We start from the raw sequence: 72,089 nt of genomic DNA, 5'->3' as shown, positions 1-72,089 counted from the left end.
TTTAACTATGTGATCAAGCTGCAGACGCACAAGAACTAACCACAAGACAACCACAAGGCTGCACAATTATTCCCTTCAGGTTCTCAAGTCTGCCTTGGTTTAATATGGCTCAAGACATTTTCAGCTGCTTGATTTGTTTGTTTCTATTCTCTGAGCTTGGGACTGCCAAACAAAAAGATGGGAATAGAATAGAATAGAATAGAATAGAATAGAATAGAATAGACCAGACCAGGTTGGAAAAGACTGCTGACAGCTTGGCCAGGAGTTTGCTGTGGGGGATGGTGTCAAAGGCCTTGCTGAAGTCCAGGTAGACTACATCCACAGCCTGCTCCACATCCACCAGGCAGTCACCTGATCATAGAAGAAGATCAGGTTGGTCAGGCAGGACCTGCCCTTCCTGAATCCATGCTGGCTGGGCCTGACCCCTTGGCCCATCCTGTAAGTGCTGTGTGATTGCACTCAAGATGACCTGTTCCATAATCTTGCCTGGCACTGAGGTCAGGCTGACAGGTCTGTAATTTTCTGGCTCATCCAAACAGCCCTTCTTCTGAACACAGATCTTAGGGCTACTTTTGGTGGCAGTGTTTTTGAAAGCATACCAAAGACTCTTCTGGAGCTTTGAAGCCATACCATGGATACATTACTGCCTGCTTCTGTTTGTTTTTTTTTTTCACTGTCCCAGGACAGTGAAAATTGCAGCTCAATAACACAGGATTTTAATTGCTCCTCAGCACACCGGGCCAGAGAGGATGTAGACCAAAGATGGTAGTTTTTTTCTGAGAAGGTGGAACACTTTGAATGCTACACAGTGGAGAGAATAGAATGGAATAGATTGGAATAGAATAGAATAGAATAGAATAGAATAGAATAGAATAGAATAGAATAGAATAGAATAGAATAGAATAGAATAGAATTAACCAGGTTGGAAAAGACCTTTGAGATCATCAAGTCCAACCTATCATTCAACACCATCTAGTCAACTAAACCATGGCACCAAGTGCCTCCTCCAGTCTGTTCCTAAACACCTCCAGTGATGATGACTCCACTACCTCCCTGGGCAGCCCATTCCCATGGCCAATCACTCTCTCTGTGTAGAATTTCTTCCTAACATTCAGCCTAAACCTCCCCTGGTGCAGCTTGAGACTGTGTCCTCTTGGTCTGGTGCTGGCAACCTGGGAGAAGAGACCAACCCCCACCTGGGGTAGTTGTAGACAGCAAATCCAGAAAATCCAGCCTGTGTCAACATTAAGATTTCAGTAGTTATTCCTATTGCATTTTGGGGAAAAACATCTATATTTTGGAATTTCCAAAGTGAAAATTCTAGGGAAAAAAATTTCCAAAGCTTTAAACCATTCTGTTTTACTTCCACTCTGAGTGTAAGGAAAACTGCAGGCTTTCAGTTCAGAAGTGCCAAAACAGGGTACTTTATTCTTGATACCTCTTTCAATTTTTCAATTTTCAGCTAGATGATATTTCAGTGAAATCAGAGGGTTTCAAATACTGGCAGAGAAGTGCTTTGTTATGCAAAATATTTCAATTAATATTTTCTAAGCAACAGTTTCATTTTGATTTAGTTTAGCTCTCCTTGCCAAAAATTTCCATAGCTTGAGGTGAGGAGAATTTCTTCCCAGAGAGAGTTGTTAGCCATTGGAATGTGCTGCCCAGGGAGGTGGTGGAGTCACCGTCCCTGGGGGTGTTCAAGAGGGGACTGGATGTGGCACTTGGTGCCATGGTCTAGTCATGAGGTCTGTGGTGACAGGTTGGACTTGATGATCTTTGAGGTCTCTTCCAACCTTGGTGATTCTGTGGTTCTGTCTGTGATTCTACGAGGACTCTGCTATTGGAAGCAAGCTGAAAAACCTTTGGCTCTGACTCCAGAGAAGGGCTCCATGGAAGGTGTCTTCAATAGACAGCTTTAATTTCCCTGTATTGTTTCTGTTTCCCTGCATACACAAAGCTCTGGTCTTGAAGGATCTATAACTCTTTAAAAACAGTGAACTTTGTGAAAATATTTTACCAGTCCTAGCATTTCTACATCTGTCAGACATCCACACTGGTGGCAGACTTGATGATACATGATAGGCTTTAGACTCAGGTCTGTGAACAACTACACTGCATGGGGTTCAGCTGTGTTCTCACTAGAAAGAGGTGAAACCCTAATGCATGTAGCAAATATGGCCTGAGCACATCATCCTTGGGCAACTAACTGAGATCACTCTCTTTAACTGGGCTCTCAGTATCTTAGCAGTTTTGCTTAAGAACTAGCCTCCTAGTTCAAGAGCAATTCAGTGGCAATTTCAAGTCCTCATGCACGTGGAAGAAGGTTGGAGAGCATGATGGAATGACTTTGTTATGATCCAGAAAGCTAAAAGCTAAAAAACACAGCACAGGCAAGCAGCTGATGAAATGAAATTTTAACTCATGAAAATGATGAGTTTGTTTTTTTTTTTTCCTTCTAAACCCTTAGATTTTAAAGCCTGTCTTACGCTTGTGAATGTTAAAGTCTGGACCCTCAGAATCCATCTGCTCAAACGTTGCACTAAAATAGAGTGGGCCTTAATTTGGTGGGGAAGCTCAAACATAGTAAGCCCTTGCTTAGTAGAACTGCCCTGGTTCCCTGCCAGAAGGCTGTTGCACCTTTGGAGCCAGAGACAGACTTGACCCATGTGTGACACTCTGCTGTGTTACACAAAATATGTTAATACTATACATGGCATCACAGTAAAGTAGGTTACAGCCTAACAATTACTGTAATAGCTTCCTTTCTGTTTTGAACCATTTAAATGATGGTGAAATCAATGAGGCCAGAGAGCAGGCCCAGTTTTGGCTCGGTGTCATGGGGTGTGCACATTGAATTGTACAATTTTGTGATGTCAAATAATACTGTAAGCTATTAGGGCACTGGTTTTCTAATTCACATCAGATTCCTGTACTGCAGAAACATACTTGAAAGCCCCAGAACCCCCTAAAGAATTGATTATTTTTAGGCCTTTGAAGGGTTTCTGCCCTTCAAATCCAGCCATATTTCTTCAAAGAAACCAGCCTGTGTGTAACTGTTAGTAATAATAAACGATTTTGCTTACCCAAGAAAAGCTTTTGGCTTGCACCACAGCTTAGCACAGTGCATAGGTGAGCAGAAACAGTTTTGCCACTAATGAAAACAATCCTGTATTTACCAGGAATACCAAAACAATACAATCACTTGGCTTGCCAATAGTTTCTTCTTTACTTAAGTGTGAAAATACAGCAAAGTAGGGAGATCAGTAATATATATTATTTCTGGAGAAAGAATTTCCTCTTCAGCTTTGCAGATACTGTCATAAATCTTAAGCTACACTTTTCACAGCTGCATGGGGTATTTGACTATTTCCTTTTTGATTTAAATGGGAAATGAACATGCAAATCCCATAGGCCTGGATTTTTCAAAGCACCTTGTGGGACTGCTGATTTCGGATTGGATGTGTGGAAGTGGAAGAAGTTCTTCCCCATGAGGGTGGTGACACACTGGAACAGGTTGCCCAGGGAAGTGGTAGAAGCTTCATCACTGGAAGTGTTTAAGGCCAGGCTGGATGTGGCTCTGAGAAACCTGCTCTAGCGTGAGGTGTCCCTGCCCATAGCAGGGTGGTTGGAACTAAATAATCCTTGAGGTCCCTTTCAACCCATAGCAGAGGGGTTGGAACTAGATGGTCTTTGAGGTCCCTTTCAACCCATAGCAGGGGGGTTGGAACTAGATGGTCCTTGAGGTCCCTTTCAACCCATAGCAGGGGGGTTGGAACTAGATGGTCCTTGAGGTCCCTTTCAATCCATAGCAGAGGGGTTGGAACTAGATGGTCCTTGAGGTCCCTTTCAACCCATAGCAGAGGGGTTGGAACTAGATGATCCTTGAGGTCCCTTTCAACCCTAACAATTCTGTGATTCTGTGATTCTGTGATTCTATGATTCTATGATTTCATTCAGGTTTCTCCTTCAAATTTAGGGAAGAAAATATTTTAAGTGAACGTGCCAGCAGTGAAAGTATCTGCCACCATTTTGAAAGTATTTTTTCTCTCCCTGCTAGAGAGAAAGACAGGACAAAAGTAGCCGTCCCTGGAGGTGTTTAAGAGCCGTTCCTGGAGGTGTTTAAGACCAGGCTGGATGAGGCTCTGGCCAGCCTGATCTAGTGTAGTGTCCTTGCCCATGGCAGGGGGGTTGGAACTAGATGATCCTTCAGGTCCCTTCCAACCCTGACTGATACTATGGTACTATGATAAGATAGTGGTGACTAAAAAGGCTCATATAGATCAGAGAGGTGGTCACTCTGTTGCCATAGTTACTATGTCCCATAACTGTCATTAGGACCCTACTACACTAGGTACTGTACATACAGTATAAACTCATTCCTGTCCTTAAAAAAAAGAAGCATAAAATCCATGTGGAAATGAAGCATGACTGAAAGCATTACCACACTAACCTTACTCATGGGAAACTCAACAAACCCACATGGAACTCTTAAAGTGCTATGTATTCAAAATACCTTATCATGGCTTCACCCTTGGTTTTAATACCTCCTTCATTTGGGAATTTACACATCATTTAAAAGAAAAGTATTTACTCCAAGCTCTTCAAAAATAATTACCCATTTTATTTCTCTTTAATTAGAGTCTGATAACTTCGACAATCAGAATTCAGGCTCTGTAGAGCATAAATCCACTTGATTTAGGTTCAGGGGGACCTTGGGTCTCATAATGTCACACCTGGCAAATCCTAACTCATTTCCTTGGCCACTGTGTGGAAACCACAGCCAAAGTCCCTCAAGCCTGGCACAGCACCAGAAAAGTCAGGCTTAGTGATAAAGTGCTGTGCAAAGTCTATACTACTTACCACAGACCTGTAAATGGCAAGAGGAAATCATGATGATAAAGATGTAGCTTGCACTTGTCTCCTTCCCAGGAATTACAAGGCTGTCAGACATTCTGATCAGTTACTTTCCTCAGTTCAGTTCTGAACTCACCCTGGCAACCAAGAATTTCAGTTTTTTTCTGAGGTGAGGTCAATCTTCTTTCAAAAGAAAACAGAAGCAGGTGCTCCACAATTAATCCAATTCAGTAGTACAAGGACTAATGTGGGCTACAGACTTGCCTCTTTTGCCTAAAAATTGTTAACTTCTGTCCTGCTTCCTTCTCTTCTTTTTCCTTCTCTCCCCACTTGCTTGTCCTTTCCCCCTTGCCCTTCGTTTAATTCCATTTCTCTCTCCCTCTGTTCTTTCTGGTTTCAGTCATCAGCCAGCAAATTACTGTAGAATAATACCTTGTCAGTCCCTCATGCCTGAAGCTGTGGAGCAATTAAATATTTATGAAGGTCTGCAAGAGAAAGCAGGCATGTTTGAGACAAGGGAGAGAGCCTACAGCCCAGTGCCAGCATTATGTTAGAAAGGGTGAGATATACTTCTTATTTCCAATCAATAACTAATATAAAATTTTAATTATTTAGTGGAGTGGGTATTAGAAATCTGATCTCTCTTTTCCATGTGACTCTGATTTTAATTTCTGGAGCTGATTATGTATATATAAACTGTGTATGAGAATTTGGGTTTATTTATGTGTAGAGTGTTGCACAGGAGGAAGATCATCTTACCTTCCCCTCTAATATGACAGGCTCTGAGATGACTATTACCTTTTAGGAACAAGGCACTGGAATCATAGTATAGAAATGCTAGGGACTGAACTTTGGACCCAGCATTCAGGAAGGTCCAAAAGGAATAGAATAGAATAGAATAGAATAGAATAGAATAGAATAGAATAGAATAGAATAGAATAGAATAGAATAGAATAGAATAGACCAGACCAGATCAGACCAGAGCAGGTTGGAAGGGACCTACAAGATCATCACGTCCAACCCATTATCCATCGAATCAACTAAACCATGGCACCAAGCACCCCAGGGACGGTGACTCCACCACCTCCCTGGGCAGCACATTCCAATGGGTAATCACTCTCTGTGAAGAATTTCTTCCTAACATCCAGTCCGAACCTCTCCTGGCACAGCTTGAGACTGTGTACTCTTGTTCTGGTGCTGGTTGCCTGGGAGAAGAGACCAGCCCCCACCTGGCTACAACCTCCCTTCAGGTAGTTATAGAGAGCAAGAAGGTCTCCTCTGAGCCTCTTCTTCTCCAGGCTAAGCAACCCCAGCTCCCTCAGCCTCTCTTCATAGGGCTTGTGTTCCAAACCCCTCACCAACTTTGTTGCCCTTCTCTGGACACGTTCCATCAAGTCAACATCTTTCCTAAACTGAGAGGCCCAGAACTGAACACAGGACTCAAGGTGTGGCCTAACCAGTGCAGTGTACAGGGGCAGAATGATCTCCCTGCTCCTGCTGGCCACACTGTTCCTGATACAGGCCAGGATGCCATTGGCCCTCTTGGCCACGCAACAGGAATTACTAGAATAGGAGAAGATACTGATGAGAAAACTTTATTAAACCATTCTATACATCCATGGTTTGCTGACACCAGATGTATTGTGGTCAGTTGTGGTCCTCTGACCTTACCAAATATACACTAGAATCAGAAAAGCTTCAGAGAAAAGAAATTTGGGAAAGTGGAATGACTTCCACACAGCTGATGACTGCATAGGCTAATGATCATCAACACCGAAACAAAGGTAGGTCAATCAAGGTAGAAGGCTTCAAAGTCATGAGTAGCATGGCAAGCTGTCATCTGTCTTTTCCAGCATAAGAAATCATGGCCACCAAACTGGGGCAGTAGGGGCTGACCAGAAAAACCCAAGCCAACAAAGATAAAACAAACCAGCAAGGGAGTAGTGTTAGCCTTGTGAAATTCTTTACTTCAGCTCATTTTGGATGACAAAATGGACTGTGACAAGAGGGAACTAATAAGTATTTGGAAGAGAGATTCCTTGAGGATTACTTAGTAGCCAACAGGCTTTGGAAATTTTCCAAGCTGAAAATGTTTAGAGGTTGGGAGAGCATTAACAGGGGCAATATTGCATCTGCCTGCCTCGGTTATATTCTTCCAAAGGGTCTCACTTTCTCTCACTGTTGGAGCAGTAAGCTGTGGTCTCAACAGCTATGTCTGTTCTTGTTCTGGACTCCCTTCCATGTGGAACTGCTTCAGCAGTACAGATGGGTTAAGAGATCATGAACAAACTAATCCTTATTCCCTGATGACTAGGTGACTGTTCTGAGAGAACTGGAAACAGATCCCCTCATACAGAGGAGAAGGCACAGATCTTCTGTGTCATGTTGGAATGACCTTAGTAACACACATGAGATCTCACAGAAAGCCTGTATCCTAACAAGGAGCTCTGTTTAAATCTTCCAAATCCCAGAATAATTCTTTACTCATCACCTGGCAGATTTTGTCAGTTGAGATTCTGTGGAATCAATGACACAGTTTTGATACCTGATAATTTTGTAGCCTGAAAGTTAACAGCAGTAAGGGTAAAACATTCTGCATCCACCCACATGTTCATTGAAATGTGTGTCAAGTGATTCATCTTGATCCTTACAGACTTTTTGATACTTTTGAAAGTTAGGAGATGAGTTTGGTTATTTAGAGAATAAAAACTTCTTCTCACAAGCATGAAACAGACAGGGGAAAGATAATGTTGTACCTGTCAGTCTGAAATAGCAGTTATGGAAAGCTGCCTGCTATTGCCATAATTGGTCTAGACCTGAAAGCCAAACAGGAGCAGATATGTTACCTCAGAGCACCAGCAGACCCAGTTAACAGCAGAATAATTATCACCTGGTCAGTAACATTTGGAGCAACTCTTGTTCAGCCCAATTAATCCTTAGCAAGTCTGCCTCAGGCATTCACTGTAAAAGGAAACCAAAGACGTTTATCTCTGGAACGGAATCCAATTTAGAATCATAGAATCATTAAGGCTGAAAAGAACTCTAAGATCATCATGTCCAACCATCAACCCAACACCACCATGATCACCAAACCATCTGCCACAGTGCCACGTCTGCATGGTTTTTGGACACCTCCAGGGATGGTGACTCCCCCATTTCCCTGTGCATATCATTCCAATGCATGCTTGCATCATGTAGTGACTGTGAAGTGATGCTGAGAGAATAGAATAGAATAGAATAGAATAGAATAGAATAGAATAGAATAGAATAGAATAGAATAGAATAGACCAGACCAGGTTGGGAGAGACCTTTGAGATCATCGAGTCCAACCCATCATCCAACATCATCTAATCATCTAAATTATGGCACCAAGCACCCCATCAAGTCTCCTCCTAAACACCTCCAGTGATGGCGACTCCACCACCTCCCCGGGCAGCACATTCCAATGGGCAATCACTCTCTCTATGAAGAATTCCTTCCTAACATCCAGCCTAAGCCACCCTCGGCACAGCTTGAGACTGTGTTCTCTTGTTCTGGTGCTGATTGAGAAGAGACCAACCCCTGCCTGCCTACAACCTCCCTTCAGGGCCTATGTTAGAAGTATTTCACATGTGTACTTTTGGTCCTACATGTCATCAGGCCTGGAGGCAAACTTGTGAATCATCACGTGTACTCTGCTGCAATTTAGACAACCACACTTCATAAACAGCTCCATAAAATGCTCAAGCTTTCTTCTCCTCAGCATCCATGCAGAAAGATGTCTCATTGGTCAGATGGTTAGTTAATATTCTAACTTCTCTAAATAACAAATGAGTTTCTGTGCTGGTCCTCATCTTATGCACTGTCCCAGGCTTTATCCATGCCCCAGATTCCTGTTACCACTGAGGGATATCAAGATAAAACAGATTTGGAGATTTCTACAACTGTAGAATATATTCATCAACATCAGTTAGTGATGGATGGAAGGGCCCACTTTGCCCTCATTTTCAATTGAAATATTCCATCACTTTCTCTCCACAGTTATTAGCATGGTCATTATGTTCAGTGTGACCTATTTTAAAGCTTCAGCATGATACAATCTAAAGTGTCTATGGAGCCTCTGTGGAGCTTCTCAGTTACATCTGTGTAAGGCTCTGGCTGATGGGTGAATTACCATTCTCTCAAGAATTAATTTTCTTTTAGGTGCAAACCCATTGCCATCAACATAAAGAATTAACAGGCAATTTAACCAAAACTTTTTTAAGCTTTCTGCCATGCCTTCTGTTATTTTTTTATCACTTGCCCACTGGCTCCTAGTTTAACCATAAGTGCCGGGTTCTATACATTGTTCACAACAACCCCATGCAGTGCTACAGGTCAGAGTGGCTGGAGAGCAGCCAGGCAGAAAGGGACCTAGGGGAACTGGTTGATAGTAGGCTGAACATGAGCCAGCAGTGTGCACAGGTGGCCAAGAAGGCCAATGGCATTCTGGCCTGGATCAGGAATAGTGTGGCCAACAGGACAAGGGAAGACATTCTGCCCCTGTACTCAGCACTGGTTAGGCAACACCTCAAGTATTGTGTCCAGTTTTGGGCCCCTCAGTTTGGGAAAGATGTTGAGTTGCTGGAACATTTCCAGAGAAGGGCAACAAAGCTGGGGAGGGGTTGGAGCACAACCCTGTGAGGAGAGGCTGAGGGAGCTGGGGTTGTTTAGCCTGGAGAAGAGGCTCAGGGCAGACCTTATTGCTGTCTGCAGCTACTGCAGGGAGGTTGTAGCCAGGGTAGCCAGGTGGGGACTGGTCTCTTCTCCCAGGCAACCAGCACCAGAACAAGAGGACACAGTTGCAAACTGCACCAGGAGAGGTTTAGGCTGGATGTTAGGAAGAAATTCTTCACAGAAATAGATATTGGCCATTGGAATGTGCTGCCCAGAAAGGTGGTGGAGTCACCATCACCAGAGGTGTTTAAGAAGAGACTGGATAGGGTGCTTGGTGCCATGGTTTATTTGATTAGATGGTGTTGGATGATAGTTTGGACTTGATGATCTCAAAGGTCTCTTCCAACCTGGTTAATTCTATTCTATTCTATTCTATCCTATCCTATCCTATCCTATCCTATCCTATCCTATCCTATCCTATCTTATTCTATTCTCTTATTTTTCATACTGGCAATTTGCATCTATTTTTTTCCAAAATCTATGACAAAATCTATAGTACTGATTGTATCTGATCAATCAGTGGCATTTCCTCTTTCTTCAGGCTTCCCAGTGTTGGAGGTCATATTAGATGACACAAACCCTGCTTTTCTAGACTCTACCCAGGATTTTGATCCATCATATATTCTAATATTCCCAAAATTATTCTTGCACATCACATTACCACAACAAACAATTTATTCTTTCTTCATCAGTGCCATGATACTTTATTTCTTTCCCAATATGCTTCATGGTAAAGAAAGAAAAGAGGTAAAGTCCCAGTGGTTCTTTTTTTGGTGTTTTTCAAGAGTGAAGCTGTTTTCCCACCTTGTCAACCAGCACTGACATTATGTGGTGCTTTAGGAGGTGTTCTTTTTATGGACAATACCCCAGTGACACAAAGCAGAGCAGCAATGGCAGCAGCAGAAGCAGCTGAGGTGGTAGCTTGTTTTTTGGTGGATGAAACATAAGAACTTGCTGAACCTGTGCAAATGTGGCCCCCAGGACAGCTTGTTGCCAACTTTCTCTCTTTTATAACTTTTCCTCTTTCTTTTTCATTATATTTGACATTTTCCTGAGACAGAGTTTTGTTAACTGTAAGTAGCTTATGACAATGAACAGGAGAAATGGGGTCTGCCCTGATGTGGCAAGGAGACAAAGAAAATAATAAGAGGAAAATAAAAGAAACCCACCCAAACCTCTTTTAAAAGTTGGAAAAAGCATTTGTGAAGTGCTTATGATCCCTTCTTGTCTTCAGATGCTGGTTGGAGCTGAAGTTTTCCATTCCTTACACAGCTGCTGAAGTAGAGAATCAAATGTCATTGATTTCTATTCCTAATTAGAGCTGCCTTATTTTTCTCTGTCTGCTTTCACTTGCTGAAGAGTACCAGCCTTGGCTTTGAAGTTAGAAATTGCCCACATGCTCAGCTGGACTACTCTACAGTCTTTGCAGTCAATTTTGTACGTTTCTCCCTTAAAATTAACTGGAAATTGAGGAAGAGTGAGTTGCTCAGCAGTGCTTTCACACTCAACCTATTACACTTCTTCATTGTGTGTGCTGGCGTAAAACTGGATGTGAGCTTTCTCTTATGGCCTTGAAGGGCCAAAAGCAGTGTGTCTAGCAGGCTGCTTATGTAATATTGGTTCCACTCAGAGAGAAATCTAAAGTTTTCCTAGGCTCTTATGAGGATGGGATCTTCTCACCATTATTTTTAACCATGTCATGTGGGGAAAAGTACTGGAAACAGCAGCAGCTTCATGTGCAGTGTACAAATGTTAGGTGTAGTGTTGTGGGTGAGTGTGTAAGATGCTAGTAGCTCTTCAAATAGTTTTAATAATTTCCCTTTTAAGAATATACTCAAAAATGCTATAGAGTTGTTACTAGAACTTGAGAGGCCTGGGCTGCAGATTTTGGAGATGGATTCAAATATCAGATGTAGAGACAGGAGGTGAATTTAGTTTATTTGGCTGAGGAGCCAGTGTTTTGGGGACTGACAGGCAACCACTGGATCATCTGGAGAGATCTGCACCAAATTGCTTCCCTTTTTAGTATTTTTAAATTTGTAATAAATCCTGATGGTAAACAGGGATGGTAATATCTCTGCAGTGTTTTTTCTTTTGTGTGTGTGTTTCTGCCTGGTTGGTAAGGGAGAGGTCAGGCTGGTGTGCTAAGCCCATCTTTCTACACATCATTGCATGTCTGGCCCAATGTGCAGAAAGATTCTGTGAAAAAATCCCCGTTGCAGGTTGTAATTGATGTGAAACAGAAAAAAGAGGCAGCCCTGTTTGCCACTACTGTGCAGAGAACAGGAACAAGGCTGCTTCATGAGCTGTGATGCTCCACACGTTGTGACCACATCAAAACTTGGTCATTGCACTAGCCAAAAGCGATGAGATCCATGGGCATGCTACCACCTCCATCCCCTCCCTTTGCTGCCCCACATATGGAAGCAAACATCTTTTATAGAAACAGTTTGTATTTCATCCATCCTTTCATGGCCTTCTCTAGTCACCCATCAGCCACTGCTTTAGATCTGCTTCAATGAGAATCTGAGAGAGTTTTGAGACAAGAGGGATATTGCTTCACACTTAAATACAAGCTTGCTGCAAAAGCAAAGAGCTCTTTTCAGAGGTGGACAAGCTAAGGCAAAGGCATCCTCCAAATCTTGAAATGCTTTTCTTATTTGAGTAACTGGGATATTTTCTTCAGGCATTGATGTTTTGTTTGTGACCAAAGACACATGCTTAACTAATAGAACTTGTTACTCCCAGATTCATTCTGCTGTTTCTCAGTGACTGCATGGGTTGGGTACAACGCATGCAGATATCTTCTCAGCAGATCTAGAAAGTGGTTTCAGGACTATTTTACAAAGGAAATAATCAGTTGTTTTAGTTATGACTCTTTACAAAGTATATGCAGTACTGTTTGCACTGTGCAAGAGAGTAATCCAACTTCTGTCCTAAGGTTGTTTGGATGTGGTGCTTGGGGATATGGTTTAGGGGTGAACTTTGTAGAGCAGGGTTATTGTTTCGGCTTGATAATCCTGAGGGTCTTTTCCAACCTGAATGTTTCTGTTATTCTGTGATTCTGTTTTAAAATCTAATAAATCATTTGTGCCCACTGAGCTAGCTGCAAGAAGTGTGTTTTTACTGCTACAGTTGACTTGCTTGGGAAGTCTTGACCAGATCTTTTCTGTGCTAATATTTTCACACCTGGTCTAATGTACTGAATGGATGTACCGAACAAGGAATTTATTATCCATTATCTATGTAGCCTTCTTTAAGATGCTCTAGATCTCTGCAACAACTTATGATTATCATGTGATGCAGGGATTCCCATAATAACCACCTGTATGCCTTTTTTTACTGGGCAGCACAATGAGAAGGCAAGAAAAGCTGCAGAAGTTGTTAGCAGCACAAGCTACAGCTGCCTGTACAGGATCTGTGTAGCTTAGTCACTCACAATGAGAAAAGCATTGTCACTGGCTTAGGACAGAATGGTCAGAATTTATACATGAAATTCAAAGGAGGCATATTTCATTGGAAACTTGGTTGGACTCCTTGTATATTTGTGATTTATGGCAGTGAGGAATATACTTGCTTACACATAGAAATGAGAAAGAAAAGAGCTCTTCTGCTCATTTATCTCAATGATAAACTCTTAGGCATTCAGTGCTCTCCTGTAACATTGGTGCAGAAATGAATATATTTCTGAAATAAAGAAATACATCTGTGAGCAGTATTTAAAGCTTTTCCAGAAATATGTATGGAGAAAAGAAAGCTGAGTTTCTTCACACAGGATTACTCTGCTTGCTCATGCATCTTTCTGTGAGATGCTGCATTTTGGGATGTGTAGGACCCGAAATGCAGATGCTGTTTTTGAGGAGATGATGGTTGTATTTAGAAATGTGTATGCCCCTAGTCATATAATGAAAATATCTTCCTGCAGAGTTCCTATGTGTTAGTGACACCAAGATAGACAGCAGCAGGATGTGGCATGTAATCTCATTCACTGCCAATTGCTCTGAACCTTCAAGGAGCATTTATTACTCATGTATTGCAAAGCCAAGAAGCTCAAAGTGGTATATTGAAGTGCCCAGTAAAATTGTTTCTTGCAACTCACTGCTTTGAGGACAACGATAGAATTTTATTCCTTGGAGGCAGCCTCCAAAAGGAGACAGAGAAATATTTTCCCCCCATAAAATTCATTTAGAGCTCGACATGATGTCTTAGTTTTAAATCCTGTGACTTGCTGAACACCTTCAGTGCCTTACAGGTACAGAAGTATCATTTACAGACAGGAGAGTACAGAGCTGTTATGTGTCATTCCCAGCAGTTCAGCCACAATGTCCACACTCTGATGAGTCACTGCACTGTCAGAATCAAGAATTACTTTGTGCTGTAATTATTCAAAATCCAACCTCTATATGTGTCCATTTATTTATATGTATTTTTTTTATCATTCACCAAAAAAAGGCAGCAGAGTTCAATATAACTTTAAAGCTGGAAAATGGGTTCTGTTCCGAGCTCCTAGCAGTAGCCTACTGGGCAAATGTCCTTTCAGTTTGCTGTACTTGGTTTGTCCTACCTGTGAGGGAGTACAATGCTTTTTCTTGGGCAACAAAGCTGGTGAGGGATTTGGAGCACAAGCCCTATGAGGAGAGGCTGAGGGAGCTGGGGTTGCTTAGCCTGGAGAAGAGGAGGCACAGGGAAGACCTTATTGCTCTCTACAACTGCCTGAAGGGAGGTTGTAGCCAGGTGGGGGCTGGTCTCTTCTCCTAGGCAACCAGCACCAGAACAAGAGGACACAGTCTCAAGCTGTGCCAGGGGAGGTTTAGGCTGGATGTTAGGAAGAAATTCTTCCCAGAAAGAGAGATTGGCCATTGGAATGTGCTGCCCAGGGAGGTGGTGGAGTCACCATCACTGGAGGTGTTTAAGAAGAGACTGGATAGGGTGCTTGGTGCCATGGTTTATTTGATTAGATGGTGTTGGATGATAGTTTGGACTTGATGATCTCAAAGGTCTCTTCCAACCTGGTCTGGTCTATTCTATTCTATTCTATTCTATTCTATTCTATTCTATTCTATTCTATAACCTTATTTTTCATACTGGCAATTTGCATCTATTTTTTTCCAAAATCAATGACAAAGTCTATAGTACTAATTGTATCTGATCAATCAGTGGCATTTCCTCTTTCTTCAGGCTTCTCAGGGTTGGAGGTTATATTAGATGACACAAACCCTGCTTTTCTAGACTCTACCCAGGATTTTGATCCATCGTATATTGGTCCCTTCCAACCCTGAATGAAACTATGAAACTATGAAAATGTGTGCCAAGTGACATGGCAGAGAACCTTTTCCAAAAGCACTGTAAAGAAATAAGAACTACTTATGGTTTCCTTGAAGATTCCTTTGAGGAAAAAATATGATAAATCCTGCATTCACAGTGATTTGTGCTTGTATTACTGTCTTGGATCAGGATTGTCACAATTTTATATCTGTAACTTGAAAGAAGTGGTCATAATAACATTTGAATTGCCTGGGTTCCAGAGTTCCTCACCTGAGCTTAGAACCACTGCTTCTGTGTACATTCCAAACTGGCAGAGGACAAGGAAAAGGGAAAAGGAAAAATATTAGATGTCTCCTGATCAAGTCAGAGATAGTTGGAGAATTCTGGTTTTAAAAATAAATTAGCTCTTGCTTCTAGACTTTCTCAACATCACAGTCTGCCAGCTGCCAGATTTAGAACCCCCACAAGACTGCATTATTTTCCAGTACTGAGACACGGACAGACGTCACTTCTTATACAAGATGACAATTAAGTGAGTTTTCTCTTGGGTTAGTTCCAGTGATCAAATTAGTTACACCAGCAGTGCCTTCTGTACACAGGAACTGCCTCTACTCAAGTGTCTCTGACACTTGCCAACATGCATTTCCTTTTACAAACTGACACTGAGTTTTAGAATTATAGAATGGTCCAGGCCAGAAGAGACCTCCAAAGGTCATCCAGTCTGCTGACCTCCCCACAGTCAGCAGTGATATCCTCAACTACATCAGGTTGCCCAGGGCCTCATTGAGTCTCACCTTGAATATCTCTTTTTAATCTATGAAAGAATATACTGCCATTAGTCTACTAATATTTATCTTCTCCTCCCACTCAAGTGGCCCTTTCATATAGCTTTTTAAAGTCACCAGATATGGCACTGAACTGTGAGGGGTTGTGACATGATGGTTTTGAGCATCAAGTTATATACACCCTATGTGAGTGCTTTAAGGAGAAGAAGGAATTTGGATGCATGTGATATTTTCTACTGTATTGATCATTCTCTGAGTGCTGTGGGTTCAGAATGATAAAAGAATGTCTGGATGTAGAAGATCTTACTGAATGGCAGTATAAAATACTGCAAAATCTCCTGCCAAGATGGGTTCTTAAATGCTGTTTAAATACCAAATAAGTCAGGACTTCAAACATTTAAAGGTGTAAAATTTGGAATAGCTTTAGAAGTCTCGAGGATACTGCCCTTGTGTACACCCTGTGTGTAAAATGAGTGCAAAATGTGTCAAATGATCCCTGAAAAATATTAGTGTACATGTGCAGAAAGATACACAGATTGACATTTCAGAAGCATCTGAAACTCTATTTCTCAAATGTCAAGTGCTTAATTAAAATGATCTTTTAAGAACAATTTATACGTGTATATATATTTAGTCAGTATCAGGTATAGAATCATAGAATCATAGAATCATAGAATCAGTCAGGGTTGAAAAGGACCACAAGGATCATCTAGTTCCAACCCCCCTGCCATGGGCAGGGACACCCCACACTAGATCAGGCTGGACTGAGCCTCATCCAGCCTGGGCTTAAACACCTCCAGGGATGAGGCCTCAACCACTCCCTGGACAACTCATTCCAGGGTTTCACCACTCTCATGGTGAAGAACCTCCTCCTCACATCCAGCCTGAATCTCCCCACCTCCAGCTTCATTCCATTCCCCCTAGTCCTATCATTACCTGATATCCTGAGCAGTCCCTCCCCAGCCTTCTTGTAGGCCCCCTTCAGATACTGGAAGGCCACAATAAGGTCACCTCAGAGCCTTCTTTTCTCCAGACCGAACAGCCCCAACTCCTTCAGTCTGTCCTCATAGGAGAGGTGCTCCAGCCCTCTGCTCATCCTCCTGGCCCTTCTCTGGACACCTTCCAGCACCTCCAGATCCCTCTTGTAATAGGGGCTCCAGAACTGGACACAGTACTCCAGGTGGGGTTTATTTATAAAAAGAATAAGTAAAATCCATTTCTAGTGTGTGTGGTTTTGTCAGGCCTTTCCTTGTGTGGTGTCAGTGATGTGTATTCCTTAGTACACAGCTGCCACTGAAAATTCTGTGGTAGCACGTGCTGCCACCCTAAAAGGAGATTAGCCCAAAGAAAGAGGTGCTCGGCTTTCTTCTTCTCTTAGTAGAGCAACTGTGTTCTGCAGGGAGAGGTAAGGAATGGAGTGCTTTGCAAATGTGCTACATCAAACAAGGAAACACTAGAAATGTTTCCTGATGATCTCATAGCATATCCTATTTCCCAGTCTGAGAGCTGCTCCCAGCACTTTGCACAAGTTTTCCGTGCCATAGCTGATGCTGCTGGGATTCCAGCATGTGTCTGTTCTCGACTGTCCATGGAATAAAATCAGTTAGCTCATTTTTACTGGCACTTGTCAGTATTTGCTCCTGAATAGCAGGCATTGCAGCAGAAAAACTAACATTAGGTAGCAGTACATGCTTCAGGTACATAGGAAACTAATTTATGAACAAAAGAACAATTGGTCTAAAGATTTTCCTCTTCAGGTAATTAATGCACTGCCTGCTTCTAATGTCAAATATTCATAACATACTCTTTAGGATTGTGATTCACAATCTTTTCTAAAGATTGCTACATGCTATTTCAGGTATATCATGTGCATAATGACTGTGTAATGTGTAATCTGCATTTTTATACATAGTCTATTTTAAAGAACACCAAACCAGTGCTAAAGAAAGGCTGTAGATAGACCAAGCATAGCTGGTACAGGCTGCCCAGAATGGTTGTGGAGTCTCCTCTGGAGACTTTCAAATCCCACTTGGATGCATTCCTGTACAAACTATCCTAAGTGAGCCTTCTTTGGCAACAGGGTTGGACTCAATGATCTCTTAAATTCCCTTCCAACCTCTAATGTACTGTGATACTAAAGGTCTCTAAGACACATTTTGGAAACACTTCTCAAGCTAATGACCTTTCAGCTCTCCCCATTTCATCTGCACTTTGCCCTCTTATCTGGCTCCACTGGGACTAGTATTCATATTCCACACCACGGAGCAGCTGCCACAGAGGTCCCATTAATATCATTTTGGTTTTGAAAAGGCAACTTAACATAAACCATGCCAAATGTTTCTGAGTTCTCACATGAAGGAAGTGATGAGTGGCAGACACATGCTTTGAAGGCCCTTCTTTTGTCAGGAATCCTTAGTTCTCCCTTGCTACTCCAGTGATTAATCCCTTCCCCTCCAGACGCTGAATTTGCCAGCAGAGCACATGACCCAGGCTTGGGGGAAGTCACACGTGCACATTTATTTTTGGTGGTGGAGATTAAAAAGTAGGTTGCTATGGATTTGCAAGATCTTTTTATGTGAGCCCTGCTAGTAAGGTTAGGAAAAGGAGAAAAGGGAGAAAGAGTTGGTTTGATGAGCTTTTAGGATACAGGAGGAATGTGTGCTTGGGAGAGAACACAAATGAACTCATCACGTTTGCTGTATTTCATGTGAATTAATTCTGTTTAAACTTTTAGGTTAGGCAATTATTTATCTTCAGACCAATGCCCAGGAAGGTGGTGGAGTCTCCATCCCAGGAGGTGTTTAAGGAAAGATTGGATGTGGCACTTAGTGACATGGTCTAGTCGATGTGGTGGTGTTGGGTCATAGCTGGAGTTGATCTCAGAGGTCTGTTCCAGCCTCAGTGATTGCCCACCCTGCTGGGGTTTCCATGCTCCAAAAATGTAGCTTAATGGCATTTTTTTCTCTTTAAGAACAGCTGTTTAGAGAAACAGATATTGGTAATTAAAAGGTAGGGAGCCAACTCAGAAATACCAGAGACAGATGACATAATTCATGCCTCTGGCACTTAATTCTTTATGTAAATAAAGGACATCTTCACCACTAGACTGGCAGCTTTGAGACAGAAAAAATGCTATTGTATTGCCAGTTGCTATTTATTTTCTATTCTGTCTTTTTCTCAGTATTTAGATGTGAAGATGTCCTTTGTCTGTTGTACAGTATGTACAATCCCACCCCTTTGCTCAGAACCGTTCATAAGCCACTGTCTGGGTTTGACTAACCATATTTCTCATGAATTTGCAAATAAGTGAAATTTCTTATACTCTAGTGGCTCCTTGTGGAGTTGCCTTTTTTAGACTCAACTCCTGCACAGGATTCACTGTTTGTTGAAGGGTTTTCTTCTACATTTGCTTTAATGCACACACTGGGTTTGATTCTTGAGTAAATAGCTATGAAAAATAACCCACATATTTGAAGACAGAAGTCTTTTATAAAGTAGTTCAGCACTTCCATCATACTCACTTTCAGACTGATTTGGTTCTTGTAGCTTTGCCTGAATGCTGTCTGTGTGAACTCATACAAAATGCATGTATTGAATTCTTCCAAAATGTAAATGGCAGATGGATCAGGGATGCTTTTACTCTTACTGAATTGGCCTGGATCATCTGCAGACAGTAAAGCTACACCACCAAAGCTGAACAACTGTCTCTTTGTATCCCTGTTGTTTTGTCACTGTCAACATACCCAGTATCTAAAGGGGGCCTACAAGAAAGCTGGCAAGGGACTATTTAGAGTGTCAGGTGGTGATAGGACTAGGGAGAATGATCTAGGCTAGAGGAGGGAAGATTCAGATTAGATGTTAGGAAGAAGTTCTTCACCATGAGGGTGGTGAGACACTGGAACAGGTTGCCCAGGGAGGTGGTAGAAGCCTCATCCATGTAGGCTTTTAAGCCCAGGTGTGGGCTTAAAAATGTGTCTCTGGGCAACCTGATCTAGCAGAAAGCGTCCCTGCCCATGGCAGGGGGATTAGAACTAGATGATCCTTGAGGTCCCTTCCAACCCTGACAATTCTGTGATATTCTACCCAATTCTGTCCATTCTTGCAACACCCATGACAAAATGAGAGCATTCTTTCGCAGAGTAAGAAGCAAACCTACCAGAAATTGATAGCTACTTAGACAATTAAATCAAGACAAATTTTTAATGTCCAATAATTGGGCCCCAGAGCAGCATGTGCAATCATTGTATTTGTCCTCTGATATCATGAAAAAGTGCACCACTTCATCATCCTCAAATGCACAGATATTTGTCTATATGCACTCAAATTCCATAGGGGATCCCAGCTCGTGGATAATCCCTGTGGAAAAGATTCCAAAGGTGATATAGAATAGAATAGAATAGAATAGAATAGAATAGAATAGAATAGAATAGAATAGAATAGAATAGAACAGGATAGGATAGGATAGGATAGGATAGGATAGGATAGGATAGGATAGGATAGGATAGGATAGCATTAACCAGGTTGGAAGAGATCTTTGAGATCATCAAGTCCAACCTATCATCCAACACTATCTAATCAACTAAACCATGGCAACAAGACCATTATGGATTCTCTTAATGACTGCATAAAAGGGTTGACATACAGGTAGATCAGGCACAAAAATTTGCAATCCAAATGGCCCTCTGGGGAAGCACTGGAATGGGTTGTCCAGGGAGGTGGTCGAGGCCCCATCCCTGGAGGTGTTTAAGACCAGGCTGGCTGAGGCTCTGGACAGCCTGATCTAGCGTGGGGTGTCCCTGCCCATGGCAGGGGGGTTGGAACTAGATGATCCTTGTGGTCTCTTCCAACCCTGACTGATACTATGATACTCTGATACTCTGAACTAAAGAATGGAAATGAGATTGTATGTATGCTGGTATGAGATGGTATGTACGCTGGTAGTTGCAGTTTGCAAATCTGGACTGATGCAAGGACTGAGGCAAGGAGCACAGGCTGAGGACTGGGCACCACAGAAGATCATTGACTAATTCATACCACAGAAATAAAAGTGACATCACATTCATTGTAAAACATGTGATGACTGAGGAAGAGGGTTGCTAGCAAATTGCTAGCAAAAGGAGATGTTTTATTTGAGACTGCTGAACACCATCCCAATGAACTGATTTCCTTTTTCCATATCCCAGAGCTTCTAGACTAAAACTAAGAAAGTTATTAAACAAACCAAAATAAAAGTCCCACAGATATTTAAGAACTGCATTGTTACTTCTGGGAGGATATTGTCTGCTGATACAGACTGATGGTGGTCAGATGATCCATCTGATGGATAGTGTTAGAGCATTTGTAACTGCAGCTGCTGTGGGAGGGTGCATTCTAAACTTAAGTAGTTTTATTGATCACCAGTGACCAGTTGTTCTGAAAAATCAGGATTCAAAACACTTGAATTGGTGTCCTAGAAATTAGATATAATTTTCCTTTTCTTGATTTAGTTCTGCACCTAAGCATGCCATCAGGTCCTTCAGATTACATAGGTGCTGAGGAAAAGTGGATCAATGTCTGAAGCAGTAGGACACTGAAGAGCAAACAGGGAAATTAATCATTCTGTCCTCAAATCAGGATTTAAATGGGGTGCTAACACTGAGCAAACAGAAAACAACATAATTCAATAGCTGCTCATTAGCTCATGTTCTCCATTTGTGCACAGAGCGACACAGAGGTCTCACAAAAAAAAACATGCATTCATTCCTCTGGCATTGTTTCAGAATATGTGGGGGGAAAGAGCTGCTCAGAGCTGTACATGCAAATTTTAGTTCTCTTCTCTCCTTAGAGTTAATTGTTGTCTTTGCAATCTCTAGTCACACACACATAAATATGCAGCATGGGAACAAGAATTTCTTTTGTGTTGCTATGAAGAGAGGCTGAGGGAGCTGGGATTGTTTAGCCTGGAGAAGAGGAGGCTCAGGTGAGACCTCATTGCTGTCTACAACTACCTGAAGGGTGGTTGTAGCCAGGAAGGGGTTGGTCTCTTCTCTCAGGCAATCAGCACCAGAACAAGAGGACACAGTCTCAAGCTGTGCCAGGAGAAGTTTAGGCTGGAGGTGAGGAGAAAGTTCCTCACAGAGAGAGTTGTTAGCTGTTGGAATGTGTTGCCCGGGGAGGTGGTGGAGTCACCATCCCTGGAGGTGTTCAGGAGGGGATTGGATGTGGCACTTGGTGCCATGGTTTAGTTATGAGGTCTGTGGTGACAGGTTGGACGTGATGATCTCTGAGGTCTCTTCCAACCTTGGTGATTCTGTGATTCTGTGTGATCATCTGGAGGCAGTAGAAGTCAGGAGGAATTACCAAGTTTACTCCTCTATCTGTGGACTTAAACCTGCTTTCAAACCTCAAGAGGAAAAGAAGAGATGATTTTCTGCTTTTCTGTTCTGTAAGGTACAATAAATCTAACATTGCTAAGTAGTGAGGTAATTCTAAATGTTAATGCAACCCCCATAATGTGGATTTAATTAGCATTAACAGAGCTTTGAAAGTAACAAAGGTAAACAAACCAGAACTGCTATTTCTTGGAGGCATCTTCATTTCTTTCTTTTAATATATAGATCATGTCACATATTTTGTCTCATATCAGAGTGGAAGATCATCTAAAATGTGTTTCCTTTAAAAACAACATAAAAATGAATGAGTAAGAGAGGACAGTCAGTCACAGGCAGTCAGGGTCCTCACTTAGAGCTGTCTATGGCCAAAGCTCTCCTTTGCAACTGCTCTTTGTCATGGCAAAGAGAAGAGAGGAGCAGCGCTGCAGCAGTGCTCCCTGCACAGATAACACAGCACAGTCTCAGAGGAAGCCTTCAATGGAGCTTTAGCTTTGCTGCTGTATGATGACAAATATCATATCCCAGGCCCAGAGAGGTGAGGGAGGAGAAAGGAAAAGGAGGAAGACATTGTCAGTATGTAATCACACACAAAACTGGGATTTTGTTGCTGTAAAACGTGGGGGATTCCAATTTTACTATATCTTCTTAGTGAAGTGTTTTATCTGCTGCAAATCAAGAATTAGCACATAGCTAAATTTACCCCAAGCCCCACCTTCTGTCAGAGCTGTTACTGACAGTTTCTGTTCTTTCTACAGGTGTAGAACAAGGAGAATGATGTCTGAAACCCAAAATGTTCATTTGCAAATGCCTTGTAGGGAATGTAGTGGAGATTTGTCCTCATGCATTCAATTAATCACAAGAACAGCAGAGGATAAATTAAATTTGTTTTTCTTGTTATTGCATACAAGATAAAGAGTGTGGTAGAGATTAACTGTGAACCTGTTCTAATTAGTGCCCAAAAGCAGATCAATAATTCATCTGTATGCCTCTTCCTGTACTTGGTCAGTAATCACAAATTAAATAAATGGCCAGGCACAACAAATGAAATGATGGGCTCCAGTGTTTTTCCCCAGGAGATCAACACCATTTCACTGCAGCTGACACAGAGCCTCCCTGGGTCCTGCGCTGTCTAGTCAGGCAGCAGAAGCAAAGTCACACCTAACAGGATGTCAGGCTTCAAGCCTGTCCAGGTAAACTCTAACATATGCACATCATTTTAAAAAGAAACCTTAGGTCCTTATAAGAATTAGGTAGATCTTTTCGTTTGGGAGTGATTGAGGTTTGCCAAAAGTGCTCGAATAAATAACTGGCTATACTCTGCTATTAAGATGTTAACTTTGTTGCTAATTTGACTTTTATTCTTTTATTCCTGTTTTTTGTTTGTTTGTTTGTTATTTGGGGGGTTTTATTTGTTTGTTTTGGTGTTGTTTGTTTGTTTTGGGTTTTTTGGCTAATTGATATTGCTCTCTCTTCAGAATAGAATAGAATAGAATAGAATAGAATAGAATAGAATAGAATAGAATAGAATAGAATAGAATAGAATAGAATGGAATAGAATGGAATAGAATGGGATGGGATGGGATAGAACAGAATAGAATAGAATAGAATAGAATAGAATAGAATAGAATAGAATAGAATAGAATAAAATAGAATAGAATAGGATAGGATAGGATAGGATAGGATAGGGTAGAATAGAATAGAATAGAATAGAATAGAATAGAATAGAATAGAATAGAATAGAATAGAATAGAATAGAATAGAATAGAATAGAATAGAATAGAATAGAATAGAATAGACCAGGTTGGAAGAGACCTTTGAGGTCATCGTGTCCAACCTATCATCCAACACCAACTAATCAACTAAACCATGCAACCAAGCACCCTACCAAGTCTCCTCCTGAACACCTCCAGTGATGGTGACTCCACCACCTCCTCAGGCAGCACATTCCAAAGGGCAATCACTCTCTCTGTGTAAAACTTCCTCCTGACCTCCAGCCTAAACCTCCCCTGGTGCAGCCTGAGAGTGTGTCCTCTTGTTCTGCTTGCCTGGGAGAAGAGACCAACCTCTGCCTGTCTACAACCTCCCTTCAGGTAGTTGTAGAGAGCAATAAGGTCACCCCTGAGTCTCCTCCAGGCTAAGCAACCCCAGCTCCCTCAGCCTCTCCTCACAGGGCTTGTGTTCCAGATCCATCACCAACTTTGTTGCCCTTAAATGTTTGGGTTTGTGGCTTTTTTGATAGTGACCTTTAAATCTCTCCCCTCAGTTGGAAGATTCTTTTCTGTCTCATTCTTTCTCTCACTTTCCTTTTCCTATATGCTTTTTAAATCATTTTGATGAGATTATTCCAGGGCAAATTACAGAATTTGTGATGTGGTTGCAGAAAAAGGCAGCCAAGTGTGCATGAAATGAAAGAAGAAAGGAAATAGTCATCCCTCAAGGGATGATTAGGTTGTGCTATCAACATGTTGCTGTTAAACAACTTACATGTGATCCACTATTTCATTTTTACAGCACAGTTGAAAGTGATAGATTAGATGAATCAATAACAAAAGAACAAATAAACATTTCCAGGCAGTGCCTCCAGGTTCACTTATTAGTCAAACAGGGTCTTTTTCTGATGACACAATGCCTTGAGCTTGTTTCATTTGGTATTTTTCAGGATTGCCTTTCTTCTGTGGCTTGCCATGGTCACAACTGACAGAAATGTAGGTGTGCATTAAGGTGTGTTACCTAACTCATCACAACATCTGCTGTCCAGGGGCACAGTGGCAGGGGGATGTAGATACATTGCTTGATGAACATGAACTGTACCTTCCCCAGTTCTGCTCAGTGTCACAAAGACATCATTTCTTTTTACTTCAAAAACTCTTACCAGTTCATGCTAAGTAAACAGAAGAGATCAGGAGTTTACAGAAGATAATTCAGTGACAGAAGGATTGGAACAGTTACCTGCAATAGCGGAAGGAACTCTTGTTGGAGGCTGGGAGTCACTGCAGCAGCAGCAGCAGCCACAACCCAGGATGGCTCTGGGGCTGGCCTGCTCTCATTGCAGTCCCCTGAAGATGAAGCTTTCACTCTGACAGACAAGAACTAAGAAATGCTGGGAGATTTGAATTTGAGGCAAATACAGCTAGGGCTTTCTCTCTGATTCAGTTCTTCCATTCTGCTCAATGTGAATATAAACTGAAAGCTAGTGAGGAGAAGCACTACAGATGATCTTCTAGCTAGTGGTGGTTGTTCCAGAGCAGAATTTCAGTGCCTGTGGGGTGGCTGTCACACAGCGCGGCAATCAGTCCCAGGTGCAATTGTGGCCACTTTCAGAAACTTGGTTTATCTGCCTTGTATTAAAGTCAATGTCTTCAAAACACTTTGCCTCCATAGGGAGCAGAACTGGGTGTTCTGATGTAGCACAGGGCCTAGTTCTCCAAAGTTTCACCATCTGCACATGAAAGTTCTGTACATTAAAGTACCAGTTAGGGAACAGATCTTATATGAGTTCCCACAGTTAAATGCTAAGTAGTGCTGATATTCCAGCTCCACAGCAATTACTGCAGCTTGTATGCTTTCTGCTAAGTAGTTTTTGTGTCCTCTCACATCAAATTAGTGCACAAGAACAAATAAACCATCGGTGGCCCAAAGGATTCTAAATAAAACACGGGACATTTACATTCGGTGATATAAACACTAAGTGATGGTTGCAATAAGGCTGGCATTGCATGAGCAAGTTTCTAGGCTAATAAAGATATTCTAAGACAAGAAAATAAATGAACTGGAAATTTATTTTTAAACTTAGAATCAATAAGGTTGGAAAAGACCTCAATGATTATGAAGTCCAACCTGCCACCCAAGACCCCATGACTACTAAACCATGGCACCAAGTGCCACATCCAATCCCCTGTTGAATACCTCCAGGGACGGTGACTCCACCACCTCCCTGGGCAGCACATTCCAACAGCTAACAACTCTCTCTGTGAAGAACTTTCTCCTCACCTCGAACCTAAACTTCCCCTGGCACAGTTTGAGACTGTGTCCTCTTGTTCTGGTGCTGGTTGCCTGGGAGAAGAGACCAACCCCCTCCGGGCTACACCCTCCCTTACACCCTCTCTTTTCACTTGTATGAAACACATACACACACAAAATGTCCTTTGAAATTGAAATAATTGGCCTGAGGAGGTCATTGTAGTTTCTCAGATTCTCATTCTGTCTCATTCATTACTGAATGTGTTCAGTATATAAAAGTCATTGTTTGATTTGACAAGAAAGATGTACTGAATTCTGAAAAAGTCAAAGTTTAGGCTTCTCAGCATGACCCAGACTACACCTGAAAAAGAGAGATCTAGTTTTAATTGGGTATGACACATGTGTAACAAAAATAGGGGGAAATAGCAAAAGTATGTTTCTGAAACACATCTTTGAAGAAAATGTGATTATTGTATTGCATAAAAATTTTAATGTATTTCATGTTCAAGCTTCTAAAAATGAGTTGAAAGGTTACTGGAGGATGTATGCATACATGTTACAGGAATTAGCTCTCCTTTCAGACTTTAGGCTGAGATTATTCTACTGTTCTTCTTACTAAAGGGCATATGCCAACAGTAATCAGGTCTTGAATGTTCATGCAGTGGAGAGTACTAACTCATAAAGCACAGGCAGCCCACTACCAGTCAAGAAATAATGGGGAACCATCCTCTTCAGGTCTCCTAGGGCAGAGCTAGATGGTCAGTCTTCAGCTTTCAGTGCCTCCTTGAGGTTTCCTGTGTACACATGGCTGACAAGCATCTTCTCATACATCACATTTAATCTGGTCCTTCATCCATACAGGGTAAACAGATTGTGCTTTATTGATCCCATGATCAGACATAACTGCACAGAAAAATAGCTGAGACGAAAGTCAAGCTTTGCTTGACCTTCTCTTCATTTGATTCAATTTTAATTCCACAAAGCAATGTTTACAAAACAATTGAGGCTTTCCAGATGAAAACTGCAGGCAGCTCTGTTGATTATTCTGATGTTTACCTTGAAAAGAATTATCATATCCTCTTCACAAGCTTTCATTCATTTCATGGCCATCTATGGCAATTATCCAGTGCTGACATATTTAATTGGTTATCCAAGCCCAACTCCAATTAAATGGCAATCTTCCAACTTTCACAATGTTATCCTTTCATTTTGAAATGCCTTCTTAGAATTTTCAGCTTCCAGGGGTCATTTTTGTCTTTTTTTTTTAAACTTCCTTTTTTTGGTCTACTCATGGCCTTTCTCTTTGATTCCCTCACCTTCCCAGATGACACAGAAAGGTGGAGAGAATGAGTAGGGTCATCATAGGTTCTTTTAGATGTGACTCTTTGTATCCCAGAGAAGCAGCCATTCACTCACAATTTCTGAGCACTGATTCAAACCAGGCACAGTTTGTGTGGGCCCTGACACATTTTTACACTGCGTGTGCTATTCATCTGTGTAGCATGGAAATAGGAAATCCAACATTTCCTGGTGTCATTTCTACTGTGCATGCCCTACTTAATCACTTCTGCTTTTTCAGTAAGTGTGGTGCACAGGATGCTTGAAAATGCTGCCAAGAAGAGTGCAACCATTTGAATAAGTGTAATAAATTCCATTCTTCAAGGAAAAAGAGTGGTGGTGAACGGTGCCACATCCAGCTGGCAGCAAGTCACTAGTGGTGTCCCCCAGGGATCAGTTCTGGGCCCCATCCTCTTTAATATCTTCACTGATGATCTGGATGAGGGGATTGAGTCAGTCATCAGCAAATTTGCAGATGACACCAAGTTGAGAGCAGATGTTGATCTGTTAGAGGGTAGAAGGGCTCTGCAGAGGGACCTTGCCAGGCTGGACAGATGGGCAGAGTGCAACATGATGACATTTAACAAATCCAAGTGCCGGGTGCTGCACTTCGGCCACAACAACCCCATGCAGTGCTACAGGCTGGGGTCAGAGTGGCTGGAGAGCTGCCAAACAGAAAGGGACCTGGGGGTGCTGATTGACAGCTGCCTAAGCTGCCTAAACATGAGCCAGCAGTGTGCTCAGGTGGCCAAGAAGGCCAATGGCATCCTGGTCTGTATCAAGAATAGTGTGGCCAGTAGGAGCAGGGAAGTCATTGTGCCCTGTTCTCAGCACTGGTTAGGCCACACCTTGAGTCCTGTGTCCAGTTCTGGGCCCCTCAATTTAAGAAGGACATTGAGACTCTTGAATATGTCCAGAGAAGGGCAATGAGGCTGTGGAAAGGCCTCGAGCACAAACACTATGAAGAGAGGCTGAGGGAGCTGGGATTGTTTAGCCTGGAGAAGAGGAGGCTCAGGGGAGACCTTACTGCTCTCTACCTGAAGGAAGGTTGTAGCCAGGAGGGGGTTGGTCTCTTCTCCCAGGCAACCAGCATCAGAACAAGGGGACACAGTCTCAAGCTGCACCAGGGGAAGTTTAGGCTGGAGGTGAGGAGAAAGTTCTTCACAGAGAGAGTTGTTAGCCATTGGAATGTGCTGCCCAGGGAGGTGGTGGAGTCCCCATCCCTGTAGGTGTTCAAGAGGGGATTGGACTTGGCACTTGGTGCCATGGTCTAGTAGTCATGAGGTGTTGGGTGACAGGTTGGACTTGATGATCTTTGAGGTCTCTTCCAACCTTGGTGATTCCGTGATTCTGTGAAAGCTTTTTTCATATTTCTATTTCAAGAGAGGAGAGAGGTGCTCTGAAAAATGTGCAGTCTGAATTCTAGAGGATGCCTTAAATTGGGGAATGTTATTAGGCTAGTCTTACCTCTAGAAATGTTATGAACCTTAGTTATATCAACTTAAATTCTAAATACTAAATTCCTGATGTAGGGAAAATGAATGATGAATTATTCTACATTTGGGACATGGAAAATGTAATGGTGGAAGTGCCAAGAGAAGCGAGAGAACACCAAGTCTTCCCTGCCAACATCCCCATCCAGTTTCTCAGACCTTTTTTAGCTTGCTGTTCTGAAGTCCCCTCAAGCTATCTGACTTCAAGATCTTCTTAGTGAGAAGAAAATCAACCAAAATTCCTACTGATGATTTAAAATGCACACTCCTTGTTGCTGATGTCCATGTTTGTTGTAGACTGGAATGGTTTTGACAGGAGCCTTATGTAAATACCACTTGAACTTACTGAGGTTACAGTAGGGTTTTGATCACGTGAAAAGAGAACTAAAATCTTTCTGTGTACACAAAGATTTCTCTCCTACTATTGCTCCAATCATCTGTATGTTGGGTACATGTATATGTGCATGTTTTGTGTACATGTATGTGTATGCATATACAGACCTGGGACTCTAATGTAGTTCATGTTAAGATACAAATTGCACAATTAGATCAATAATCATATTTTATATGTACACATATTATCTATCTCTATATCTCTATATCTCTATATCTCTATCTATATCTCTATCTCTATCTCTATCTCTATCTATATCTCTATCTATATATCTATCTATATATCTATATCTCTATATCTATATCTATATCTATAAATAAATAAATAGAGAGAGAGATTATTTTTGGTGGTGGGTTGTTTTGTGGACAGCTGCTATCTTTCTCATATAAGATATATTTACCATTTGAAATAAAATTCTTGCCGTTGCTGGCAAAGAGGTTTTGTTACAGCTTATTTAGGGAGGTTGCTAATGACATGCAATCTCTGTATTTTCTGAAAGTAAAACAGTAGAGGAAGTTTTAACATGTATAAATTATATCTTGAGCGTTCAAGGTGTCATGGTCAGAGTTGATGTGAATGAATGCATACTACTTCTATCAGGGAGGATGTACATAGCTAATCTATAGATCTGCAGAGGGACCTTGAGAGGATGGACAGATGGGGAGAGTCCAATGACATGAGATTTAACACAACTAAGTGCTGTGTTCTACATGTTGGCCACAACAACCCCATGCAGTGCTGCAGACTGGGGTCAGAGAGGCTGGAGAGTGGCCAAACAGAAAGGGACCTGGGGGTACTGGTTGACAGCAGCTGAACATGAGCCAGCAGTGTGCCCAGGTGGCCAAGAAGGCCAATGGCATCCTGGCCTGGATCAGGAATAGTGTGGCCAACAGGACAAGGGAATTCACTGTGCCCCTGTACTCAGCACTGATTAGACCACACCTCAAGTACTGTGTCCAGTTTTGGGCCCTTCAGTTTAGGAAAAATGTTGAGTTGCTGGAACATTTCCAGAGAAGGGCAACAAAGCTGGGGAGGGGTCTTGAGCACAGCCCGATGAGGAGAGGCTGAGGGAGCTGGGGTTGCTGAGCCTGGAGAAAAGGAGGCTCAGGGGAGACCTTATTGCTGTCTACAACTACCTGAAGGGTGATTGTAGCCAGGTGGGGGTTGGTCTCTTCTCCCAGGCAAGCAGCACCAGAACAAGAGGACACAGTCTCAAGCTGTGCCAGGGGAGGTTTAGGCTGGATGTTAGGAAGAAGTTCTTCATAGAAAGAGAGATTGGCCATTGGAATGGGCTGCCCAGGGAGGTGGTGGAGTCACCATCACTGAAGATGTTTAGGAAGAGACTGGATGAGGCACTTGGTGCCATGATTTAGTTGATTAGATGGTGTTGGGTGAGAGGTTGGACTCAATGATCTCGAAGGTCTTTTCCAACCTGGTTAATTCTATTCTATTCTATCTAATTAGAAAATCTGACAGCTCTTTGTCCTTGGACTATTTACTTTCAAATACATCACTGCAATTAAAATTATTGAAGCAAAATCTACAGACAAATGCAAAACAAGTACAAAGCAGCTGCTGTTAAGTAGCTAGACTTAAACTAGCCTTCAAAGTCCTTCACAGCTTGTCCTGAAAGGAACGAAACATTTCATCTTTCAGAGGCAGCAACTAAGACTGTGATGTTATCTTTCTAACAGTACAGCTTTGAACTGTGACATTTATTCTGACTTCCACATTCATTCCTATTCCTGGCTTCACTCTGAAAGAGGACTTCATTCATATTTGCAGATATTCTTTTGTCACTGCTATCCAACCTTTACCTAGAGGCTTTCTTTTCCCCCACAGAAAAGTGTCTTTATGAAATTTGATCCATTGAATTTCACTGTCACTTCTGAAAGCAAAGAGCACCTTGTGATAGCTTTATCTCTGCAACAAAGAGTGTGTGTTAACAGAAGGCATCTGACCAGTGCAGATTCAAATATGTAAAAAATTATCACTGGCTGAGTGATACTATCTCTGTGAAATCAAGTGAGGACATAAAGGTGAATATCTGAGCTGATCTCCCAGCCCATCCAAGCTCAGATCTTTTCTAATGATTTTAATGGAGCCTAGATTCTGCCCAATACTTTTACTTGTTGTTCTTCACTGTAAAGATAATGAACTAATACATAAAAAAATAGCAATTCTTTTCCATTTTTTTTCAACATAGTGAGAAAGTAGGGGAGCAGAACAGAAATAGGTGTCAGGATAGAATGATCATGGAATCATAGGATCAATAAGGTTGGAAAAGATCTCAGAGACCACCAACTCCCACCTGTCACCGAAGACCTCATGACTACTAAACCATGGCACCAAGTGCCATGTCCAATCCCCTCTTGAGCACCTCCAGGGACAGTGACTCCACCACCTCCCTGGGCAGCACATTCCAATGGCTAACAACTCTCTCTGTGAAGAACTTTCTCCTCACCTTCAGCCTAAACTTTCCCTGGCACAGCTTGAGACTGTGTCCTCTTGTTGTGGTGCTGGTTGGCTGGGAGAAGAGATCAACCCTCACCTGGCCACAACCTCCCTTTAGGTAGTTGTAGACAGCAATAAGATCTCCCCTGAGCCTCCCTTTCTCCAGGCTAAACAACCCCAGCTCCCTCAGACTCTCCTTATAGGGCTTGTGCTCGAGGCCTCTCCTCAGCCTCATTGCCCTTCTCTGGACATGTTCAAGTGTCTCAATGTCCTTCTTAAATTGAGGGGCCCAGAACTGGACACAGGACTCAAGGTGTGGCCTAACCAGTGCAGAGTACAGGGGCACAATGACTTCCCTGCTCCTGTTGGCCACACTATTCTTGATTCAGGCCACGATCCCATTTGCCTTCGTGGCCACCTGGATCAGGTGACTGTAAACACAGTTTATCTGATTGATAAACAGGGATTGTTTGAGCTACAGAGTTCTGGCTGAGAACAGCACTGCACCATACAAGCACAATGCATCTGCAGGGCTAGTCTGTGAGTCTGAGTGCAGAGGAGAAATCTGTGGGCAGAAAGGGCACAGGTCTGGTGAGACTGAGGAGTTGTATTTTAGCAATGCTGCTTTATAGAAATGAAGCAGCAGGTGAGAAACACAAAAGTATTTACTGAGAAGAAATACAGGAGCTTAGATGTAGGCTCTTGTTCCCTCACCTCTTCTTTTCCCCAAACCAGATCTAGCTGTTGCTGCTTGTCTTCACTTAATCACCCTTTGCAAGAACCCAATTATTAACTCCATTTCTCCTTCTTCTTTTTCAGTCATTTTCCTAATGATTGGTTCTTGCAGGGGTTTTTTTTGTGAACAGGAGTCTGTGATGAAGTAAAATCTTAACATCTGCCATGCTCCTCTTCCTTCCCAGATTTGTCTCACTGCCATTTAGAGAGAAAATACAGGAGTGAAAGCAGGAGCACAGAGCTGGAAAGAGAATGTGGAGGATTCTAGAGTGGTGCAGAATCAAAGGCAACTGTTAAGTTCCCACTGAGTTGTTCATGGCTGAACAGTGCAGTGTGTAATGGCTGGATTAAAGCCTTTCCTTTGTTCTGCGTAATTAAAGGGCAGGCTAATAAGCAAAAAACCCCCAAGCAACAACAACACTCCCCCCCCCCCCCCCCCCCCCAACCCAATATTTAATGAAAGGAAATTATTGAAACAATTCCAAAAGACAGAGAATCTGTAAGATTAAACTGAAAACTAAGAGGAATTGATTTTAATTTTGTTAATTAGTTTTCATTTTCTGAGCTGTCCACTTACAACAGCAAATGGAACAGCGCTTTTACAGGCCCTATTTATCCCACTTTTGAATCTTTCAGGAAGTTTCCATGGCAACATTAAAACAATTGGAGGCAACTTTGCATGTTACCTGACTCAGCATCTTATCACAACAAGCCTATTGGTGAGCAACACTGAGCCCAGAATCACAGAATCACCAAAGTTGGAAGAGACCTCAAAGATCATAGTAGTATCATAGTATCAGTCAGGGTTGGAAGGGACCACAAGGATCATCTAGTTCCAACCCCCCTGCCATGGGCAGGGACACCCCACACTAGATCAGGCTGGCCAGAGCCTCATCCAGCCTGGGCTTAAACACCTCATCAACTCCAACCTGTCACCACAGACCTCATGACTAGACCATGGCACCAAGTGCCATGTCCAATCCCTTCTTGAACACCTCCACGGATGGTGACTCCACCACCTCCCTGGGCAGCACATTCCAATGGCTAACAACTCTCTCAGTGAAGAACTTTCTCCTCACCTGGAGCCTAAACTTCCTCCGGCACATCTTGAGACTGTGTCCTCTTGTTCGTCCCATTACTGTTCTGCCCAGTGTTCTGCAACCTTTTGTCCAGGTTGCTGTTTCTACATTCTTTTACTTAGCACAAGAAAGTTTTATTAGAAAAATACTTACTTTTAATACAGTATTCCTTGAATTTACTGGTTCCTGTAGGGTCTGTCTAAAGATGGACAGAAAGCAGCATTATGTATCAGTTAAGGAGCCTTGTTGCAGGAGCAAGAAAAAAACTTCCAAGAACAGCAGTCTGTGATACTTTGCCTTTTCTTTAGTGAATGCTGATCCATGGCAGCTCTTCAGCTAACACAGATTAGTCTGTCTTTCCCAGTCTTGCTGCACTGGCCAGCACACAATCCTCCAGGTCCTTTCTCTTCCACACCTAGTCCAGCCATCCTTATGGGAGGAGGAGCAGCAATCTAGAGTAAACTGCCTTACCCACAGCACGCTTGTGCATGACCAGAGGAGAGAGTAAGTAATGCAGGATGCTGAATATTCAGCACGGTTCCCACCTGGGACAGGAGATATTATCTCCACATCGATAGCAGAATTTGGTCTGCACTGTTCGTCATCCACATTAAAGTGCATCTGAATAAAATGGCAAGAAACTAGGATGGCCCTTTTTTATATAAAAGGATAAATAGAGCATTTTATTAACACTTTTTGCAGCAACAGAAGTGACACAGTCCACATCTTTTTCATTAAACACAGCAAAAGCTATGGTCACATTTTACATCACTTTGAGGCACAAAGCAAAATACTTTTTTTTTCTTTTTTTTCTTAAGGTCAAGGTATGATTTGCATTAAAAAAAACAAATCAAAACAAAACAAAACAAACCCCAAAACAAAGAAACAAACAAAAGAAAAAGAAAGGAGAAGAAACAATCCTCAAGTTGTATATTGCGGCAGCAGGGTTTCCAATCACTAGCACAATACAATGAACAGACCAAGAATCCAGAATGGATTATTACATACAATAATAATCATTTGATTGAATTAAGAAATGGATCATCATTGTCATTTTAGAGTATTAAGAAGTGGTCTGGTGTTGCTAATTTCAGCTGGTTCCGTTTGGTTTCGTCCCAACAACCCCAAGTATATACAACAAGCTAAATGAAGGTTAATATAGAGTCTAGAAGATTATGCACTTTGTAATGCATTGCACTTATTGCTTGGTACACTAATGTTGCAGTCACTGTTGAGTTATGCTGAAAAGACAAGCCTGATGCTTGTTGGCTTCTTTCAACCCAACACTGGTTATTTACCACTTTGGTTTATTGTGAGTTTCTACATTACTCATCTTCAGTGTCCATTATTATTAGGTTTAATCGAAAGACAAATACATTTTTATTTCTTTTTCTTTTTTAACTATCTCAGGGATTTCTAAAATAGCAACATTTCTCTTTTTTTTTATAATTAGAGTCTCTTCAATAAACCTCTATCTATGTATACAACTGTGGCACGGTGTGTAAAAATAGGAACGCTATTAAGGGAAGGCTAAGGATTAAATTATTCTCTGTCTCTTCTATTGGCTTGAAAATATTCTGCGACACAGATAAATCCTTTTTTTCACAGGGTTACTTACTCATAGTAGATTTCTCTTTGGAGTTTTGTAAAAGACTATATATTTTTCTAGGTTATATTGTGGTTTTGTTGGTTATTATTTTTTTTCCCTTTCTCTAAAGACACCAGTACAAAGGTGGAATATACTGCAAAGAGTTAGAATAATAAATCTTGTCCTTTTGATAAAGGGATTTGGCAGTCTGCATGAAAAGGCAGACTGAGAACTATATATTGATTTCATAGACTTGATGAACACAGGGAAGAACAGGGCAATGCCTATAATTCCATAAGATTCTCTAAAGAATAGAAATAAGAATTTGTGCCCAAACATTCAGTATAAAACTCCTAAATAATTCCTTTATTCATCAAAGAGTAGCCAGCAGCATGTAACCACAATAAACACACACTATGCCCTATTTGTTCCTTAGGCTCGACAGATTACCATGAAAGGAACTGGGATCAACCCTCTGTAAATGCCTAGGACTCGACCTTCCTTCTTGAAGCAAGCTCTTGCCCTAGACTAGACACACAACTCCTACATTGCACTGAGCAAACATGTGCATTCAACACAGTCTCTTTCCATACAGTGTAACAAATATATAAGTGCATTTTAAATGATCAAGTCATTTTGGCTTCCTAAAAAGAGCATTAGATGTGCCAACTTGGTTGCTTAGTTGTGCTTTAGTCCTTAGTTATGAGTTTTAGCTCTTGTATACTGCAAGTATCTAATTGTCTCTATAGTTTTGACCAGTAAACCCTTAAAACTCTAATGTTTATAGAACAAATATAACCTAATGAAAGTGATGACATGTCACAACTCATACAGATTGCACTTTGATGTAGGGGTGGGGTTTTTTTGTTCTTTTTGTTGGTTTTTTTTTACAGTAAGACCTTCCTGTTTGATATGTGTTTACATGTTTATACCACGTTTTATTTCTGTGTGCAAACAATCACAATGAATTGAATCACAAACACTACAAAATATACCCAATAGTTAGGTGCGTTATGAATAATCTCCTCCCTTGTAGTTGTATGAGTCTTGTACTTCCTCTTGTACAAATTCCTCTTTTTTCTCCCAGCCATTAGGCCAGCCACCATTGACCTGGGTTGTAGCACCGTAAGACTTGGTGGTACCATAATTTACATAATTCTGAGTAATGTCCCCTGTCTCTTCAGCAAGTTCGTCTTCGTGAATAAAGCCACATTTCTCTTCGCTTGTCTGTTCAGGGTCTGCCCAGGGTTGTTTCTCTCCTGAAGCAAATATGCCATAGAAGATAACCCCTCCATAATGAACCAAAGCAGCAATGAGGAAGACATACTGCCACTCTTCACGTGTCTGCAAAGAAGAATAGGGCATGGACTTAGCTAACTCTTCTGAATTGAAACATTTACATTAGGAGCTGAGGCTGTGGCAGTCAACACAGCTAAACCATTTCAATGTCTGGTTTCCAATTATTTAGATCTATTTTACTTGGAAAAATAATCATTGACCAAAGCATTGATCTGATCAGCATATAGTGAAGCATGCTTCAGATTTCCAACTTTCTGGATGCTATCCCATGGAGGTCCCAGAGTCTACTATGAACACCCTGGCAAGATGTACTATGGAAAGGTCTTTTTATGGAAACTGCTTCTATTAACTTGCAATATGTGGAAACTGATTACCATTTACCTTGTTCTTTGTCATTGCTCCCACGATGATAGGGCAAACCATTCCAGACAAGGTCCCAACTCCATTAGAAATCCCCATTAAGATGCTGGCATACCTTGGGGCAATGTCTAAGTGGTTGACATTGAATCCTGCAATGCAAAGGTCAGCAGGGCATTACTTTGGTGCTGAAAAGTAATGCTATCGCTTGACAATTTCACTATGACATATTTGGGCTGTTTAATGGCATTTCTTTTTCTCTGAAAGGCTTGTAATGGTTAAATATTCCTAGAGAGACTCTGAGGTTTCATTTTTCCTTTAAAAGCATGTTCTAAAAGCATACCCCAATGTATTTTTTCCCCCTGCCTAAAAATGCATTAAAAACCAAATTACAAATCCCACTAGTAACTATGTGGAGTAGAGAACCCAGAAGATATTTAGGCAGGGAGAAAGTTCATAGTTCACAGCGTCCTTCATGACCATTTCAGGCTGTAAATAACATATCATTTCTTCTTCCATCTTGTACCACTTTTCCACTGCTCACATTTTCCTTGTTTGTCTCACTTCACAGTAGAAGGGAGTTCCTCTTTGTTCTTGAGTGGGGAAATGAAGTTAAAAGACAGTATCTATAAATTATTTATTAATTATTTATGTATATCTATTTGTTCTTTTGCATTTTCAGCTGCTTCATTCTGTTGAAATTATGCAGTTATGGTTTAATGCTATTAAAAAACATGCTCCTCTGAAGTGACAGAACTCATTGTCCACAAAATAAGACCTTAAGTCAAAACAGAAAACAAATCTTTTGGTCCATAAAGATAATGAATGGGAAAAGACAGGCAGCATACTATGGGTAAAAGTGTATCAAAAGAAGCATGGCCAGCAGATCAAGACAGGTGATTCTGCCACTTTGCTCTGCTCTGGTGAGAACATACCTGGAGTACGGCATCCAGGTCTGAAGCCCTCAACATAGCAAGGACATGGACCTGATGGAGTGGGTCCAGAGGAGCGCCCCAAAAATGATGAGGGGGTTAAGAGCACCTCTGCTATGAGGACAAGCTAGGGGAGGTGGAGTTGTTCAGCCTTCAGCCAGAAGCCTTCCAGTACCTAAAGGGGACCTACAAGAAGGCTGCAGAGGAACTGTTTCCAAAGGCCTGCAGTGACAGGATGAGAGGCAGTGGTTTGAAATTAGAGAAGAGGAGATTTAGATTGGATGTTAGGAACAAGGTGTGCACTGTGAGGGTGGTGGAACACTGGAACAGGTTGCCCAAGGAGGTGATTGAGGTCCCATCCCTGGAGATACATAAGGTCAGGCTCAATGAGGCTCTGAGCAGCCTGATCTAGAGGAGGATGTCCCTGCTCACTGCAGGGGGGTCAGACTGGATGACCTTTGGAGGTCATTATTTTAGGGGCAGATTTGATTAAGGAGAGTTTAGATGTTTGGCACAAAAGCAAAGAGCCTGTTTTAAACATAAGGAACCAGCATGGGAGAGGATACTAAGATCACAACTGGAAACAAGGGAAGGTCAGGTGGCATGTTCATAGAATCATAGAATCAATAAAGTTGGAAGAGACCTCAAAGATCATCAAGTCCAACCTGTCACCCAAGACCTTATGACTACTAAACCCTGGCACCAAGTGCCATATCCAATCCCCTCTTGAACACCTCCAGGGATGGTGACTCCACCATTTCCTGTTTGGGAAAGGCAAAGGGATGATATAGCAGCAGGAGAATGGAAGAGCTGAATCTTAAAACAGAAAAAAATTGCTAATAGTTAGTCCCCAAAGTAATAACAGAAAACAAAATCACAATACTAACAAAGCATTAAATAATATATATTGGGAAAAAAATAGCAAAAGGCCTGTATTTAAATGCAGACATGGACATTTAGGGTGTCACTGTATAATGATATTCTATCTCTTAAGACAAAATGAGTTCCTAAGAACTGTAATATAATCTTACCAGATATGGCAAATCCACTAAAGCCCACAGCAAGCACTAAGAATGAAATAGCCACTCCTTTACTGTGAGAATACCCCACCACGAGAAGAAGAGTTGCTTCCATACCAAAACCTGGGGAAATCATACAGAAAACCAGGCATCAGATTTCATTCCCTCTCAAATATTTCAGGCCTTAGGGCATGGTAATGGTTCATGAGAAGACAGAGACAAAATATTATTGCCAAGTGGAACATAATCAGGTATTTCTTTCATCCCTAAAAAACCACCCCACATTCTTGCTCTCTCAAATAACTCTTATTGTATTCTCTGTATGTGAATCTATTGTTACTTCCTGACAGCTGGCAAATGAAAAGAAATATGTGGGGTTTGGTTAGGTCATTCTAGACAACCCTAAAAGGAATATGCACTTAACCTGCTTATGAATTTTGCAGCTGTTGTCACAACCAGGATTCAGCTCGTGTGACTTTAACCTCAGCGGTCAGAGGTAATCACAGGTACTCGCCTGGGCTCTCAGGGCAGAGTGTGCAAAAAATTGCACAGGGTATTGCTTCAGAAGCTCATAAAAGCACGTGGCTTGTTTGGTTACTGCACACAGCATAGGAGATGGGCACTGAATCTGTATGAGCAGCTTTTTAATCAAATAGGAAGACTTACCTCCACAGTTCATTATCTTCCTTACAGTAGTGGTTGAAAGAATCTGCTTGCTTCTTAAGAAGTCTGCAATTTGTCCCCCAATAGGAACAATAATTGTCATCACTAAATGTGGCACAGCAGATAAGATACCCACCTAAAATAATCATTAGAGTTAGCAGAGGACAAACCATAAGAAAATATCAATTCTTCATTTTTGGAAGCATTTGGCAGCTGATTAATTGTTTCTCTTCAATTTTGGACTATTTAACTTGGTTTATTAAGTGACCAAAACTGATCTTAAGTTGTCATTGTATGTTCTGAAGGAAAGCCAGACAATTCATTTCAATATCCTTCTTGAAACTAGAGGGTCCTGCTTTGTAAAATGCACTTGGAAAATTTGAATGACTTGTCAATCACTTCACAGGGACTTCTGTCAGGGACAGAAATGTAATGGCTCTCTTGATACCTCCCTGTACCATTCATGATCTTGTTTCAAGCACTGAACTGGTCTTTTTGCAATACAGCCCCAATTAGACCATCCTCCAATCTCATCCTGCCTTCACCATCCTCTATCCAATCCTTTGCCACCATATCTGCACAGATACATGATGGTCAAGGGAGCAGAAAGTGGCAGGGGTAAGATTTCAGACTTGTAACCCTCTGATAAAGACACAGAACAATTTTTTTCCTAATAAATCCCACAAATGGACTTCTGTTATTTAGTCAGCTAAGATAAAAGCTTTGTCATTGTTACGTACCTTGCTTATTTCAAATCCAAACACTTCCTCAAAGTAAGCAGGCTGGCTAATAAGCAGCAAGTAAAAAGTCCAGCTTCTGCAGAAGTTTGCAACAATTATTGCATAGACTGGCATAGATGTAAAAAATTTTCTCCATGGAGTTTTGTATTTCTGAAACACAGAGAGAGGGGTCCAGTCACCATTTTGGTCACCCTCAGTTGATCTTCCCTTCTCCTATCTGTTATTTTTACCTACACTCCAACAAGGTGGTTTATGCACACCTTTATGTATCTGATTCCAGCAACTTCAGGTTTCATGCAGTACATGCACCCACCTTTTGATGATCAGGATTTAAGCTCAGGACAGAAGCAAGTAAAAATTACTGCAGCATGCACAAGTGGAGAAACTCAATGACACTTAGCTGCATGACTAGCTGGAAAGGTGTCTGGCAGAAAGGTGTCTGGCAGAAAGGACAGAATATGAGTAAGCAGTGTGCCCAGGTGGCTAGGAAAGCCAACGGCATCCTGGTCTGAATGCTGTGTCCAGCAGGAGTATGGAGGCAACTGTCCCCCTGTACTCAGCTCTGGGGAGGCCACACCTTGAGTATTGTGTCCAGTGTTGGGTATCTCAATACAAGAGAGATGTGGAGGTGCTGGAGCCAGTGGAGAGGACGGCAAGGAAGTTGGGGAAGGGCCTGGAGAATAAATCTTGTGAAGAGTGACTGAAGGAGCCAGGAATGAGGGAGACCTCATTGCTCTCTACAGCTTCCTAAAAGGATATTGTGGAGAGGCTGGTGCCGATCTCTTCTCACAGGTAATTAGTGATAGTACAATTGTTGATTAGGTGGTGTTGGATGGTAGGTTGGACGCCATATTCTTGAAGGTCTCTTCCAACCTGGTCTGGTCTATTCTATTCTATTCTATTCTATTCTATTCTATTCTATTCTATTCTATTCTATTCTACAAGAGGGAATGGCCTCAGGCTATGACTGGGTGGGTTAGACTGGACATCAGGGAAAAAATTTTCACAGAAAGAGTGGTCAGACATTGGAACAGGCTGCCCAGAGATGTGGTGGAGTCACCACATGTGGATGTGTTTAAAGGTCATTTGGATGCGATGCTTGGAGCTATAGTTTAGGGGTGAATCTTGTAGAGTAGGGTTATTGGTCAGAGAAGGGCAACAAAGTTGGTGAGGGGCTTGGAACGCAAGCCCTATGAGGAGAGGCTGAGGGAGCTGGGGCTGCTTAGCCTGGAGAAGAGGAGACTCAGGGGTGACCTTCTTGATGTCTACAACTACCTGAAGGGGGGTTGTAGACAGGCAGAGGTTGGTCTCTTCTCCCAGGCAACCAGCACCAGAACAAGAGGACACAGTCTCAGGCTGCGCCAGGGGAAGTTCTGGCTGGAGGTCAGGAGGAAGTTTTACACAGAGAGAGTGATTGCCCACTGGAATGGGCTGCCCGGGGAGGTGGTGGAATCACCATCACTGGAGGTGTTCAGGAGGAGACTTGACAGGGTGCTTGGTTGCATGGGTTAGTTGATTAGTTGGTGTTGGATGATAGGTTGGACGTGATGATCTTGAAGGTCTCTTCCAACCTGGTCCGGTCTATTCTATTCTATTCTATTCTAAGGGTCTTTTCCAACCTGAATGTTTCTGTGATACTTTGACAGCATTCATATAGATGTGCCATTAGCTAAATCATCTCAACTAGGTCAAAACCAATAATATGCCTTTAACAGACAGTGTTGCAGTGTTTCATGCAGATACACTTCAGGCATGACTTTTAGAATTGAAACTTAATCCCAACATTCTGAATAATCTTTTGATCAAGGCTCAGGTGAAACTGCTTGGTCAATAGATAGTTTTGTTTGGGTTATTTTATTTTCAAAAGGAATTGCACAGTGAAAAAAAATTAAAAGGAAAAAGACAGATGGGTAGAACTACGGTCCTGCTGAGTCCCAGCATCTCTCCAGGAGCCAAGGGTGCTGCCCATCTGTGTCCATCCAAATACAGGATCCAGACACAGAGGAGTGTGTGAAAACTGCTTCAACACAATTTCAGGCTGAATTTAGTCTCCTGTTGATTTGAATACTGGCTCTTCATCAGAAAAAAACAGCCCCTAGATTGATATGTGCAATAGCTTCTACACCTATTAAGTTGCACTTTAGGCGTAGCTAAGGATTAAGTGTGACTTAATTAATGAGAAGTCATCAAGAAACACTAACCAATGCTATGGGAAGAACTTCAGCCTCAATACGTTACAAGCAATGCAACTATTGATACAAACTAATCTCTTCCAACAAATGTTTAATTAAAAAAGCAACAATTAGAAACAGAAATTATCCAGCCCAAATCAGAACTATATGGACATCCTTTGAAGTGTCTGATTTCCTGTCAGATTAAGAAACCATGAACACTGCTGACTTCTAATGACTATCAACCCAGAAGCTTCCTCCAGAATACCTAGAACTGCCAACTATCAAAGAAATGCCTCTCAAATATTTCCTGTTGCCTATTTAATCTGGATCAAAGGGGTTTTTTCTGAGAGGAAAAAGGTTTATTCCTGAGTTCAGTCAAGAGCCAACACTCTGACCACTTAGAAAATATAACATAGAATAGTAGTGAGGATCTTCTGGGAATAGGTGGTGTAAAACTGAGCAGATGATGTGAAGCTTAAGCCTTTATTTATTTATTTTTCTTCAGTGAGTAAGAATGGTGATAGTTTCTCTCAAGATTTTCAATGGTTAGAGAAATAAGATTATCATTTAGCATTGGTGGTGGAGCCACCATTGCTGGAGGTGTTTAGGAAGAGACTGGATGTGGCACTTGGTGCCATGGTTTAGTTGATTAGATGGTGTTGGGTGATAGGTTGGACTCAATGACCTCAAAGGTATATTCCAACCTGGTTAATTCAATTCAATTCAATTCAATTCAATTCAATTCAATTCAATTCAATTCAATTCCATTCCATTCCATTCCATTCCATTCCATTCCATTCAACTCCTATTCTATTCTATTCTATTCTATTCTATTCTATTCTATTCTATTCTATTCTATTCTATTCTATTCTATTCTATTCTGTTCTGTTCTATTCTATTCTATTCTATTCTATTCTATTCTATTCTATTCTATTCTATTCTATTCTATTCTATTCTTAAGTGGCTGGAAAATTCTCAGAGTTTATAGATTTTTTTTTCAGGAGTTCTTGAGAATTAAATCAGTACACAACTAAGTCAGATTATGAGAGCCTTGACAGCGTGTTCCCAGCAAATACCACAATAAAGGGGAATGTTCCTGTGGCTCTCCTAGCATTCTCTGTGGCTACTTGCAGTCCTTCTTGCAAATGAAACACAGAATAGTCAAGATCTGCTTTGTCTGATATTCCAAGGACCTCAGGAAACACCAAGTAGTGCTTTTCCTTCAGCTGACTTTTTAGTGGAAGAAAACCTTCCAGAAAGGATTGTATAAGAAAGAAAAGACCTGCTTCAACTCAACATTATAGAAATCTCAATAAAGCTGCAATTTCAAATGTAGCTGTAGCTGTTTTGTATACTCTGGAGTAGAAAGAGAGGCATAAAGTCCATGAGTGATCTGTTTGACCTGGAACCTGTTTTCTGTTTGTGCACAAGCAGTACCCATCCAGTAATCCATAAGCAGCTCAAACCTTCTGAACCCCCAAACTATTCAGTTGTTTGAAACATCTATTTCTGTCTTAAAGAAGAGGAGTGTTTGGGTTTTTTGTGTGTGGGTTGTTTTTATTGTTGTTTGGGTTGAGTTTGTGTGTGTGTGTTGGTTTTAGTTGGAGTTTTAGTTGGGGTTTTGGGTTTTTTGTTGTTGGTTTGTGGTTTTGGTTGGGTTTGGGGGGATTTTGTTGGTTTGTTTGTTTTCTATTGGAAGCTTTCGGGTTTTATTCCTATCTCATGGGAAGCAAACGTGTGAGCAACATTCTTACTTCCATTGCACCTAGGAGGTTGGCACTCTCTCCAATGCTTTCTTCTATGTATCTTCTTTCTTCATCCGTGATTGTAGGGTGCTTTGCAGGACTCTCATAGGAAACCAAAAGCCAAAACATGTACCAGACTATGCCAAAGCTCCCTTTGGAATGGAAAGAAAGACTTTAAAAAGAAATGCACAGTAAAGCAGCAAACAAGGAAAAAGATCTGGGAACAACTGTAGGAAATGTAAGTGGCAATTGTTGTCACTGCTCTGCTACTGAGCCATTCTAACAGAGAATTGTGTCCTGCAAACCATGTTTGTGCAAAACACATGCAGAGCCATAGCAGTAAAGTCTTTGTTTCATTTACAGGATGACTTCACAGTAAGTGAATATTCACTGGTACTTTAGCATCAATTTGGACAATGCAGTGCAGTGAAACACTTTCCACTCCATTACACCAGACTGTAAATGAAGTTCCGTTTTGCTTTAAGCCAATGTTGTTTGATTACTGCACTACATTTTTACCTGCAAAATACAAGACTGTGGCATTGCTTTCAACACAGCAATTCACCTTCTGGGTAGTTTTATTAAATTTCCTATAAGGCTTCCCTCTAATTCACATCAATTTTACACTGCAGAATGAACTTTTGTGGACATACTTTTTCATCACTGTTAAGGGAGCAGAACAAGTGGGAATGAAGTTGTGCAGGCCTTCAGATAAGAATCAGGACACCCTATTCATGGCAGGTCCTGTTGTATAAATGGAAGAACAAGGCTCTCTAGATCTACAGAGCAGTTTGCACAACCTGTACAAGAAATGATGAAGGTTTCACCATGTACTGGCTTCTCTTCTTATTGAATAATGCTGCTTTCCAGAACTCTCCTTTCAGTGCTGTTCATTCATTGTCCTTTTCTCTAGACTGCATTTTTAGCTTTACAGTCCTACTTCTTTCTTCCCCCTCCCCTTGCCTCTTAAGTAGCTTTCAAATACTTGGAAAGGGTATAGTAAAGACATACAATATTGGAGTGAGATGAGCAAAAATGCATACCATACACATAGAACACAGAAGACCACCCAGTATATTGCACTAGAATTCCAGCTAAAGGCATTGCAATGACAGCTCCTGCATAGGAACCTACAAAACAAGACATGTGGGGATGAAAAGAGTGAAAAAAATCCATCTCAAAATCCTTTTATGTGACACATGAAAGACAAAAAATAGAAAGTTACTTACCACAAAAGGAAGTGGTTGCTAACCTACTTCTTTCTAATGGGGGGGCCCACTTGCTCCAAATACCATGGCAGGCAGGGTAGGTGACCCCCTGGGGAATGGTTTGCCACACGTTAGCTAATGAGGATCAGTCACTCAGTTCATTGTCTTTGCATGATTATTTCTCTTTTTTTTTAATTGCTACAAACAAGAAGTGGAAAATGCTTTGCCCTTCCATAGCAAAGTCTGAGCACAGCCATCAAAACCCTTCAATTTCTATTCAAGTTGCAAAGGATTTTGAATAGCACACCAACTCATTAGAGAGGCCTTATAAAACAGATAGAAACCATAATTATTTCTTTCTGTTCCCCCTTCCAAGAAAAACTTGAGAATAATTAGAAAGAAAGGATCTTAATGCACAGGTAGCAGAGTCAAAGGAAGGGTGAAAACACAAACCCTCTGTAGTCTTTCTAGTGCTGGGCTGATTGCTCCAACCCTCACTTTTGGTGGTCTTCTTCCTTTGTTGGATTTAATATTTCAAGTATAATTTAGGAAGTACAGATTACTGTTCCAGTGCTCCAAAACTGGAAAACAAGATCAGTGAGAGCTTAAAAATATAATGTTAAGAGAGAGGTTGTTCATTGTCTTTGTCTTTAATAAACCTTCTTGAGCACTCAAAGCAAATAATTGAGTTCTGATTAGGTAGTTTGATCTTAAACCAGTTACTTTTTTAGGTCTCTCTTCAAAACCAGCCTTGAAATTCAGAGTGTTAGAAATTTAGGAAATGTCATACAAAATGTATGGTAATTTTTAACAGGAATTATTGCATGCCTGCTTCAAACAGACTTGTTGGAGATGTTTTGCATTCACAGTTCCTTTGAACAGTGTCAGAGACATGAGAGGGTCTAAACCAGTTATTCTCTTTTGTAATTGCCCACTTGCTTCTGTTCCTCCCCTCCCTGCAGTCAAGCACACCTCTGCACATGCAGAGCACTTTTCAGGAATGAATCCAGGTTTACACACACACATACTTTAAGAATTTGACTGACATTACCTAATTTACAGGCACATTCTCTATCCTCTTTTGGTACCTTTTTACACAATAAAGTGCGCAAGTTAAAAGTCAGCTCATGCAATGGAAGTGTGTAGCCCTGAGGAATAAAGTACCAGCAACCACAGGCCTAAGAACTTGCCTTTCAGTGAAGAAACAAGCAAACAAATAAATTTGGAAGGCAGGCTCCATTTTTTCCTCTTTTAAATTGTGGTAACTATCTCAATTCATTCCAACAACAGCATGGCCTGGCCCTATGAGGGAAGCTTTATTCTTTGTTATAGATCAAATCTGTGAGGCTGGAGAGCAAATGGTTTTTGAGAATAGCATCAGCATAAGCTCCATGCAGTACAGAATTTCAGTGAAACTTCAGTGTTAAATAAATATCTTATTTGTCTCTTTGCTAGGTAATTTTATAGATGCAGGAAAGCCAAATAGCTGTTGCTACACAGAATGGTCTGGGTTGGAAGGACCTCCAAAGGTCATCTAGTCCAACCTAATTCTCACACTGAACTTCATTGCACTGAAAATCAGTAATAAACTGAAAGCCATTTTTGTTTCCTCCCCCTGAAGCTGCAATTGCTAAATCAAGGCTAGCAAGCATCTGTGACATTAACTGGTTGGTTTAGGGTTCCATACCTCGACGAGGCCCTGCAAGATCCTAACAAAGATGACACACCCATAGTGCACCCTGGCTGCAGACGGTATTAACATGTTGAGGGAGGATGTCAGCAGTATAGCAGCACCAAATACTCTGTAAAAGTGGGGGGAAAAAAGGAAAGGAAGTAACTTCAGTGCCATTCCGATGCCTTATTCCACATATGCTCACAGATCAATCAGAATGTATTCAAACACATGTTCTTTATGTAGGGAATATACTGCTTGTCTGAGTTAGTGTCTGCCTCCACGTAGTCTAGACCCAGACCAAACATGGATGTCAACACTTACTTAGCATCATTCCCTAAGGAGATTCAACTTAGGCAGTCACAGGTGTAGGTCTGCTATAGGAATACAGAAGTGATCATGCCCCTGTACTCAGCAATGGTGAAGCTGCACCTCAAATACTGCATTGAGTTTTGGACCCTCACTAAAGAAGGACATTGAGATGCTTTCCCTTCCCTTTCCAGAGAAGGGAAAGGAAGCTGGTGAAGGGCACGGAGAACAGGTCTGGTGAGGAGCAGAGGGAGGAACTGAGGTTGCTCAGCCTCAAGAAAAGGAGGCTAAGGGGAGACCTCAATGCTTTTTACTGAAAAGGTGTTGTAATGAGGTGGGGGTCAGTCTCTTCTCCATAGTGTCAGGTGACATAACAAGAGGAAATGGCCTCAGATTTCACCAGGGGAGGTTTGGATTGGAGATAGGCTGCCCAGAGAGGTGGTGGAGTCATGGTTCCTGGAGGTGTTAAAAAAAAGTATAGATATGGCACTTCACAAGATGGTTTACTGGGCATGGTGACACTAGGTCAATGATTGGATTCAATGACCTTAGAGGTCTTTCTCAGACAAAACAATTCTATAATTCTTTATATCCCCAGTCTTTCCTTGAGCTAATTTTCACATCAGTTTCAACCAAATCTGATTGAATTTGCCAACCTCTAGAGAAATTAGAAATTAGATCTCCAAACAGTTTGCTAAAACAGGCGGTCAAGTAAAAGAGAGATTCTTCTTAGTGCTTTAATTGTAAGAAAGTGGCACCATGCATTCACTACTGATAAAGCAGCAGAGGATCCACTTTCATAAATGCCTAAGCAGCAGGAAGAATTTCAAACAGCAGGGATTTTCTTGGACACAAGACTTAATATGGAAACACATCCATGGCAAAGGCATCATTCTTTCTGCTGGTTTTTCAGAAGCTGCTCACTGAATTTTGCTGATTTCAATCCAAGCATCATCCTAAGAATCATTTCAAGTAAAGCATATTGCAAGGTCTAAATAAATGTGGGAAGTGATTATCCACTTGCAAAACTCCACTGCTTCAACTGAATTTCAATTTGAGTCAATTAATATCTGCCCCTTGGGGGAAGAAGCTTTTTTCTCAATCATTCTCCTATCTTTTTTCTTATTTTTAATGTTCATTCATTCCTTTTTTTTTTTTTGTGGAAGATCATCCTTTTCCCCCTCCATTTTTCATTCAGTAGAACTATGCAAAGGGCTGAAGCCAGCAGCAGTGACTGGACACTTCCTTTATGCAAAACTGTGTAATGCTAAGACAAATCCTGGAGACGTCTTAACATATGACATCATGGTATCTGATGTGGAACTGACTTGACAGAAACCTTTAACCTCAGCATGTGTTCTTCAGAAATTGGTGCAGAGCCATAAGCTAGAGAGAAACAGACCTTGGGCTACAGAAGCAGGAAGCAATGATAAGTTACAAATCAAAAATTCTCCTGAAAGACATCTCTGTTTCACACCCTTTACTTAGAATAGTTAGCCTGATGAAAGTTGTTACATAGCAAACTGAAAATATTCCACTTCTACTGGACAAATATTAAGGGGCAGCAGAAAAAGAAAGGCTTCTTGACATGGTAAAGAAGCTTTGTTTAACAGCTCTAAACCTGTCTCCTCATTGTGTTCCATGTGATCCCCATCTCATTGTTAACATCTAGCTGGCTGTGCAGCACATTTCTGGCTTTGACAGCATGTTCAGTACATTTACTGGGACTGACTGCTGCAAGTGCTTGTGTTGCACTCTGTGAACTATTTTGGCCTGAATTCTGTCTTTAATCTCAATTTCTTTATGTGTAAGTTTCTAACTCTGAATTTCATTTCCTTACAATTGAATGCACCCATATGGTCACAAAAACCACAATGGTGTCTCGGGTTCTCATTTGGTTTCTCTCTTTATTTATTAATGAGAAGAATCTGGGGCTCCTGGGAGCTTTACTTGTGATTTGCACAGATTCTTTTTAAAAGTTAGACCTTCCTGACAGCAATTTTTCAAGAGCAATAGATTGTAACTGTTCCAAAGATTCATCAAGAAAAACTTTATTTGCTTCTAAGCAGGAATAAAGGCGAGTTTGGTTTGTAACCTTTCCTGTAGCTCTTCTGATAGCTCTTTAGTAAAATGCCCAATGCAGCACTATATGTTTTAATTTTTACTTATGCATAGACTTGCTGTAACAGATTCTTAGCTAGTATGAATCAGTGCCTGCCTCTCTAAATCACTATTGCTGTTAAAATCATGCTATGACCACATATATTTAAATGCCAACCCTTGGTAACAATTAGATTAACAGAACTGTTACAGTAGGTAGCTCTTTCTTTAAGGAAATTTAGCCTCATTTCTCAGTTCTGTCTCTGAAATGAGCTTCTGTTTGCCACAGCTGAAAGCTGAGTTGCCCACAGTTCCCTTTGTTCTCATGTTCACTAAAGACAAGCTGTTTCCTTTAGTCTGTTCCTTAGGGAAGAGGAAGGAAAATGTAATTTAAGGAATGATCAGAGACATGCATCTTCCAAAGGAAAATCTTGCCTGTGTTTAGAGACATGAGCACCAGTGAATATTTAGTTACATTGAGGAGCTGATGATGAAATAATTCCACAATGTCAGTTGAAATTCAATTCTCTCTCACCACTATGCACTATAGGAACAGCCTTCTCAAAAATAGATCAAGTTTCCCCCACCCCAAGCAAAAATTTATATGCATTTAAGGGTAAAATAAATTAGGGATAAATTATGACTCTTGTAAGAAATGGCTTTTTTATGCTTTTTCTTGCCTGCATATTAAAAGTGGCACCATGAATTTAGTGTGTGACTGTTTCAGTGAGTCCATTTCCCCTGTAACTCTTAATCAAGAGCAAATACATCTTCTTGCCTTTGCTTTGCATCTCTCAATGCACATCCATAACTATAGCTGGTATTTCTTCTTCCTGCTCTTTTGTCTTGTTGCATTTCTTTCACCTCCATAAATACTAAAGCATTCCTAACAAAGGACTGTGCCCGGTGGGTTGAGCTTAGCCTAGGAAATCCATGTAGCTGTGCTGTTGTATTTTCATACAGAGGCATCCCTGAACATCCAGGACATTCTGGTCACACTTCAAACCCCACAAAACATTTTAATGCCATGGCACAAATGAAGACCTTTAGCTGAAGGTAAATTCCAAGAAAACTGCTGTATGCCACTGAGACAGAGCTGGGAAAGCCAATGGCATTGCCATCTTTCTTGGCCCTTGAAATATGAAGGAATTAAAATGCCTTGACGTGCCTCCAGTAGGGGAAATTCCTTTCTGCCCCCCAAATCAGCAAGTGCTTAACTATACATGGAATAAAATAACTGTTTACTGAAGATGACAAATGAATAAATATGGTAGCAGTGTGTCAAGGAGAGGGGGAAAAAAAGTAATTCCTGGCTCTCAGAAGTGACCAGAAGGAGCTCTGAAATAAAGAATTATGCTTCCCTTATCTGTTTCTATTTCTAGACTTGGTAGACTCAGTCCCAAAAGACAGGATCTAACATCGATCCTCAGTGTTTTACTGACATTGGCATTACTTGAAGGTCATGAGCTGTGACTTAGTCCTCCTATAATACAAGCAGCAATAATAGCAAAATCTTATTTGCTTAAGAGATGTTTGGGATGAGAGCAGAAGCAGGAAATGACTGACAATGCAGGAAAAATGCTTAGGATGGAATGAGGTTGCAGGAGGAATTAATTTTATGGGTTTTGGGGGGTTTCAAGCCATTTGGCTCCTTTTTCTCTTTGGAGAGAAACTAAAGGGAAAGAAATGTATTTATTTTCATCTCTGCATTTCTAATCTCTGCATCTGTGCAGCCCCACTCTTTTCATCTATCTCTTCCAGGCAATTCATATTACATGAGCATTCTGCATGGAAGTGCATTATAGATATTGTTACTCAGCTGGAAGAAGTGCCAGCTCAGAAAGTGAGCTGAGAACAGTGGGAGCACAGATGCATGCCAAATGCTGAACGCCAGATGGGTGACATACTGGGTTACACATATGATATCTGAAAGTACAGGGGCCTGGTTGGAAGCATCCTCTTCCTCCAGTGACTGGGAGTGAAAATTGCTATGAGGAATCCATAAAGCTAAACCCCCTTTCACAGGTGTGTTGAGGAGAAGTCAGTTCCTCAGATCCTAATCCCATGCATTTCCATTTATGTCATCTTTCAGTGTAATTGACAAATTCCAGAGTTTTCTCTGTGTCTGTTCACTGAATGAGTGGCCCAGCCTTGTGACTGAAGAGATAGAAATTTCAGGCATTTAGATACCAGGTAAGGAGGCTCTTAAAAAGCTCTTTCAAAGCCTCTACCTACCTATATCAGGTGTCATGAGGGCCTTCTAAGACTTTGATGCAGAACATGAACATTTTGCTGACCGGAACATGCTGTGGTTTGATCTGCCAGCTTTGAAGAGAAACAAATCCCCAAACATTCACAAATCTTTTAGCAATATGGACCATACCAGGACAGGATCAAGCACCAAACTGAAGTGCCATGCAGAGAATAAGTCAATGTGTATCAGCAACACAATGTCCCTACAGCTTTCTGCCTTCTCCAAGGCACACTAATGACACTGACTCATGCAAGACAAGACCCTAAAGAATAGAATGGAATGGAATGGAATGGAATGGAATGGAATGGAATGGAATGGAATGGAATGGAATGGAATAGAATAGAATAGAATAGAATAGAATAGAATAGAATAGAATAGAATAGAATAGAATAGAATAGAATAGAGTAGAAATAGAGTAGAATAGAATAGAATAGAATAGAATAGAATAGAATAGAATAGAATAGAATAGAATAGAATAGAATAGAATAGAATAGAATAGAATAGACCAGACCAGGTTGGAAAAGATCTTTGAGATCATCAAGTCCAACCTATCACCCCACACCATCTAATCAACTAAACCATGGAACCAAGCACCCCATCTAGTCTCTTCCTAAACACCTCCAGTGATGGTGACTCCACCACCTTCCTGGGCAGCACATTCCAATGGCTAATCTCTCTTTCTATGAAGAGCTTCTTCCTCACATCCAGCCTAAACATCCCCTGGTGCAGCTCAAGACTGTGTCCTCTTGTTCTGGTGCTGGTTGCCTGGGAGAAGAGACCAACCCCCACCTGGCTGCAATCTCCCTTCACGTAGTTGTAGAGAGCAGTAAGGTCTGCCCTGAGCCTCCTTTTCTCCAGGCTAAACACCCCCAGCTCCCTCAGCCTCTCCTCATAGGGCTGTGCTCCAAACCCCTCCCCAGCTTTGTTGCGCTTCTCTGGACACCTTCCATCAACTCAACAACTTTCCCAAACTGAGGGGCCCAGAACTGGACACAGGACTCAAGGTGTGGCCTAACCAGTGCTGAGTCTCAGGCAGAATGACCTCCCTGCTCCTGCTGGCCACACTGTTCCTGATACAAGCCAGGATGCCATTGGCCTTCTTGACCCCCTGTGCACACTGCAGGTTCATGTTTAGCCTACTATCAACCAGTACCCTCAGGTCCCTTTCTGCCTGGCCGCTCTCCAGCCACTCTGACCCCAGCCTGTAGAACTTAGGCTGTGTCTTCCACTGACCATTCACAGACCTATTTCTGACAGGCCATTGTGCATCTTATGAAGAAACTTCTGCACTGTTAGTTGACAGCATCATTGCAATCAATGTTGAATGTAAAACACTCCCAGGTCATTAAATTCCTCTCACCAGCAAGTGCATGACATCATCCTTTCATAATCAGATCAGGTTCCATCTCAGGTGTATTTAGCATTGCCCTACTTATTCTGGAGTCCTTTCTAGCTTGTTACTTCCTAAACCCCAGAGATACCTTGTACCCATGCTGGTTTATTCTACATATCTCAAAGATCTTTTCCAACCTGGCTAACTCCTATTCTATTCTATTCTATTCTATTCTATTCTATTCTATTCTATTCTATTCTATTCTATTCTATTCTATTCTATTCTATTCTATTCTATTCTATTCTATTCTATTCTCTGCAGTTCACCACAAGAGCAATCCTATCTTCTTTTACCTCACTAAGGAAGCCAGGCCCTCTTCACTTTGCTTTCTTGATTATTCATTAATCTGATCACCCTACCAACCTTCCCTCTGGCCTGCTTGAATTCATCTGGGGAATCTCTCAAATGTAGGGTTTCATTTTATAATCTATTATATCCCTATACATCTAGATAAAACTCTGACTCATTCCTTTCAGCTCATTAGCTTTAGGATGGCTTGTTCTTTAAATATGTAATTTACTAGATCATGTTTCAAACCAAGACCAACTCATTCAAATTATCTTACCAAGTTCCAGGGCTTAGGCTGTGATTCAACTCTCGCTGATGATTTAGGGACACATAATACACTTATAAAAGAGAAAACTGTGGGCTTAGCTTACGATGTGGAGCTGGTTGGGAGGGTAACTGATGTGTGTTGGTCTCAGAAGCTACATCTGCTCTGCTTTATGGAGTGTGTTTGGACATATGGACATGTGTTAGACCTGATTGTATCTGGTCTGCTCAGAGCAAATGCAGATTCCTTGAGAGCAACATGACTATGACATCAGTGTTCATATGCAACTAACCTAAACAGCATTTTGTTACATGAAATCTGGTGTATACATTTTATTAGGGTGAAACATCAAAGCAGGTAGAGGTGATTAGGGATCTCTGTGAGGTTTGTTTCAGAGAGGATTAGTCATTTCCCCTCTGAAAGGCACTCAGGTATACATGCAGCAAGGATCCATGGAGACTCAGGATGTAGGAGAGAACTGAAAGCAAAGCTATTTGACACTATTGGCATATCACCCCAATAAATAATAAGTTTCTTTACAGCTTGATTTGGTGTGCCATACATCTGGTGTACTTTCATGTAAACTGCATAGCAAATTTTCTATAGGTAATGATTTCCAAGGATTTGGACCAGTGGAGGATGGAATGCAGAAAGAAGGCCAAATTTCAGCCACACTCCTACTCTTGTTAATTACAGCTGAACCAGAGGGGCCAAAGTCTGACATTTTTATATTTGGTCCTGCAATAGCTCATCAGGAGTAAAAGAAATTCCCTATATTTAATATCCTGAGGATCACTGCCCCTCTGTATCCAAAATCCACATTTGTCAGCTGAGAGTTGCACAGGGACTTCCCAGTAACAGAAAATAATACTCATCCTAGGATGTTCTTGCTTGAGGGTTGCTTGGAAGTAAAAAATTTAACACCATTAATGATGGTTTACTTGCTTCCAATTTATGTAAATATAACCCAGTGCTCTGACTGACTTCTGAAACAAAGCTGGGAAGAGGCCTTGAGCACAGCCCTAAGAGGAGAGGCTGAGGGAGCTGGGGTTGCTTAGCCTGGAGAAAAGGAGGCTCAAGGGAGACCTTCTTGCTCTCTACAACTACCTGAAGGGAGGCTGTAGCCATATGGGGGTTGGTCTCTTCTCCCAGGCAACCAGCACCAGAACAAGAGGACACAGTCTCAAGATGCACCAGGGGAGGTTTAGGCTGGATGTTAGGAAGAAATTCTTCACAGAAAGAGTGATTGCCCATTGGAATGTGCTGCCCAGGGAGGTGGTGGAGTCACCATCACTGGAGGTGTTTAAGATGAGACTGCGTGGGGCACTTGGTGCCATAGTTTAGTTGATTAGATGCTATTGGGTGATAGGTTGGACTCAATGATCTTGAAAGCCCTTTCCAACCTGGTTAATTCTATTCTATTCTATTCTATTCTATTCTATTCTATTCTATTCTATTCTATTCTATTCTATTCTATTCTATTCTAATTTTCTTCAGTAACAGAGTGTGACAATTTTTTTTTCCCCATTTTTTCAGCATTTTTCCCTGTGGGTCCATGGTTACCACCTGGAACACAAACTGTGAGTAGCCACTGATTTGGAACATTTATATTGCCAATATTGATGTTGAAGTGTGTGCCTATCATGTCACTTAAGTTTCTTTATAACATATGTAATCCTGTTAACATTTTCTTTGCTCTAGTTGTCTGCAATCATGCTGCTTATCCTTCTTGGGACAACTCCTATTTATGTTTATCTGTTCGTAATGAACTAAGTGAAAATGACCCCCAGTATGGGGAGACACTTTTGCTGTGCTGTGACATATATCATCATTCTGGCTTTTCTCTAGTACAGCCTAATTTCCTGATGACCTTGTTGACCCCCCTACTGTAGGCATATTCCTGTGAACTGCTCTCCCTGACAGCTTATGGCTTCATAAATGACAGACAGGAAGTAGTGGGGGTTTCTGAATCGGGGCTGTGATTTGCATTAAATGGCACAGGGCTAACAAAGCTAGAGTTGTGCCCTGAATATCAGAGTGGTTGATGAACTCAGCTGCCCGGCAAAACAGATCAAATAAGCTACCTTTGACATTTGAGAGGAACACTTATTCCCAAGTGCCAGTCTTAGGTTGAACCTGCTGCACGAGAGCACAGCTTAAAACCCATCCTCTTTAATAATAGTCTGTGGCCTGAAGCCATGCTATAGCAGCTTTATTTGGCTGTAGGAAAACGTGATAAACCAGGTCATTTTCATTCATATGTGTACAAAGAAGGAGGGATATGTGTGTCTGTGTGCCCTTAATACCAAATCCTATTATAAGCCCTCCATGGAAGCATTAATATGTAAAAGCCGACCTCCCACCACCTAATCCACTATAATAAGGGCTTGGATACATTATTAATTTTTTGTCACACATCTGAGGCCCTCTTTTATCAACCAAAACCCCCATCCAAATCCCTTGTTGCATCATTAAATTGTGAAAACAGCTTCATCATTCATGACAGAAAAATGGAAGGACCCTGAGCCATATGGCAGAGGGAGCGGCGGTACCAGTCACCAGGAGATGTTTCCCCAGTCCCCTTCTTGCAGTGACTGGTGCTTAGAAGACTCTGCAATGCAGCAGGGTGTCAGAATCAGCGTGGGGTTTTAGTGCAATATTGGTTTCTCTGCCTGGAAACCCTCCTGCCTGGAATGGGAGCCCAGTTCAGGATGCAGGATTTTGAACTGAATGTGAAAGGTGCTGCTGGCAAGTACAACCTCGGGGGCTCTCTCTTATAGTGCAAGGTCAGCTTATAGGTGCACAAGTTCAGAAGCTGCCTCTTGTCTAACCATCCGCACATCCCCTGGTCCTGCTGTGAGTTGGATGCTGTTCACAAATCAGAAAAACACACAATCTGTCCAGCAGCTAAAAACTGAAGTTATCCACTGCCCTTTGAAGCAGAAAAATGCAAAGAGAGAAAGTTCTACATCTTTCTTGTAGAAATGCAGTTCTTGTCTTTCTAAACCAATTCTTTGCCTTGATTATTTTTTTTCTTTCATGCTAATTATTATTAACCCTGAGTCAGGGAGAAATGTTCTGATTTCACTGACACACTGATGACACAATCTCAGTAAAAATCTTTGGGGCTCTGAGATGAGAAGCTCTGACACAGAGTTGTCTGAAATATCATTTCATTTCTTCATGCAAATAATCCTATCGGATTACTTGCTGGGGAAAAGGATTTATCCCTTAATAACAAGATGAATGGCACCTTAATACCAAAGATGGATTTGAAGTGAAAGGTTGATTTATATGTTTTCATTCAGGTTAGAATGTGACAATGATGAAGAGCTCAACATAGATGAAAGACGATTACATTGTAGAGAGATTTGGTATGGTTATGTTGGGATGGCTCTTGATGTGCGTAGTGCCAGGGTTTGTGGGGCAACAGCTAATGAGAAATTTATGGCATTAGCCTAGAATTAGAAGTTGGATTTAATTGTCTAGGAATTGCCATTCTACTCTGCCCTTTGCATTTCTTTGTGTAAGAGAGTTCTAATGGTTGAATGTACCCAAATGAGCTCAAATAGTCACTCAGCTTCCCTTTACCACAACCAAGTTGGTGATTATTGCAGATCTGGTTTTGAAAGAGTGCTTGGCATGTGCAGTCAAAACCTACACTTCTTTTTAAACATGTAATTCCAAACTTGGGAAATAATTCCTTATCCCATGTAATCTGACAATGACATTTCAGAGGATCTTCCCTGATTTACAGTGGGTGCTCACTTAGGAGATGAGTGAGAAAATACTGCTGCAGCTTTTTGGTCGTGCTTTTGATAGGGTAAGGGGTTTATTAGAGATTTCCAGTAGGGTTTTTAAAGCATTTTTAAAGAAGTTAAAATGCAATTATATGTAAATTCTCCTGATGTGAGGAGGTAGAAAGCAGTACAGTTTCACACCTTTTGATGCATGTGTGACAGCCCAGCAGGTAGCTTATTCACCAACAGCTGCAGCTTTGCAGTAGTATGAATGTGGAATAGGAAATATTAATTTAAATTAAATGGTTATGTTTCTGGATACAAAACAAGTGCTTAGTTTTAAGGTCATCTAGCCTGATATTCACTGGGGCATTAACCTTTATATATTCCCTTGATATTATCCCTTGTATTTTGCCTGAATATCACTGTACTGAAAACATTTTTTTAATAGCCAAACCACAACTTCAAATACTGGAATTTAACACCCAAAGAAGAAGAATCTAGCACAAAATTTCTCTGGCTGAAACAGTGGTGGCTAGTCATTATTGATAATATTTATGCTATTTAAATGTATGTGGCTGTCATGTACTGATTCTTGTTATGTTTCCATGGGACTAAAGCACATATTGAAACCCAGCAATATTCTTTCCAGTGCAGTTTTAGGCATGCTTTGTAATCAGATTACCTCCTACTAGTCTTTTTCTATTCTGATCTCTTAAATATACAGTTCTTGCTATTTTTTTTCCACTATGTGACATTATATACTACCATCTCATAAGTAATTTAAGATCTCTAAACCAATCTTTCTTTTTTTTTTCACCCTCATATTCATATGCATGTACCCAAATTACCTGCAAGATTCCAAGATCAGTGTCATTGACCTAAATACACTCACTGCCCTTAACACAGAAAGATCACTATCTCAGGATTACATTGACTTCCTTTTCAGATCAGCAAGTTGGGAGATCACAATGGATTTGTATTCCAACATGGTTTAAGATCCCAGCCAGCATCATTGCTTTCCAGGGTGGTTCCCTACTCTCAATGGAATAGAATAGAATAGAATAGAATAGAATAGAATAGAATAGAATAGAATAGAATAGAATAGAATAGAATGTGACTTTGCTCTTGAGTGTGGTTTCTACTGAAGAGAATTCAATTTACCAAACGATGGTTAAATGTCACCTGATGTGGTGGCTTCATTTGCTTCTAACTGAGTTGGTCTGGCAAAGTTAATGTTGGGGGGTGGGAGGAGGGGTGGGAACTTGAACCCACCACACCTGATTATCTGGCCCTTGTTCTACTCATAAGTTTATCAGCACTTATATGAATGAAACATGAAAATCACAGCAGAGCTTGTTTAAGGGCTACTTCATAATGGTATCCAAATCTTTGCAAGGGTCATAAGCATAGGTAATCATCAGACTCCCAGTGTGATAAATATCAGCAGTCTAGTTGCAGGTACTCACTTGGTTGTGCAAAACCCAAAAAGAAGGAAAGAGGTTTCGTCACACCATGTGATGACCCAGGCTAATGCACAGGTACCCTGGCCCCCCCTACAGAGGCAGTGCAGAGGCAGACCCAGATATTCTGGGAATGGCACAATCCACCCGAGCTGTGCAATTCCTGTTAGCTCACTCATTCAATTTAAGTGTAAATCTTCCTGAAGGAGCTCAAAGAGAACAAAGACTCCACCAGTTTCCTATTTGGTGTTTTCAAAGCACCACAGCATCAAAACCTGTTTATAATGGGGTTGTTAAAACACTACAAAAGACTGTGATGATTAAATGACATTTCTGGACTTGACAGCAGCAGTTAAACATTTCAGCCACTGATGTTTCAGTGTATTTCCCTTAAATCAAATTGTGAATAATGGAGTTGAAGAGCCACCACACCAGAGAATTCTTTTCTTTCTTTTAGTAAGATTTCCATCACTGGGAATGATGTTTGGGGTTGTTTTTTTAATTTGTAAGGATTAGGTGAATTCTGATTAGCCTGAGGGAAATTGCTTTCTGTGGACTAAGTGGAAATCCCGGCTAGGTGAGGTTGAAGGTCTGACAGCGTTTCATACCCTTTCTGTTTACATTCCATCATAATCACATAATGACAGCCTCTCTGCAATGCTGATATCAAACCTGTAGTTGAAAAGCATTCTAATGGGATTTATGTGCTTCTAAATGGCATTAACTGCCAGCATGAGGAATAGCTCAGCTGATTAAATAGTGTAGATACATGATGTTAGGGCGTCACACTTCAATTCTCATGTTTTCTTGATTATTCTTTTTCCCTAGGAAAATTACTTGTAAATAATGCTTTCTTAATTCACTTTTTTTTCCCTAGGAAAAAAATACTTTCAAACAATGTAAAAGTAGCTCAGTTCATCCCTCCTGAAACCCCTGCTCATACTAGTCAAAATCTACTACGATTCGGTGAAAACCAGAAACAAACAAATAAAACAGCAACCAAACCAACAAACAACCAAAAACCCAACACCACCAAAACCAACTAACCATAAAGTCTTTATGCACATTTTGGATAGAAAGCTTTGCTGTTGCTAATCAGGGTTGTAACCAATGACCATTTACATCCTTTCAGATTTGGCTCTGCAATCTGCTTGTCTATTCTTGGCCCTACAGACTCAGAAGCTCTGAATCATAGCTGACTTTTTCTCAACAGTTACATAAAGATCTGTGTGGGGACCACGAGCTCTGCTCCCAGTGCACTGCAGCCTGGGGAGACAGGTACATTTTTTTTAGTGTAAAGCCGTGGGTATCTTCACAAAGACGACTTAACCTACGTCAGTCACGAACCTAAATGTCCATGTGACAGGATGCCATCTCTAAACTACTAGCACCTGCTCAGCACTCTCTGCTGTCGTTGCCTCTTGCTTAATTGGCAGCAAGGTTCATTGTTCATTGAGAACTTAACCCTGAGGAAAGGTAGAGCTGTAATAAGCCCTGCCCAGGGGATGCTGCATTGCGCTTCCTTTGTTCCCCCAGCCTGCTGTGGTTGGTTGCATAGTGGTTACATACCAGCACCTTCCACAGGCAGATCCTCCTCTGGGAGAAGGGGCCTCTAACCTCTAGTGGCAGGAGGGAATCCTCTTCTATTTTCACACATTACACAAGGGATGCCAGTTTAAAGCTCCACTGATTGCAAAGTGGGGACATCTAAGGCCCAGTCTATGTCTTTTGAAAATCTGTATTTAGTCTTGCAACATACTGCAGGGTTCCTATTCCTACAGAAGTCAACAGAGGCTGAAAATGTTCAGGAGCACTGCTCTTTGTAACAGTCTATCCCAGCTTCTACTGACCACCTGTGTGGTAAATGCTCAGAAGATGGATTGTTTATGAATGTCCTCTGGAATGAGTGGTTGCATTCTGTTTGACCATGCAGTATAACTACACCTCTTTGAAATAAAGAATTTGTCTTGGTGCTGGGCTGAAAATACTCTATACCAGAAAATTCTCAGTGATGCATTATGAGATAAATTGAGACTCAAGCTATCAAGTGCAAATTCCTGAGAACTCCATTTACTGTTTGTAAATCTGTACATCACTAAATCTGATCTGTCAGAAATAATGGGGAGTTGTGCATGAGAGCAGTGAGTCAATGCAGAAGAGAATAATTGTGAGGCAGCAGCAGCCTTGACTCCTACAATTAGCAGAGAACCTCAGGAAAATGCTACCTTTGACAGACACAACTGACTAAAATGTTAGAGGGTTCAGAGCTCAGGGTTGCTAATTCTTGATTGGCAGCAAGAATTTTAAACCAGAGGCAGAATCAAAACAAAGGGTTTCAGGCCAGCCTGAAAGTAATGCATTGTGTGTGGAAGGCTTTTCTTGATACCACAGGAGGATGATTTTTGCTGTGTGTTGTACCTTAGAGAAACTTTGGAGTTAATGTTACCCCAATGTCTCTAATTGGTTGCTCTACTGAATCTTAATGTCAAGCAAACTCAGTGCTATGCACTCAGCAGTTCTGTCAGTAATGAATTAAACTCACAAAGCACACCTTAACCTTCCTCCCAATTTCCTTCCTATTAGCAGCTTAGAGTCACTTTTACATTTGTGCTCTCTTTTCTTTGTAATCCTTATCTCCTTCCCTTCCAGGGAAGGACTCTCTTGAATATTTCTCTTTTAATGAGCTCAAGACTGAGTTTCTCACAGATCATCTTGAATCTGGTGATGCTATTCTTGAGTCTATTATTTTTTTTTATGTAGGACACATCTGAACCTTGTTCTTCTGTACAAATTCAGACTGACTTTGAATGCAAAGGAAACTGCTGACACCACAAAAACAGTCAGTGAGGTTTGTAAAATAAAACAACAAAAATGTTACTTTGATGTTGCCCACCACAGTATGAAGGGACTGTACCATGTGGCTCTACCATGAGACTTCTCCATCAGTGGAGACTTTTATAATGGCTCATGTTCTGTGGGTGCTAAAGGTCTCCAGGCCTGCCCACTCACTTGTCTGACTTGTCATGCAGTTTCCTGGTAAGAGTCTGGACATCAAGACATGCACCCTATTTTGGGTGTTATTCTTTTCATTTCAAGTTAAAAGTCTAGCCATAGATGTCAAAATCTCTTTGAAGCATTAAGGAGCTAACTTAATCTCCTCAACACCCTGTTATTTCAACCACTACACTGAACCACTCTAGCACTCCATCTTCTTGATATTTTTGTCCAAAGCCTAAATATAACTCACAGCCACTATCCATATTTTACTATGCACAATTGCTGGCACATATGTCACTGCTAGTTCCTTAATTAAGTCTGTGATTTACATAGTCATTTGCCTTGTGTCAGGCTTCCACAATGGTAATAACTAACCAGTAATCTGTGAAAATTGCTGACTTAAAATACACCCAGGTTAATAATAGGAACTAGTCTTCATTTGCTGGTGTAAATAAAAATGTTTGTGTAAATGTTTGTTGATCTACATGTGCCAGCTTGTGTGCTGAGCTTTCCTGGGAATGTCCCTGCCATTGTCTTACAAACAGATGTAGTTGCACCACTTTCAGTGTGGATTGATTCAAATGACTTCAGTGTCTGAGTTACAGACTATGTAAAGACTAAAAAATACCCAGGGAGGAAGAAAAGGAAAAGAACCCTTTAACTGTTAATTGCTGAGTCCTTATCAGAAAGATGTCACTTGTGTACAGGCAGGCAATGGATACCTCACTTGAATAAATGCTGTGTTTTAGTTTAGCTGCTTTAAAAGGTGGGGTGTTAGGGTTATCTCTGTTACAGAGAATCTCTCCATTAGTAAATATTCATTATTTTTGATGGAGGTCTCTGAAAAAGCATTTCGTCTGTAGCTCCTTTCTCTCTGCCTCCCCTTCTCAACTACTTGCTCTCTAGGCAAAGCCTCTCTGCCTGTCCAAGCCCACTTTTGATGTTGCGTGCTCCTGAGGAGAGTTCAAGGTATATATTTCTGATTTTAGTATCCATTTGCACTCAGGTTATCATTGTTTTGAAGAGTAGCATTAGGACCTTTGCTGCTTCTGCAAGGATGAGCCTGTGGCATTAAGCATGGATGTGAAAGCCTCATGTGTCTTGAATACTCAGAGGATCTAATTAACAGGTAGAATCGCACCCTGGGTGCTTGAGAAACCGCCAGACACCATAGAAACGAGTCCTTAAGTCCTTGCACCATCTGCACTTTCTTTTCATTGCAGACCTCTCAGTGAAACATGTTTTTCCACCCTTCTAAAACTCATTTGTGCATTAATGGAAAATTCCTGCTGAGGGATTTCTTGTTCTTTTAGACAAAAATCAGAATTATTTCCTTCAGTCATGGGGGGAAAGAAAACAGAATACAAAACACCCCACCGTCTCCCAAGGCTGGATGAAATAATGAATCTTTGCATTTGCCTTTGTTAATATCATCACCACAACCTCCTCGATGACTTATTAAAAGAAAAAGAAACCCACCCGAGATCCCACTTGCCTCCCTCTCCCCCCCTCAAAAAAAAAAAAAAAAACCACAACAGAAAACAAACAGACAAACAAAAGGGGGATTTCTGGAGATAGACGACCACTGCATCATCCCATCAGCCTTTCCACAGTTCGTACAAGTATTCCTTCCTTCTGCAGCGCGGCTGCCTTTGCCCCGGGGGCGCATTGCTGCGGCGAGGACCAGGAGGGACGCAGCACCAGTGCGTGGCTGTCCTGCCGTGCCCCTGCTCCCGGGCAGTCATAGCCCGGGGACTACCCCCCTCCCCCTACGCTGCTCCGCATTCCCCGGCTGCCTCCCGCCCCGACTAGTAGAGATTTAGCCCATCGTTACCTGTTAGCTGCCAGCCGGGACGAGATGTACCCGCCGGGGATTTGGGTGATTATGTACCCCCAGAAAAAAGAGCCGTGGATCATGCCAACTGTTTCAGGATCCCAATTAAACTTCGCTTTCTTCCGGCGCAAATGACCGGGAGAGAAAGAGAAAGAGAAGAGGAAGGCTGTAATCGTGCCAGGTTAAAGCATTCATCCGCAGTAACTCGTACTGGGCAGGCGAGGGGGATTCTAACGCCCGTGGTAACACTCAGCGGCCGGGGCGCAGGGACAGAGACACTGGCTCTGCGTTAGCCCGGCATAACAAATGCTCCAGCCGCCCGACAGACAAATAAGCAGCAAAACAAATTCGATAGCGGCAGCTAAAACAGCACCGCCCGTGTCTTCCTGGGACAGCGGAGGGGTAGGGCCGCTCGGGAGTGTCCACAGCCCTCGGTCGGGGCATGGTCCCTCGGGCGGGGACGTCGCAGACCCGGAGTGTGGCTGGGACATGCGAGCCACCCCCCAGAGCTGCTGCCCCGCCTCGGACCGGGGTTGCAGGGCTTGAAGCAGAGTCCCGAGCGGTCTGGGGGGAGGGAGGGGAAGGGGACGGAAGCGTCCCCTGCCCGCCCTGCCTGGGCTCTGAGCACCTTCCTCTTGCCTGTGCAAGGAATGCGCTACAGTAGTTGGTTTGTCTGCTGACCTGCATCCTCACCACGCATCTGGTTTGATTCACCTCTTTCTCACTACGCTACAACTCACATTAAAACGAGTCTTACCATTTCATGCCTTTTGTCAACGCAAATTGTTTCATGCCGATGTTTTCAAACCTTTTTCGCACAACCAACCGTCTCCTTGCCCGCAGCCGCTCACTCGACGCCCTCTTTTCCCCACCCTCTACGTGTGTTTTACCAGGTATTTGCGTTCTTCGAGGGTGTGTGCAAAAGGGAAAATACAATAACAACCTGCCTGCACATAGGCTTTGGGGTGGGGAGGGGAAAATAGGAAAGAATCGATAGCAATTGTTTCTCCTTCAGGAATGAGGTTCCCGTGCTACAAAGGGCGGCGGCGGGGTCGGGCACCGGGAGCATTGCAGGCTGAACAGGGGGAAATGTCATCGAACCGTCCCAGCCCGTCTCGCCTGCGCTAAAGGTGCTTAATCTGGGATTTGTACTGGGAGAACATGGGATTTACGAGGGAAGGGTTCCCACCTCCTTAATAACTTTTCCTCCTCGGTGTATGGTGCTGTTATTGACCATATCCACAATGGCCACTCCCAAGTTACATCGGATCCCGAAAGAAATGCAGAATCCCAGTCCGCTCATGATGGCAATGATGTATCTCCGGGGCAGCCCGAAGCAGGTACAGTCGCACAACGGCGCTTTCTTCTCGGGCACTTCCATGGGCTTCCCATCTTCCGTCAGCTCGATGGTGTCTCCGGGCTTCTGCCTCTTCTCTAAGACTCTGGCCGACACAAGAGGAGAAAGTCAAACCCTGGCCGCCTGAACGCACAGAAGGCTTAAATTCACCGCTCCCCCCGCCCCTTTGGCTGGGGTTGGATTGACTTGAGGTTTTATTCCTTGTTTTCCATTCACCTTCAACTGTTCTCTAGCAATGACCTGTGGGAGTCAGGATTAGTCATCCCCAACTCCCCCCCGCCACCCCGCCGCAGAAGCCCAGGGAGGAGCTCTGGCTGAGAATTGCTCATCTATCATTAAAGACTTCTGCTGAAATATGTAGGACGCAGTAAGAAGACATCATCTGTAACCACTGCAGAGGCGCCATGTTGGGCAGCCCAAGAGGCATGGTATGGAAACTGAAACAGTCTTTGGGAGAAGGTTTTACTCCCTTCTTGCCGTTTATGAGCACCAAGAGGGAAGATCTTGGTATGCATCTCGTTTCAGGTCTCGGAACAAAAGAAATCTAAAGAGAAGGGGGGCGGGGACCATATTGCCACTTATTTTAGACTTGCAAAATGGCTGTCACATGCAGTGGAGGAAAACATGACCGTCTTTAGAGAACTGGCTCTCCTCAGCTACACGTGTGATCGTTCAGCAGCTTTAACCTTCCCACAGCAGCTTTATCTCTATCTCATTGCCTCCACTCCCTGTTTTCACGTCTTCCTGAAAGCAGTGTGCAGGAATGTGAAGGGGGGAAAATATTTGCAGCTATTTTGAATCAACAAGGAAAATGCCGAAAAAAATTTCCCCTGTTACTATCCACGAAAGGTGACTTAGAGCATTTCATTTTACTTCTCCTTTGGTGGAAAAGCTTTTTAAAATGCTGTGTCGGTAGTAAGAAATATTTGGTTTATCGAGCGAGTGTCCCATGCTGAATCTCTTAATCTTCTTTGTTAGTCACTGAAATATTCAAAAGACAGGAAACCTAACGGTTCCCACCTAGCTCCATCATCCCCTTGAGGAGAGAGTGACCATCTCCCGACACTCCGAGCTCTCCTATCGCTTCTCAGGAGTGTTTTCTCCCATCAGAATTTTTTCCGCGGAAGAACAGCCCTTTGAAGTTAACTCATCCGGCTAATGGGGCAGTAACAATTAACAGAACGAGGCTCAAAAGCTTCTCCGCGCTTCGGAGAAAATAGAGCGATTTACACCGACAGTTACTCAGTGAAAACCATCCTGTTTTTTTCTTTTCGTTTCTGAAGAAATTATTTCCTTGTTTAAAGACCGCAGCGTTAAAATTTTGTTTCGAAGTTGCGAATAAAATAAACCACCGCGGAGTTAACGTTCAAAATTCGTTCGTGCAAATAAAGGCTGATGGAGAAGCATTTTCTCACTAAGCGGACTTCTTGTCTTCGTGAAGACACTAGAAATCAGTGTGCAAGTGACAGGAATACTATTTTAATTCTAACAACCGGGAACAAAATTGTTTAGCCCTGTGCATTGAAGAAGATTAGACAACCTCTCATTTGCTACTCGGTTCAAAGAGAGTTCTGCTGGAATCTGCAAACAAGGTTTCTCCTTTATTCGCTGTATGACTACAGAAAAAAAACAGTGAACATGATCGGTTTGTTTATATGTTGTAGAGTCGTTTATGGCCCGAAAAAGGAGATTTATTCCCTTCGTTCTATTTTAAGCAGTTATTCTGGATTACCTGTTTTGTTTTATTCTTTTCCCTGACCACTGAAATTTATTTTTTAAATGACTTAAACCCGTAGGATATTCACTGCGGTGTTGCTGGCTTTGGTTTCACTTCTGGCATTTCAAAATTGTACCCCGCCTACTAAAATGGAAATCTTGATTGTGTCTTTATCACTTCACTGATATGTCCTTCTCCTGAAAATGGCAGCAGAAGTTGTGACTCATGCTGGGGAGAAGCCTTGTGCCTGTGCCCAACACTGCCGCATAGGTATGGGGGGAAGAAGAAAAAAAAAGAAGAAGATTTTTACGTGACCTGCCCATGGCAGATAAATCCGCAGTTACCTTTAATCTTTAATTCGGGAAAAAAACAACAACTTCGGGGGAATTTCCAGCAGAGGGGACAATCGAAAACACGTCGGAATTTCACAGACTATTCTCAAACGTCCTGGGGGGTCACTAAAGTCCCCAGATTGGATGGAGCACGATGTGTCAACTCCAGTGCATACACTTTTTAGGTATGCGGGAGCTGAGGTTTGTTTATCTGTGCGCAGGGTTCGAAGGAAGGAGAACTGTTCTGTGCACATGTAAACATATTGCTGAGTGACACTTTTGAGTTTAGCCATTGCAGTTGTGTATTACTTCTAAGACAAGTGGATGCTTCTCAAGGAAGATGGATAAATAATTAAACACATCCCTCTATATGTTTTAGCTTCAGGAGAAAGGAAAAAATCGTTCGGATATCAATTATTTATACATCTCCATGTTTATCTTCCTCTGACGACAAATTGCACAAGGGAAAACCCTAATCGAAACCAACAATTATTATTATTATTATTATTATTATTATTATTATTATTATTACTATTATTATTAATGATTGGTAAGGGCAGAGGGAAAGATCCGGTGACTGCATTGCAAAATCAACACCAAAAATAAATAAATTACAGGGAGTTCCTTTCTCTTGATTAAGATTTCAAGATGGGGTCCTGGGTTTTGTGGGGGAAAGATGGGATAATCTTTCGCTACATATTTACTGACACCATCTACGAATCAGATAGAGAAGTTCGGAGGGTGCCATATTGAGAAGCTTCAACACTAGTTCACAGGATCCAGATTATATCAGCAGTATCTCCACAGTTCCCAGCCCCTCCACCACTAACCTCCCCAAAGCATCCGACCTCCTCCAGCAGCTGGCGGTTAAGAAAAGCTTCCAATTATGTCTGGGAAATAGGGTCCTGTAAGAGAACTCATTCTTACCTGTAGAGTTGACCAAGAGATTTTCCAGCAAAATTCTTCAATCCTTCCTTGCCAGGGGTCAAAATCCTTTGTTTTACCGACTCCATTCCTGCAGGGGTGCTCGCTGGATTCTGCTCTGCTCTGGATAGGGCACTGCTACGAGCAACGATGGTTCATATTGGTTTAATCTCTTAACTTTCCCCCCTCATTAAACGGCTATCAGTGCACCTCCGGGTAAAGGCAGAGTGAGAGAAAGCGTGAGCGTGTGTGTGTGTGAGAGAGAGAGAGAGGGAGAGGAGAGACGGCGTGCGGAGCCCGAGGGGGGGGGGGGGAAGAGGGCGAGGGCGAGGGCGAGGGAGCGCGCCTGTGTGCGGCAGCGAGCGGGGAGTCTGCGAACGCTGCAGGCAGCCCCCGGCTTTCCCGGCAGCGCGGAGTTGCCAGGCACGGTCAGAAAGTCTTCTGGGCCTTGCGGATTTCAGTGATGGCGGGTGGAGGCAGTGCCATGCCCGGCTGGGAGGGGACGGAGATCCCTTTGCGGGAGCGTTTCAAAGCAAATCTCGGTTTGGCGCTGGCGGGTGTCCCCGGCTGTTGAGCCCGAGGGGGAGGGGTGCGATTCGCCGCCGTAGGCAGGGAGCTGCAAAGCAGCCCAAGCCCCGCAGCCGCTGGACAAATCCCTCGGACGGCGAGGAGCCCCGGCCTGTCCGTGCTGTCACCGCCCGCCCGCCCACCCGCGCAACGCCGGGAGCAGGGCGGCCGCGCAGGTCTCTCCCCGAGGCGGCGGCGGAGGCGAGCGGCACCCTTCGGGCACCGCGCCCCCTCCCTTCAGCACCGCGGACAGCGCCTCGCCACCTTCCTCCCCTCAGCACCGCGGACAGCGCCGCACCCCTGCCGTGCGGCGGGGCGGGCCGCGCTCCGCAGCCACCGGGAGCCGCGTCCGCGGCCTTGAGGGTACCCAGCGCCTCCTGCCCCTCCCCGCCGCGTCCGGGCTCTGCCCCACGTCGGGGCCGTTTGTGCCGTTGCTGTGGAGAAGGCGCACGGCCTTCCTGCAGCCAGTCGCACTTCTGGGGAAACGGGGCATGCACTGCACGTAACACTGCCCGTGCTAGAAATAGATAACATTTATTGCAAAGATATATTTATCTCTACATCCTTGTTTGCTCGCATTTTGTATCATATTAGGCATCCATTAGTGGCTGCTTTCTCTTAAGCACTTAACATTTTTCCATCCCTTTCGCCTTCTCCTCTTTTTTGCCTCTGTGCAGGCCAGCATTACATCTAGACTTGATGTACGATATTTACAGCACTGGAATGAACTGAGCACATTCGGAACAAAATTGGTTTTCTTTCCATAATCTAGTAATAGTTTCCCGACTTTAATCACTTTGAAGTCGATTGAAGAGACAAAAGGTAGTATTCCTTTCTAAAGCCATGACCATTATATTCCTCTTAGGCTTCATGTTAATCTTCAAGGGTCTGTAGATTTGTTCATTTAAAAACAACAAAACGAAAAATATAATTTGTGCTCGAAACAAATCCTAACATTATCGATACCCTTCATCTGCCTAGTTGGAGATAAAATGTAAAGGGTGTGTTTTAAAAGTAAGATTCCCTGTTGAAGCCATGTGTTGCAGCTGCAGAGTTCCCGAGAGCAGCCGCACTCGGGATTTATCTTTTCCCCTGACGTCGCCCTCTGGTGGAGGGTTGATGAAGTGCTACAGCAGCACAGCGCCTGCATACAGACCCGTAATGTTGATTTTGCGATTCCCATACTGACTAATCCGTTTAAAATGCCAATATTGCCTTTCGAAGCTGTAGAAATAAAAAAATAAATACAGACTGTTACAGTGGCAAATTTAACACTTAAATGCAATTGAAACGCTGCTAATTAGCATCATAACACCAAGCTGGTTTCTAGATCATGGTAGCTACTGAGTGTGGCTTTCAGCAGAGGTTTTAGTGAAGCATCTTCACCACCATTGTGCTGCTGGAGGGATTTTTCCCAGCAGATGCAAAGCTGCACCATTACATAAGCAAGTCTTCCTGGTGTCCCAGTGTGCCACTGCAGATGCTGAAAGGAAACCTGTAAGAATATATTATATTTTTTTTTTATGAGGGGCAGCAGGAACAGAAAATTGTTTAGCAGTAATGAAGCAAGATTGGATCCTGGAACACAAGCCTTTCAGAAAAAGTACTGATCGCTTTCCAAGCTGGAATTTGAAACTGTAAAGTCTGCAGGGCAAGGTTGCATTGTTTATTTGCACACCATGTACAAGGAGCTCTGGTCCTTGTTTTAGGAAGCTCAGCACTGACATGTTTCTGATGCTGTGGCTACTAAGTGACAGCAATAATAGCTAAATAATAGTAGCTAAAGAGTAATAACTAAATGATAATAACTAAATGATAATAACTAAATGAAGATAGCTAAAATGATGGCCTTTAATAAGTAAATGATGATAGATTTGGGAAAGATAAATAATTTAGTGTATCACACAAAAATGCACCAGCTGAGAGATTCCTGGATGTAGACTCTTACCAGAGGAGAATTAGTCATTAATTGGATAAAATATGCAAAACAGCCAACAACTATGGTATAGGAAAATATGCTCTAGTGACTTTGCTGCTGCTGCAGCCAACTGAAGTAGGAAATATGTCTATCCCACAGTATATCCAGAGATTAGTGAGACACATCATGACCAGGCTCAGCTGTTTTGGTTTCATACGAGGCACCAATAAGAGCAGTAGAAAGCTAATGTCATTAATGTTATAAAACACATAGAGACTTGTCAGCTTTTTAACATTACAGAGTAGCTATTTAACCTATGTAACATTATAAAGTAGCTATTTAAACCTATGTGACATTATAGAGTAGCTATTTAACCATCTTCAGAAGAAACAACACATAGCAGTAATATATGTCATCAAAACTGTCATCAATAATTATTCCTGTATTGAATACCTGTCCCAGGCAGACTCCTCTCACAGAAGCACTAATTCAGACTAATTCAAAGTAAAATCACTGTTGGTTCTTCCCACTGGTGTCAGTTACAGGTGAAATAGGATGGTGCTCAGAAAAATCTGGTCCAGGTATCACTGCTGGATATTCACTTACTGACCAGAAGCAAAGAGATGCATTCTAAAGGCACCCAGTAAAGAATGCAGTTCTTAGGAAGCATTAAGAATACCTATGGGGTGATGATGTGGTGTGACGAAGGATGCTGCAGATGTTTGTGGTTTTTCACATAGAGCAGTGTGATGCCTGCTTTTTTTTCTTCCTTCTTTTTTACTTGTGTGAAGGGTAAAGGATTGAATCCTAACCTGCCTTCCTGTTTTCATAAGTAGTTCATTTTAACAAGTTCCTAACTGAGCTAATTCAAAGAGTTCATTGGAGGAGATGAAGAATTACAGATGTGGTTCTTCATTTTTTTCTTATTGCTGTATATCTAATCCCAAATTCTCCACAATAACCCTCAGAATAAAGTCTAATTATGGAGTAATCCTTTCAGATGACTACAAACTCAACACAGCAATATACATTTCTTGAAGTTTTAGTCTTGCTGGAGCAAACTACATCTCAAGCTAAAATTTTCAGGATTGATACAACAGTGACTGAAAAACATGATTTCAATTTCACTTTTTTTAACCTTATCCTTGCTGCTGTTTTGGGTCCCAAAGTGACCAGGCTTGAGCTGAAACATTCTGAAGAACACATTTTCCTGGGCAGAACATGCACATGGAAGGTCACCCTCAGCCAGCTCACGCTTCCTGGAAATATGAATCTGAAAGTTTGGGCCAAGATCAAAAGGGCAAAGAGAAAAATCTATCAGGAAGCTGGCCAAAGAGACAAAATAAACTGATAGTGGATTTTGTCAAGCAAAATTGAGTCCTCCACTGCTTTGCTATATGACAGCGTGGATGGGCTGCTTTCTTTCAGATGTCCCTGCTCAGTTGATAGAACATTATGACATTGCTTTACCAATAGCCTGAGAAGCACAGGAAATTATACATAGTAGAGGACAAAAGGTGACCACTGATTTTATTTAGGGTGATTTCTAGTTGTAAGATGAGCTAGAGGTAATTTGCCCGAAAATCTCTGCACTAGCAAGATGATGAAACGCTCTAATGGCTTGCTAAATCCACCAGTATTTGGGGAAGGTGCAATTGCTTTCTGAGAAGGCACAACGGTCACTAAAAAGGCGGGGAGAAAGGCATAGAAGTACCTGAAAGCTGCACTTGCCCGGTTTAAGGAATATCTTATTTCTAAGCATATAAATTGGTAGTGTTAACCCTAGTGGCAGGACTTAGTTTTCAGACGAG

At 42.0% G+C, this 72,089-nt stretch overlaps 1 protein-coding gene across 1 annotated transcript; it reads right to left on the bottom strand.

Annotated features, from left to right (window-relative positions):
- Positions 1–34,076: 34,076 nt before the first annotated feature.
- Positions 34,077–68,419, bottom strand: SLC17A6 (solute carrier family 17 member 6). Its single transcript, XM_068147812.1, has 12 exons — positions 67,797–68,419; positions 64,653–64,905; positions 63,464–63,582; positions 46,836–46,950; positions 45,170–45,257; positions 44,984–45,070; positions 43,950–44,092; positions 40,022–40,171; positions 39,285–39,417; positions 38,631–38,741; positions 36,692–36,819; positions 34,077–36,355 (listed from the first exon to the last, which is right to left on the bottom strand). Exons 1-12 carry the CDS (start codon positions 67,880–67,882, stop codon positions 36,023–36,025), a joined length of 1,746 nt encoding a protein of 581 aa, XP_068003913.1. The 5' UTR covers positions 67,883–68,419; the 3' UTR covers positions 34,077–36,022.
- Between the last annotated feature and the right edge of the window lie 3,670 nt (positions 68,420–72,089).

The sequence above is a fragment of the Melanerpes formicivorus genome, unplaced genomic scaffold (assembly GCF_026170545.1).
Source record: "Melanerpes formicivorus ecotype bairdi unplaced genomic scaffold, bMelFor1.0.p_v2 SCAF_16, whole genome shotgun sequence".
In the NCBI taxonomy this organism is placed as follows: domain Eukaryota; kingdom Metazoa; phylum Chordata; class Aves; order Piciformes; family Picidae; genus Melanerpes; species Melanerpes formicivorus.
This window is presented reverse-complemented; position numbering and strand designations above follow the sequence as displayed.

Bases quoted from the DNA above. Each gene is read 5' to 3' on its own strand.
- SLC17A6 (XM_068147812.1), bottom strand. From the start codon at position 67,882: ATGGAGTCGGTAAAACAAAGGATTTTGACCCCTGGCAAGGAAGGATTG. The intron at 45,071-45,169 runs GTAAGTAACTTT...CTTGTTTTGTAG, and splicing joins AGCAACCACTTCCTTTTGTG to GTTCCTATGCAGGAGCTGTC. The intron at 38,742-39,284 runs GTAAGTCTTCCT...TGATTTCCCCAG, and splicing joins GAAGATAATGAACTGTGGAG to GTTTTGGTATGGAAGCAACT.